General features: G+C 36.8%; 3 protein-coding genes across 3 annotated transcripts; all 3 read right to left on the bottom strand.

The window, feature by feature from the left end:
* Positions 1–44,893: 44,893 nt before the first annotated feature.
* On the bottom strand, positions 44,894–46,791 carry LOC147760212 (von Willebrand factor A domain-containing protein 1-like). The gene is made up of 4 exons (XM_087018894.1): positions 46,636–46,791; positions 46,031–46,190; positions 45,720–45,875; positions 44,894–45,262 (listed from the first exon to the last, which is right to left on the bottom strand). The coding sequence occupies exons 2-4, from the start codon at positions 46,188–46,190 to the stop codon at positions 45,102–45,104; spliced, it is 477 nt and encodes a 158-aa protein (XP_086875020.1). The 5' UTR covers positions 46,636–46,791; the 3' UTR covers positions 44,894–45,101.
* Positions 46,792–52,105: 5,314 nt separating this feature from the next.
* LOC147760211 (von Willebrand factor A domain-containing protein 1-like) lies at positions 52,106–58,354 on the bottom strand. The gene is made up of 5 exons (XM_086994092.1): positions 58,270–58,354; positions 57,553–57,722; positions 53,341–53,500; positions 52,995–53,150; positions 52,106–52,501 (listed from the first exon to the last, which is right to left on the bottom strand). The coding sequence occupies exons 1-5, from the start codon at positions 58,352–58,354 to the stop codon at positions 52,341–52,343; spliced, it is 732 nt and encodes a 243-aa protein (XP_086850218.1). The 3' UTR covers positions 52,106–52,340.
* Positions 58,355–59,413: 1,059 nt separating this feature from the next.
* On the bottom strand, positions 59,414–62,594 carry LOC106166187 (von Willebrand factor A domain-containing protein 1-like). The gene is made up of 5 exons (XM_086994735.1): positions 62,494–62,594; positions 61,758–61,927; positions 60,566–60,725; positions 60,241–60,396; positions 59,414–59,766 (listed from the first exon to the last, which is right to left on the bottom strand). Exons 1-5 carry the CDS (start codon positions 62,549–62,551, stop codon positions 59,606–59,608), a joined length of 705 nt encoding a protein of 234 aa, XP_086850861.1. The 5' UTR covers positions 62,552–62,594; the 3' UTR covers positions 59,414–59,605.
* Positions 62,595–72,089: the final 9,495 nt, after the last annotated feature.

Raw genomic sequence — 72,089 nt, 5'->3', positions numbered from 1 at the left:
AGATGACATTGAAGGTACATGCATGCATTGTCTGGGTGATTTCCAATTGGTGGAGACAGAGCCAACATTTAGATCTCCATTCTTTGGACCATGGTAACATCAGATGTGGGAGAGAGTGAATTTTTGACAAAGATAGAGCAGCAACTGGCTGTTGAGAAAACCACTTCGAAAAGTCGACATTTCCTCTTTGCTAGAACAGGCAATATAGTAAGATGGGCTTGAAAGTGAAGGTGAGGTCCAGTACATTTTAGATGGTGTGGCACTTCTTCATCACACACCTTGGACTGTTGTAATGTGTTGCACACCAAGGAGATATAGGAGAGCTGTAGTGTAGCATTATAAAGGGATAATCTTTGATGTCCCCTCTACTAAGCTATGGTTCTGCATACCTAGTTAAATCCAATTAACAGTACGAGCACAGCTATCGTTTTCACAGATGAGACGAAGCTGCAGAGTGGAAAAGAAAAAAATAAAACAAACAGGTTCACTTATTTCCTTGGTGAGAAGTTGAAAGGTGTTGGAGTTGAAGTAATCCAAGTTCCAGGTGATGCAGACCTCCATATTTCATTTAAAGGACAACTCAGTGGGTTAGATTAATGTATAGAAGCAGGTTCTATGTAAAACTTTGATCAGATTTGTGTTTTGGGAGATTGTTTATTATTATATGAATAAGTCTGGGTCACAAAAGTCCTGTTAGGACAACTAGAATAAAGAATTAGAAAACGAAAACTATTTATCATGATTTCGGAGCACAGCCAGAAGTACTTCCGGCTCAAGGTCACGACCTCGATTTTCCCACGCTTACGACCAATCACAGCAGGCTTCAGTCAGAATGAGATAGACGTCACGACTACACAGCGAAACTTGTCAGACATGTCAGTGCCGCCTGTCCATCTTTTCGGTACATGTACCGATCAAAAACAGAAAACGTAAAGCCCAAAACGCTCTTATACACGTAACCAACTTTGTATGAGCACAAATATTGTCATTTATTGTGAACAGGATAATATGATAATCAGACACACTTGAGACCTGTGAAGCGCATACTCACGTGTCGAGGAGAAGTTTCGCCATTGCCTCGTATGTGAGTCCTAACTCAGCTTTAAGTGTCCTCCACCGCCCCACCTCCCTCCCAACATACACAGTCTGAGTGCTTCTTCGTCTGTCTCTAATTTTCTTTCGTATCTTTCGCACTGGAGTGGCTATTTTCTTTCGCCCCCTTTTGTCGCTCTCCTCTTCAGACTTGACGCGCGTCTGAGCCATGTTTGCTGTTTTGGCGCCAAATAGTAACATCCGGGTCTCAGCCGTAGTACTTCATTCATAGTAAACCGCGAGACTTAGCGAGAAGTTGCGCGTTCTGAAGCCGTACTGTGAGGTGGTAGCTGAGTATTTGAGACGAGTCGTCTTTTATTATTTAATGGAACTTAAAAACGGTATTAGGTAGCTTCATTTTCTGAACGGTTTTGGATAGGATATACCTTGGTCATTATGGGGAAATTGGTGAGTTTTCCAGGAAAATTCATTTTCGTGCTATTTTAAGGGTTTAACGCGCTGAGACTGTCTTTAAATAAAAAAGTTTATCTGAAGCGCACATCATATAATCATAATCTTCTGAGCCTTGTCCCAAAGCCATATTTGCTCGCAATGTCATTTTCTTGTTTTTAGATTGAAATCTAGGTCATCCCTGTTGAAGACAGTTAGGTATTAATTGACTGGTCAGTTATTTTTGATTAAGATTCAAATAGAATAGGACATTGAACTAAGTGTAGGGACAGGATGGCAATACATTTTAAGTAGGAAATAATGTTGTTTATTTTGGTGTATGAATTGGATAAACAGCTCGTTTAAAACCATTTTATTTAAGTCTTTATGTCCTTGCCAATCTAGCACTACAACAAAAAGTTGTAAAAGACCATAAATGTACTTTTGAGCTTTTTTTTTATTCAATTTTTACTTCAAATTTGGTAATTTGATTTATTTGGAGAGAAGTGGCACAACATCCCTTTATGCATTTTGTACCATTTTAACAAGATTTTGTTGAAACCACCTGGAGAAAATTTGCACCTACCAACTGTAGATCTCTGTGCTGGCGGCCATTTTTGATTTCCCCAAAAAAATACCTTTTCCACTACTTGGATTTTTCTAGATTTTTAAAAACACACTACTTTTTTTTTTCACTTAGTCCCGGGTTAAACCATTTTTTTCTTAGACTATTTACTGTGACATTCATACAAGACATGAGGCAATACATTCCCCATAGTCATTTTACTGTGAGCACCACAACCACACACACTGCCATTTCATGAAGTAAATTTAATCCAGTTAACTTCAAAACAACAAAAAAATACACGCAAGAATCCATTATTAAACTTCGACATTCATTCAAGATGTAACACGAGATTGCTGCTGTAGTTACTTGGAACATTGCAAAATATACTGCCTGGCGTACATGTAGAAAATCGATATGTTGCGGGTTAGGTTCCTTCCTTAAATTTTAACACATTCAAAAACAAATGTCATACTATAAAAATAAACTGGACAGACAAAGGAAAATCACCTTCTTCTGCATTTGGCACAATTCCAAAGAACGTGTTTACATTTCGGTTTCGTGTGCCGCCATTTTGGAATTAGGAGATTAGTCTAGTCACTATATTCCATCAAAATCGTTTAGCGATCCTATCATTATCACACTCCCTCTATTTCATTTTCTGACGTTATAATTGTATCTAATCTTCTTATGCTAGATGGAATAAATGCACACATACATAATATAAATGCACACATATATATATATATATATATATATATATATATATATATATATATATATATATATATATATATATATATATATATATATATATAAGGAAAGAAATATATATATTAAAGGGACAAAAAAGAGGATCTAAAACGCTTTCTTAGTGCATGAATTGCTTCTTTTTGAACTTATCTGAGAACAATTGCTATATTTTAAACATAAAATGGCACATACATAGCCTTAATCAATATCGCAAAAAAGAATCATATTCACCATCCCCTTTCAAACCCCGGGCGTCAGCCATCTTGACACAAATTGAAATAACGCGGCTTCTCGACTCAGATACGAGATGTAAACAATGCAAACATGAAGGTGAGCGTGGACGTGAAGAAGAAGAGGAATTGTTCACCGTATCTTTGCAGGTAAGCGAGTTATTTTTACCAAAAGTACTTTAAAATGGAGAGGTGGCAGTGGAAATCAAAATTTCTGGCAGTGGAAGTTAAAAAGCGTAGATAACAGCTAATAAACGTTTCCTCGGGCGACGCACTCGCAGCCAAACCACTCGCACTGTGTACGGCACTACTAGTTATATGAAACGAGATCGTGCGCTTTGCCCCTGAGGTGTATAGTTCTGTAAAGCAGGAGAAATAACATTTTCTGCTCAATGTGGTCATCTACCGGTACTTACAGGCTAACCTTACATCATATTCTCGCAGGGGAATCCCATGAGATATGCAATATGCAACTCGAGTACTAGTGGGGATAGAGGGTGTTCTTTGCACAACACGTAACTACGTTAACTAATTTGTGAATTTAATAATATTGTCAATAAATATGATTATAAGGAATGAATTTTTTAGCCTTTCAGAGGAGGGATTGGGTGATACACCCCTTCAAGCACGAGTGGAGAGATAAGGTATGTTAATAATTTTAGCAGTACAGCAGGTAACAGGGGCGGCTCCAGGATTATTTGAAGGGGGGGGAGGGAGGGGTTCACGGATGCAAAACCGACCCCCCCCCCCTTTAGTTGCCGTGAGGGTCCTGGCCCGCTTAATTTTTTTGGTATTTTAGAGGGCTAACAGTGCCATTTGGTACAGTTTAGAACTATACTAGTACTGTAGTAAATTAGCTAGTCAAAATTATTATCCCAAGTTGGAAATATTAGTGTGTGTTTTTTTTTTTTACATCAGTTCTTTGAAACCATGTGTGATTATGTTATTTCTTCTTGTGGCCTTTATGATTTAATGCAGCTAGTCTACAGATATTTAAATTAATTTCTTTTGCCATAACCAGACTTGCTTCTTCATTTAAAGCTGATGATTCTAGGACAATTCCCCCCCCTCCCCCGGACAATTTCCCCCCGGACAATTCCCCTCCGGACGATTCCCCTCCAAGAAATATATATTTATATACAAATATAAAGTAGAAAGTGTAAAGTTTAAAATATTTCATCCATTTTATTAAAATTTTTTAGTGTGACAATATAACCTCATAATGTCATGAAACAAATTATTTTATAACAAATTCCCTTTTCATTGAGTACAAGTACAGGAAGATTTATTAAGTATCTAATCGAAGTATAACCACCTATTCTTCAGGTAAAAGTGGGGTAAACAGATGAAAAGGATGAAAAGATATTTTATAAATATTTAGTGTGGTGGGTGGTAGTCAAGCAATTAAAAGTGACAAATAGTCACAGGGATACCTGGATAAGCGAGAAAATCTGTTTACCCCACCTCTCCCTAGAGATGCACCTTGATTCAAGACTTACTGAATAAAAGGGGGGGGGGGGGAAATAAAGCAATTAAAAGTAACAGTTAATTCATCAAAGGGCTACCTAGATGAGTGAGATTATCTGTTTACCCCTCCTTTACCTGGAAATATATACTCTTTGATCAGATTTTTAATAAAATGTTCTGTACTTCTATCTCGAAAATTTCATGTACTTGTTCTCCATGAAAATAAATTGTTTAATAAAATTAATATTATCTATCCTTGATTTGCATCATCACACTAAGAAAATGGAAAAAAAATGATGAATAGAAAATGGATGAAAAGATTTGAACTTTATACTCTTTACTTTATTTTTGTATATATAAATATATATATTCTTCGGGGGGGGATCGTCCGGGGGGGAATTGTCCTGGGGGGGGGGGATTGTCCGGGGGGGAATTGTCCTGATACCAAAGCTGATTATCATGTAGTGATCATGCCCTCTAATTTGTTGATTTTTGTTAAATAATAGTGCTGTTATGATAATATCAATACATTTTTTTTCTTTATAACCATTTTATGAAATTCTTCTTTTACAGTGCCTCAAGTTTTATCTGGAAAACTCATACCAGGAAGCACTCCAATCTTACAATACTGCATCACTTCAATGCCGGCGGGACAAATTGTGTAAAAGACTGCTACAAAAAATTGCATTGATGACCACATGATCCACCACCTTTTACCAAAACCGAGTGAAAGGTCTTATATTATAATGCCCATTTACATGTATTTAAAGTGACAAGCCTGAGATCAGCAAGAGCCTCAAGGACTTTATTTTCTGGGCATTGTCAACTCTTTAATAGTTTTATAATTTTGCCATATACATCCAAAGATTCAATTCTAATGCAATTATTGAAAACTTTTTTAGAATATAATTTAATGTGGAACGCGTTTTTAAGAGCTAGACCTTTAGTAAATTAACAATATGTATTATCCAACTGTTATTATTAATTAACATATTGTTATGTACAAAGCATAAGCTGCAGTATCAATGTAGCATTAACTGGGTAGAGATTATGAATGAAATAAAAGTTTAAATATTGAAACATCTTTTATTTATATTTGGAAAAAATACAAGAATAAACAAAGTTTGCTACATAAGTTTGGAATTTGGCCAAATCATCTTTATTATTACCTGTCACATGTAATGAATAAGACATACACAGACTTTGTAAGCTAGAATGCATAATTATTTTCATACTTATTAATGTTCTCTTCATAAATAAGCCTTCCATTCAAGCATTCACAAACTTTCAAATTGTGCAGTACATATTTTAGTATGGTAACATTTTTGAGAGAGACTTATTAACAGCCGGCCTATCATGTTAAAAGTCTGATGTACATGCAGACCCATGAGCATTGCAGATCAACAAATTATCCCCCTCTCTGTCAGTGTGTTGACTCATGTGAGCTGACACAAAAGTCTCAATGCAAAGGGATGTGTCATGAGAAGGGAATAACCCGATTTACACAAACATAAATTGTTTCATCGGTAAGATATTCACACATACTTTTCCAAGATTTGCAGGGAATAAATAGAAAGGTATAAATATTTCTTTAAAAAATACATGCATGGCTTCCCTGCATGAATTCTAAATGATGGCTGAGTGGAGAATTGAATACAGGCACAAGTGTTCACTCAATACATTTTGTAGGTCTTAAAAGAAATGACATACAGTCATTGCCAAATACAGAACTTTATGCTGTAACAAAGTCTCAAAACTCCGCAACTGGTGATATTACAAAATCTGACCACACACTGGTTTAAAATCATGTTGAAGTCACAATATGTCACCAGTACCATATTCCATAATACATTTGATGCCATTTAGATTTAAGAAGTAAATGCTGGACCAAAACGGTTTCTTCTCAATATCAGGCATATGACTTAGGTTTGGGAGGAAAGACCACCTTGACTTCCAATATGTCTGCATTATAACATAAATGCCAGTGCTAGATGGTTTAAAATCAACAGATTATGCTTTTGTCACAGTGGCAAGATGAGTGAACTGAATATATCCTGTAAGCAGCACTTGAAAGTCAGGAAAAGTCTCTCACTATCCAACTCATCCCCGCTTTGGACCCTCAAGAAAAGTTCCTCGTCTTTTGGTGGAGAGCCATGGAGTTCCTCTTCCATGTAAAAAAAAATCTTCTTCAGGACATCATACTGGCAGTTGCTCATAATCTTAAGGCCTAAAAAAGCAAATAAAAATTTACATTTTGTGTCACTAATATGGAAAAATAATTGATAAAAGAGAAATTGTGCACTTATAATGCCTAATATAAGATGAGTGAATGTCAGCTTATCAAAACTCTGCTTACTCTAAAGACATGTTTTTGTCCTGTGTTGGATCATCAGAATCCTTTAATTCCCTCTTCTTCAGCATCTTCCTCCTCTTCCATTTGTACTTCTTCCAGTTCAGGCATCCCATAGGAAAAAATTACCTTGATACTGCAACCCCCCCCCAAAAAAAAACAACAACAGTACATAAAATTAAGATAAACATGTAGAAATTAAGATAATCATGTATGAGAAAAATCATGTAAAAACATAAATGAAATAAGTATAAATCTCAACTGAAATAAGTACCTGTATAAATGCCATTTTTCTCAATATGATCACCTTAAATTATCTAGACTGTCATCTTCAACTGCACTAGTATTAACTACAACTTGATTTTAAAGTTTCTTGATCACTTCATATTGGTTTAATCTCCGAAATACTGGTTGGACGCTAATATAAAAGATTGTATGATCAAAATTATTACTCAGGACTATTTATCAATTTACAGATGTACCAAACATAAACATGCAATATCCCCTTTGTGATTTATTTATTTTTAATGTAAAAAGGAAACTTAATTGCCTCTAGAATAGAAAATCAGAATACTATAAGATATTTTCAATTATAGTTGACATGCCATTTAAAACTGAGTTAAACTTAGATACAATAACAGCTTCTGCACATTCATTTTGGGATTAAGATGCCTAAAGAAATAGCATCTTGGTCATACGTCTTAATTACTGTGTTTTGTATGCCCAGATGTAAGAGGCACAAGAAATGTGCCCTCGGTAAGTCAACAATTCGCCCCGGCCGTGGTAATGTACATGTAATGAAACCAGTATCTCCCACCATGTCCATTTCCATTTAAACTTTCTTTGCTGTATAAGCTTACCCAAACCCTGTCAGAGTCGACATATGGGCAACACTTTTAATTCCTGTTATCGATACCACTCATATTAGTTACAATTTTATGGCATATTTTGACAGACGACCCTGACAATCGTTAAGAAATTCAACGAACACACGTAAATAAACATTTATCTCTGTGCTTAATAAATATTTTTACTCAAATTACTGGTGTTTTATCTCAAACATTATTGTAAACGGTACTCACAAATCCAGTTAATACCTTGCGGCCAGGCGATCCTTCGTATCCATGGCCTTCCATGCAAGCAGGTTTTCATCTGCCTTCTTCCTCGCCGGTGTTTATTGTTGATACATTTGCTGATACACTGTTTTACGCGCATTTTATTTTTTGGTGTTGACTTTTGTAAAGGGTGTTTCCTTTTTCTTCTTGTTATTATTTTTCCCTTCTTCAATGGAGTCTCAACTAATTCAGCCTCCTGTTCCATGTGCTTTCCCGGCAGCTTGAACTAGTTTTAACTAGGTCGCAATACGAGAATCTCGCGATATCCGGAAGTCTCAAGAATGAAAATGGAGGTGGTGTTGGTAAACCTACGCTTAAGCGATGGTTTTCTTTTTAGTGTATTTTCTAAAATTGTTACAGAGCGATGACGAGTGCCGGGAATGATAGATTAAAGGTTGGTAAATCACGGAAAAGTACTGTTAACCTCGGGATAAATCGGGATAAATCATTTTTGGCGCGATAATCCTCTTTTGTGTCCTTTTAATCTAAACTCTAAACATCCAGGTTAATTTCCCGCTAGGTGGGGTTGATATAACATTGTTTTTGACGTTGATATAACGTTGTTCTCTGAGGTTGACACAACTTTCAAATCCAACGTATATCCAATGTCTTCTCAACGTTATGGTTCAACGTTGTTTCAACGTTAAAACTAGGGAGGGGTGTTATTTCACTTTTTTTTAGAAAAGTCAAGGTCTACCCCCCTGAATTTATATAATTGGACATAAGAAATGTAAAAAAAATTTTTTTTTGAAAATGTTACCCCCTCTTACCCCCCTGCACATACCCCTTGAAGTTAATGATATTCACAGATCTAGCGGTTTGGACGCTTGTTTGGCATTTTGGCAAAGTATGTCATATTGTGAGTAATTAAAATGCTCACAATGGATAATTTATTATGTTTGCAGTTTGAAGTATATGTTACCTATATGTACATTCCATAGAAATCCTCTTATTTGTTCTTGGAAGTTGAAAGATATGAAAAACTCACATTTGAGCGACTTCTGCAATATTCCATGCATATGCTTACATACATTTATTTGCAACTGCCTATTTGTTCACCAATGAGACTCATTATCTTGTATGGCCATAGTTAACTATTTCAATTTCTATATCATTAAAAAACTTAGACCCCATTCCCAGAACTAGATCGATCCAACTAGATTTTGCTAACTCCCTGGGGGTTCACACAAACTAGGTGTTAGCCGAGTGGGTTAATTATCCCCTTACAGTTTGTTGTAGGCAGGACAGGCATTTAAGCAGGATTATCTGATAGTAATCTAGTGAGACTCCCCACGGGGATAGATCGATCTGAAATCTATGGGAATGTGACCTTAAACATCAATGTATTTCATTTAGAAATTCAGGATGTCTACCTGCATCAGGACAAACTGGAACAATTTTTTTGCATATTTTGTTTAATCCATCTGTTTGAGCTGTTTACATTTGAACTGATATATATCTGTCACCATAGTTTAGTACTTTAGTTGATGTTAAGATACTCAAATACACATTTGCATTCTTTAAGTTGTCTGAATGAACTCATCTGTAGGTCTATGGATGCAGAAGTAGATAAATACATGATATAAACATTATTTTTGGTGATTATCGACGCTTGCCTTCCATGTGTAAATAATAGGGAAGGGTAAAGAATAACTTCTATGGAAAACCCTAGAGGAATGGTTGTTTCTAAAGGGAAAATGGGCCAGAGAGTCCATTTCTAATGAGAAATTTGAGCTATGAGCATTATTTAGATAAATAAAAACCACCATTTTTGGATTGCATACAAAGCGTGTGTACCAAATGTAGAAATTAGCAGAATGTATATACCCCAGTACCTGTATGGAATATGGTTGGCTGAATCTCCTAAATTTTTATTAACAGGTATTTGCTTTGGCAGAAATCTTTTGTTTACAACAACCATCTACAGTAGGTTGGCAAAATCACCATTTTCAAAATCACTGACAAAATGCCCTAACAGGTGTTTCATCATCAGCAATTAAATGACCCATACTTTGTACTGTTCCTTTTCATATGTTCATATCTAGGGTTGTAAGAATATTTTTCTTATGTTACATTTGAAATGGGAGTTTGGTTACCTTGTGTGTTGGTAGTTCATTGTCAAGCTTGATGGAAAAGCCAAAATCTCAGTCAAAGCAAGTAGTGATGAGATCTTAAGTTTAGTTGGATGTGAATTGTAAGGAACAATTAGAATTATCTTACCTCAAGCATCCAGAGGGAGATTATCTTAAGATTATGCAAAATAATGGAAGATATATTTTGGTTCTTCATGTATGCAGACAGGAAACACTCACTATCATAAACTGAGACCAGCAAAGAAGTTGCCATTGGAATATCTATTGTCTGCATGTCCAAGAATATCTTACCCCTCTTTGAGTAGAACATTTCCAACTGAATAATGTTGTTTAATAATAAATTGAAGGAACTAATGAAGCTGTGTTGCAGTGTGAAATACATGAATGGAAAAAGATGGATGGCACATGTATATGTATAGGATCTAGCTCAAACATGACAAAGAAATGTTTATGATATAATTAAGTTACATACTTAGCAGTTTTCTTTGTCATATTGGGGTAATGCCGGCCAGGTCACCGTGGATGCTGGCTACCTGAGAGTCAAGGTCCGCCCCCTCCATGCTGCCACGTCGGAGTGACTCCGTTTTTCCTTTTTTGATGGCTTTTCAGCAGACTCTTTTTTCTGATTCTTGTTTTGGTCGATTATTGATTGAGTTGATTTTTTCCTATCACTTGGCAGTTACATCAGAATCTACACAGACGGACAAAGCTACGAGCAAGTTACTCACATTGTGCCGCCATCTTGATCAACCTCTCCTTTAATTGTGTTTGTTGATCAGATTCTGTTTTCCCAAAGGAGAGTGGGAATTAATAAAGAACCTGAGGAAACCAGGTGTTACAGTGGATTGGAGACTTGGAGCATTTAGATCTTGGGTGTTTCATTATTCATATTAGTAAAGAGGTCATGGGTATATTCCTCAGACCGCAGCCTTACACATAGGTAACTGCAGGTTGCAAAAATTGGAAGGTTTCTTCCAATTCACACATTGCTCTTTGTCTTACATGAAGCACTTATGGTCCACATGGATTTACGGTTTATGAGCTAACTGGGCGTAGTTTCATCAACGCTCTTTATCAGTATGGGAAGTGCAAATGCTTGGCATTTTGTAATCTTTTCTAGCATGAAGGGGAATGTCACCACCTTACAGTAACATGGTATCATGGTAGAGGCGGGCGTGATTTTTGTACAGCTATATGATTGTTTTGGTTCTTTAGGAATGACCAAAGGCCTTACATATTTGCTTCTTGCAAAGCAGATCTTAGGTCACTCCTTCCAACTGAGGATGTTCTTTATTTCTTTACTTTGTGAGCAAAATATCAGGCCAGTTGCAAATTTGCTGCAATATTGCTGCAAATCTGCTGCAAATTATAATTCCTTCTTGCCAATTTACTGCACTATGCTGTAAATTAGCAGCAATAAAATTTCTGCAATCTCCTACAAACATTATGTCAGTTGCATACTAGACTTACCTGTGTTATGATGTGGGACATGATAAATTACTTAACAGCAAAATGCATAGTTGTGGCCTACATCTTGGACTTAAAAGGCATCTAAATTCCATCTGTATTTTCAAAAATAAATTGCAACCAAAACTCCTATATAATAAATGAAATTAGTATCTATTGCATAGTTATATATTTTAATTATTTTATTTTATTAATTTATTATTATTGTTATTATTTTTTTATGTTTCAATGAAATATGAGTTTACCTTTGATTCCATAAAGTGAAATTTGCATGGATCAAAATTATTATTGTACAAAACCTTTGAGCCTCTTTTTGATAAACGAATAAATAGATAATGATTGTATTCTAGACATGTGCTTCGACAACATAGTGGTTATGGTATAAAATACAATGGTCCAAGAAAATGCATATGAAAGTGAAGAAAACTTGCAAATAATTGACAGTGAAATGTTGGCATCACCTTGCATAAAAATGCCATCTAAAATTTATCTGCAAAAAGTGAAACAATCCTCATATACCCATATATTGTAAAATAAAAAAATGAAATATCCATCATCAAAGGATATATTTCTGTTTTTGATGAGATACATGCTGTGACTTTGACTCATTTGAGGGTAATGGTAACAGATTAATGGTGGTCATGTTGGGCGTTTCTATAAGCATTAAGCCTTAATTCTGTATACAAATAGTTATAAAAAATGCAGAAAAATTCGGGTAGAGTACCTATGTTTGATGAAAGTTTGCTTTAGAAGATTGAAAGAAGTTCTGACTTAAAGAAAAGGGGATTAAATTGCAAAATTGGTAAAATTCGGGCTGCCGTCTTGGATAGATTGGCCATATTGGATTGATAGATAGCCTATATTCAACCTATATAAAATTAAAAGAGGTGTACTTTATTAATATATTTTAAAATGAAAGTATAATACGTTTCGCCTTTGACTCATATTGGTAAGGGGTGTATGGCAGCCATATTGAATTTTTCTCTAATCTCCAAACTTTCATTCTGCATTCAGATAGTTAAAAATGAAGAAAGTATTTGAGATATTCTGTATTAGATAAAATTTAACTTTTTCCACCATTGAAAGTAGTGCTAGATTACAGAAAACATGACTTCATTGCAAAAACTTGTGAAAATTTGTCCGCCATTTTGGATAAAGTAGCCATCTTGGATTGAGATAGCTTTTTGAATTTACCTTTAAAATATTGAAACAATTCCCCTTTACCCCAAAAAATTGTAAAATAGAAATAGCATTCGCTTCATTAAAGTAGATATTTGAACTTTTCTATAACAAACAGATGGCACCCTTGACTCATAATGGTAAGGGGTGTGTGGCGGCCATATTGGATTCTTTTGTAATCACAAAGCCTCTATACTATAAATGGATGGTACAAATGCAGGGGATAGTTTAGATGAGCGGTCGAACCATTTGGTAAGCGCTCACCGAAACGGGCCTTCGATGAGTTGAGTGGAAGCGTTCTAGTAAAAAGATCAGCACACAGGGCCGTAAATATCCATCCAGTGAGTTCAATCATGTTGAAAGACAAAATCTGGATAAGTTTTGAAATCATTATCAAGAAACAAAAAGTTGATTTTGTTGGAGGAGCAAACGTAGCATTCCAATCTTACAATACTGCATCACTTCAATGTCGGCGTGACAAGTTGTGTGAAGCCTGCTACAAAAAATTTGCATTGATGATCACATAATCCACCTCCTTTTACCAAAACCGAGTGAACAGTTTTATATTATTATGCCCATGTACATGTATTTAAAGTGACAAGACTGAAATCTGCAAGAGCCTCAAGGACTGGGCATTGTCAACTCTTCAATAATTTTATAACAGATAGGGGACGCCACTGACTGAGCTGCCCGGGCTGTTTGTGGCTCTCCTAGTTTTGTGATTTTTGTAACTAGAAGGAGTTATATTGACACTCAATTTTTTATACAACACTTTTTAAATGGCTCTGGAATACATTGATTGCAAAGTTACAGAGGTCTGTACACTGGTTTGGTGATATTTGGACAGTTGCTGTTTCCTGCACAAGGATTGTAACCAAATCAAATAGATGCCATAGTGTTCTGTATGCAAGTAGAATTCTGTTCACCCAAGAAAATGAGGCTTGGGGCATTCACAGGTACAGCTCACAATGTATGGGCCCACACTAGGAACTTCCTAATTGACATAAATGCCAGAGGGAAGTATTGTCTGTCAGCTAACACTTGGACTATAATTAAGAAACTAAACATCAACAGACAAGTAAGGGGATCACGTGGTGGAGTGAACCACAGAAGAACCATAACCACTGTTAAGTCAAAGCCACTTTTTCAACTGGCAAAACAAACTGGATCTAATTCTGCAAACTTGATACACATTAAAAGGACATCGTCTCTCTCCGAAAAGCTGAAGCTAAAATGTGCTCTATGGAACGCTAGATCTCTTTCGGGAAAAATAGCCAGCTTGTCATCCCACATCTACGAAGAAAACTTGGACATTTTTCTCTTGACAGAAACTTGGATCAAATCTAACAGAGACCCGATCATCTCAGAGATTAAATCAAGTTTACCTGGGTATTCCTTCCATCATGAATGTCGGACTGGAAAGAGAGGTGGAGGGGTAGCTATCTTAGCCCATCCTCGTCTTAAAATGGTAAAAAAACAAAAACATTCCATGAAATCAATAGAATCTTTAGACATTGTTTTTACATCAAAAAGTGAAACACTACAATTTCTTCTCATCTACCGTCCTCCAAACAACCCGATCTCAGACTTCTTCAGTGAATTTGCAACCTTATTGGAAAAAGTTGTCCCAAAACCAGGCCATCTCATAATCGCTGGGGACTTCAATGTTCATGTTGATAATTCTCATTCCCGTGATGCTTCACTTCTGAACGAAATTAAATTTTCTAGAGATCTTCAACAGCATATAAACTTCCCAACTCACCAAAAAGGGCACACTCTTGACTTATTGATAACTCGCGCATCAGATAATCTTCTCTTTTCAACTGACTCAACAGACTACTTGAATTCAGACCATAGTCTCATAGAATTCTGTCTGAATGTGGCTCGCCCTCCTACGGTCAAAACTACGACTTCACGTAGAAACCTGAAAGAAATTGACTCTGATGTTCTTAAAGCAAAGCTTCAGTCTGCCTTTAATTCCTTCCCACCTGATACCAATGCAATTAGAAACACTACTTCAGAAGATGTGGACAATCTTCTGCATTCATATCACAACACCATAACCACCATACTCGACGAACTTGCTCCAGTCAATACTCGAGTAACTCGCAGTAAGTCAACAGCGCCATGGTTTTGTAGTGAACTGTCTGAGATGCGAAAATCAGTTAGAAAATGTGAGCGTAAATGGCGCAACACCGGTCTGGAAGTCCATCGCCAAATTCACAAAGAAAAACGCCTAGAGTACTGTCGCCGTGCTGATCAACTGAAATCTGACTACCACAAAAAACGCATAGACAACTCGGATACCAAAAGCCTTTTTATGATTGTTGAGGAGTTTACCCGTTTTAAAAATCAGCAACAACCATTAAACCAACACTGTATTCTGATGAGCAACTTTTTTCTGTGTTCCTGGAGTTTTTTAACAACAAAATAGAAAAACTTCGAAAATCCTTTGAAAGTGGAATTAACAACTCCATTATACAAGAAGCTGATCCTCCTACATCTCCGAGTTTTTTCAGAGATTTTACCATCGCTACTCCCGAACTAATAAAAAAGCTGATAAACGCCTCTAAGCCAAAATCATCAGAATTGGACATCCTTCCAACTAACCTCACAAAGGAATGCATAGAAGAATTACTACCTTCCATTACAAAGCTTTTCAACACATCTCTTCAAAAGTACTGGAGCGCCTAGTAGCGACACAGCTAACCGACTATCTGCATACTCATCCATTTTTTGCAAAGGTTCAATCGGCATATAGAACACATCATAGCACTGAAACAGCGCTGCTCAAAGTGCACAACGATATTCTTCTGGCACTTAATGACCAGAAACAAGTGGTCTTACTATTACTTGATTTGTCTGCGGCCTTTGACACAATAAACCACGAAATTTTGTTCAACAGACTAAAAAATCGTTTCGGTACAGATGGTATTGCATTGGCATGGTTCAAATCGTACTTGACTGAGCGTGAACAATCAGTCTCAATAGGCACTCACAAATCACCGTCAACACCACTAACTTGTGGTGTACCACAAGGCTCTGTACTCGGCCCCATCCTGTTCACTCTCTACACGTCACCAATTGAGGACATTGTCTCTAAGTACGGATTTAACCTTATGCTCTATGCAGATGACTCACAAATTTATATTGTTTGCGACAGGCCATCAGATGTAATACCATCTATCCAGAAATGCATTATTCAGTTGAGTCAATGGCTTAATGCCAATTCACTTGTTTTCAATGATGGCAAAACAGAAGTAGTTCACTTTACTTCTCGTTTTTCTAAGGATGCGGAAAAACTAGAACTATTAGAAATTGGAAACAGTACAGTCACGGTAAAAGATGAGGTTAAAAACCTTGGAGTAATTTTTGATAATAGGTGCGATATGGCTTCCGACATCAGTAAAAAATGCAAAGCCGCTTTCTATGGTCTTAAAAAAATTTCCAAACTATCCCACATCCTTGATAAAAGTCAAATGGAGAGGCTTGTCCATGCCTTTATAACTTCACATCTTGATTACGGAAACAGTCTATTGTATGGTCTTCCTACCTACCAAATTGAAAAATTGCAATCTGTCCAAAATGCTGCAGCACGACTACTGACCAAAACCCCTCTCAGATCAAACATTTCACCCATCTTATTCGAACTACATTGGCTTCCTGTACGACAGAGAATTGTTTTTAAATTACTGTTGTTTGTTTTTAAATTCACCAGAGGTGAATGCCCCTCATATATTAACTCGATGCTACGTCCAAGTACACCCAGTCTCACCAGGTCTACCAGATCCTCCTCCACTCCTTGTTTTATCAGAAATGATAATAAAAAAACAACCAAAACCTACGGTCACAGGGCATTTTCAATTTCAGCACCAATTTTATGGAATCAATTACCCTCACACATTCGGACTATTGATAGTGTTGAGGTTTTTAAAAAAGATTTAAAAACATTTTTATTTGCACAGTATTTTAATGAATATTTTCTCATTTTATTAGAAAAAAGTTTTGTTTAGACCATTACTATTTTAACCAGTTTTAATCATTCTAACTTAGCTTTTATTATATATATAATTAGTTGTAATCCTTATAATTTTATCTGTAAACAGCACTGAGACGGTAGTATAGTGCGGTTTTAAGAAATAAATATTATTATTATTATTATTATTATTATTATTATTATTATTATTATTATTATTATAAGTTTAGAATTTGGCCAAATCATCTTTATTATAACCTGTCACACGTAATGAATAAGACATACAGATTTTGTAAGCTAAAATGTACAATTATTTTCATACTTATTAATGCTCTCTTCATAAATAAGCCTTCCATGCAAGCATTCACAAACTTTCACATTGTGCAGTACACATTATAGTATGGTAACATTTTTGAGGGACATTTATTAACAGCCGGGCTATCATGTTAAGTGTCTGAAGTACATGCAGACCCATGAGCATTGCAGATCAACAACTTATCCCCCTCTCTGTCAGTGTGTTTACTCATGTGAGCTGACACAAAAGTTTCCGTGCAAAGGTATGTGTCATAAGAAGGGAATGACCTGACTTACACAAAGATAAATTGTTTCATAGGTAAGATATTCACACATACTTTTCCAAGACGCGCAGGGAATAAATAGAAAGGCCTAAAAATACAGGCATGGCTACCCTGCATGAATTCTAAATTATGGCTGAGTGGAGAATTGAATACAGGCACAAGTGTGCACTCAAACCATTTTTGTAGGTCTTAAAAGAAATGACACAGTCATGTGCCAAATACAGAATTTTATGCTGAAAGAAAGTTCTGCAACCGGTGATCTTACAAATTCTGACAAAACACTGGTTTAAAATCAAGTTGAAGTCACAACATGCCACCAGTACCATATTCCATAATACAGTTGATGCCATTTAGATTTAAGAAGTAAAAGCTGGACCAAAATAGTCTCTTCTCAATATGAGACATATAACTTAGGTTTAGGAGGAAAGACCACCTTGACTTCCAATCTGTCTGCATTATAGCATACATGCCAGTGCTAGATGGCTTGAAGTCAACAGATTATGCTTTGTCACAGTGGCAAGATGAGTTCACTGAATATATCCTGTAATGAGCACTCCAAAGTCAGGAAAAATTTCTCACTATCCAACTCATCCCCGATTTGGACCCTCAAGAAAAGTTCCTCGTCTCTTGGTGGAGAGCCATGGAGTTCCTCTTACATGTAAAAAACTCTTCAGGAAATCATACTGGCAGTTGCTCATAATCTTAAGGTCTAAAAAAGCAAATCAAAATTTACAATACGTGTTGCCAATATGGAAAAAAATAATTGATAAAAGAGAAACCATGCACCTATAATGCCCAATATAAGATGAGTGAATATAAGCTGATTAAAATTCTGCTTACTCTAAAGACATGTCTTGGTCCCATGTTGGATCACCAGGATCCTTTAATTCCCTCTTCTTCAACATCTTCCTCCTCTTCCATCTGCACTTCTTCCAGTTCAGGCATCCCATAGGAAAAAGTTACCTTGATACTATAAAACTCAACTGAAATGAGTAAAAATAACATTTTTCTCAATGTAATCACCTTAAATTATCAAGACTGTCATCTTCAACTGCACTAGTATTAACTACACATTGGTTTTGGAGTTTCTTCATCACTTCATATTGGTTTAATCTCCGAAATCTAAAAATTGTATGATCTAAATTATTACTCTGAACTATTTGCATGTACTCGTGTATATATGTATTATCTTTTTCTGTTACCTGTTTTTAGAACGTGCTTCGCTGGATAGACAACACGCCACTTGTATTCTCAGACTGGTACCATCCAGACTATGACAAAAACTTTATAGAGGAACGCTTCCGAACCGCGGCTAAATATTCAAAAAATGTTTTCAAGGACTTTGCATTCATGTCGAGATCAAATCTTCTCAACATTAGGCATCCTGGTTATGAGCGTGGTATATCATGTGCAGCTATGGTTGTCACCAATCCGCACTACTCGTCCAACTGGATCATGATTCCTTGTCCGCGAGAATTCCATGCAGCCTCTGTGATATGTGAATACCCAAGACACGCCAATGAAAGCAGTCGGAGGCGAGTGTCATCGAAAACGACCAAAAATGTTACCTGTTCTGAATTTCAGTTTGAATGCGGAGACGGCACGTGTGTTTCTATAGATTCTCGGTGTGACGGACGAAATGATTGCCTAGACAGAAGTGACGAAAATGTTACCTGTCATCCACTGCATTTTTGGAGTTGTAACAACGGACATAATCTTCATTTGTCCCGATTCTGTGACAAAGTTATTGATTGCTCTGACAACTCAGACGAAATAGGTTGTATCTACCCGCTTTGCAAATCAGATCAATTCCGTTGTGGCAGTGGAGAATGCATTCAAATGAGCGAAAGATGCGACTTGATACCCCACTGTAAAGATGATTCTGATGAAGCACAGTGCGCAAATACCTACAAGAAGAAATTTTATTCTTGTCTTTCTGATACATTCATTCCGAATTCACAGAAACACGATGGCGTGGTAGACTGCCCAGGGCCGTATGAAGAAGACGAGAAAGACGAGTTGTCGTTACAACAACCATCGATTAATAGCTTTTTGAATGGGCACTGTGACAAATATTACTGCGACAAATATTCTTATCAGGATAAATATGTTTTCATCGGTGAGCCTACGTCAGGTAAAAAATATAGAAATGTTCAGGATTTTTCTAAGAACAAGGCTTGCTTTTACGAAAGAACTAAGTATGACATCCTGTCAACATGCAGGACTGGGAAGCACCTTGTACAAAACGTGTCTCTCATCAACCCAGTTCCCTGGAATATGGATGAAGTTGTTTTTCTTGAACCGTCACCATTATGTTACGGGTTTACATGTCCCAAAGATTTATACTACCAATGCCCGTCGTCGTACTGCATACCTGCCAGATCAGTTTGCGACGGGCTCAAAGACTGTCATGATGGCAGTGACGAAATCGCCTGTTACAGCTACTCCTGCCCAGGTATGTACAGATGTCGGGGGCAGAATAATTGCTTACCGCAGAGTCAGGTGCGGGACGGAATTCCTCAGTGTAAACTGCGAGATGATGAAACATTCTATGGTTTTCAGTGTCCACCTGAGTGCTTTTGTGAAGGGTTTTCGGTTATTTGCCCTAGATCAGTATTGAAGAGGTCCCCAAATTTTAATCAGAGTAGATTAACTGAGGTGCCTCTTATAATAGGAAGAGATATGGTAAGGAGTCTCGTTTTAAAAGATAATCATATATCAGAGGTCTCTTTAGATAAGTGGACGCAACTGTTAAATCTGGACTTATCAAACAACTCACTGATTGAAGTTAATAAAATAATGTTTCAAGACACTGTAAATCTACGCAGAATAGATCTCTCAAAAAACAACATCAGCATTGTCCGTGGTGGTGCTTTTTCCAATATGACTTCCCTTCAAGTGTTAAACATAAGCAACAACCCAATAGTTTCTGTTCCGCGGCATTGTTTCCACAATCTTCCCGCTTTGAAGCATCTTGATCTGTCAGCTGGTCTCCTGCTTGTTTTGCACAACTGTTCGTTTTATAACGTCTCCGTTGACTTTTTAAACATATCGAAAAACTTTGTCAAGGCATTTAATGCCTGGCTGTTTTGTGGTTGGCACAAAGTGAGGGCGATTGATCTGTCTGGAAACCCGTTGGAGGTCAAACAGGACGAGGCAACAAGTGATGTCAACGTTGTAATTGCAGATTCGTTCAGCATCTGCTGCACGTTTCATCAGTCAAATTTATGTCAGTCTCATGTTGATTTCTTTGCTTCATGTTCAGATATGTTTATGGAAAAAGTTATTAAGTACTTATGTTTTGGTATGTGTCTTCTTACTGTGGTGTCGTCGTTAGGATTGCTAAAATCATATTTAAGATTCGAAGGACTGTTTCGGATGAAAGAAGTTGCTGTTGCATTGAATGTTATTGAAATGCAAATGATTATACCAGTTATGATAATATTTGTTAACAGTATGCGGATAACAGATACTTATTCCAGCGTGTCAGAATCCTGGCGCAGGAGCCAATCGTGTCACGTGGCGTCGTTTTTCTACATTTTTCCTCAGGTTTGTGTTCCTATTATAATTTGTTTTGCTGCTATACAGGCGATTATATTACGGGCCGCTGGAATCGAAAAAGAGCAATTGTTAAAGCGCATAGTATGCGTTGGTATAGTTTTTGTCGTCACCGTGTCAGTATCATTTTGTGTTCCCTTGTCCATGGAGGTACACATCCATACTGGTACATGTTATCCTTTCGTTTTAAGCAGTCTTATGTCTGAAATACAGTATAATTCATTAACGATTGAAATCACATATCTATCAGTGTCTGTAATTTCTTTAGTTACTTTCGCAGGAGTTTTTATGTATCTGTTGTATTCTCTGAGATCTCCGTCATCCCTAACCGATTATCGCAGTATGTGCTGCTTGTTTGAAATTGCGTTATCCGATGCTATACGCTGGTTCCCGTTTATGGTCTTGTGTATCTTGCACTTAAAGAACAATCCAGTGTCTGATTACGCTGCGCAGTGGGTGCAGTTAGTTATACTTAACATGCGGCCCATCGTATGTGCCATTATTCATATTTGTTTATGGCATTTGTGGAGAAAAGTTGAGCGTTTCTTTGTTACGGCAAGGGTTGGGTCCACTAGTCAACCGGCATTAGAGTGGCAAATGGTAGAGACAAGAGATGAACATGAACATGAACAGGAAGATGAACAGGAAGAAACGCAATTATAGAAAACATATCAACTATTGATGTACTCAAAAAGGATAAGTGTATTTTCTGAAGTATCTCGTTTAAATTGTAGAATATCCCTTTTCTTTCCAATTTGACGTGTTTTTACTTTAAAGCCTCATTCAGCTTTTACATGTAGTTTTGTAAGTGTAGGGTTAGAGACTGTGTAAGCTGGTCTGAATGTAAGGCTGCATTGTTGCAATTGAAAAAAATCAATTTTTGTGACTTATCTGAATACTGTGGTTGACGCTTCTTTAAATTTACTGAAATGTAAAAAAACGGCGAAGCTGTGGGTTTGACGACAAGAAGATGTTACAAAAATAACAATATTTAATTTATAAAAAAATAGTCATTATTCGAATATAGATATTATATACATGCATTTTATCCTTGAGATTGGTCTCTGTAAAAATGAAAAATGTTTGAAAGAACAATATCATCGATACATATTTTATAAATGTTTCAAATAACCGTTTTATTGATGAACATTTTATATTTTATATAATTGTTTTTAGAACCGTTTACATTAACATGTAACACAAATTACCTGGTCATTTCCGTTACTGATATTTTATGATAACTGGTCTTATTTCTTTTGATTCGGTGTATTATCTAAATGTAATTATATAATCAGATTTTCAAGTTTGTAAGATGCATTTTTAAAGATATAATTTTAATGAGAATTTTAAGATATTCACGATGTTTCAATCATTAGCGCTATGTTCATTTACCAATTACCCGTCAGTGTGCATAAATAATGTGTATTAAAATGTATCTTCATCAACCTATTGATTTACGTGCTTTTCTATTTTAACTCCCGCTTACGCTGTGACGCGCGTTTGTTCTAGAAATGCGATCACCACAAAAAGTGTATTTTTCAAACGATGCAATTATGAAACAAGCATGCATTCTGTCACATGAGATATTACAAGCTATAAGCTGCTTACATCCTATGTTTGACCTGCAGCCCACACCCATTAAACGACTTGCATGTCGTGGTCTGAGGGGGATAAAGAAACTCCTTTTTACACTTGATTTTGGGGATGCGTGGTTTAGCTAATCACCACAAAAAAGAGACAAATTGTCACCACAAAAAAGAGAAAATGAGACAAATTGACCAATCTGCCCAGCTTCGCAATTAGCAAAGTTTAGTCCAACAGTAAAATGGTTCTATTCGTTATAATTAACCAAAATGTGAAAGGGCAAGTCACAAATGTTGACATGATTAAAGATTAAAGCAGTTTATCAGCCATTTTTCAACTATGTCCAATTGGTCAAAAACTCCAAATAAAAAGGTATTCACAGCAGGCAAAAGTAAAAGGTGTGGGAGAATGTGTCGTCAAAGTACCCTAGGGGCATTGAAGGATAAATGGCACTTATGAAAATATAATTGCTCTAGGTACAATATGTTGTTTTTATAACATGCATTAAAATCAATTCACTGTTAATGCACATTTACAGTGTAGCTAGGACCAGCATGTTATGAGACCACAGCTACGAGTGGGGCATTTAAAACGGATACATCTTTTAAGAAGTATTACTTAAGTAAAACTGCATATGAATGGCACAAACGTTTACCACACCACAAGACGGCATATGAGTCTCTATTACCAAAACTAGCGGTTGACTGAAAAACTACAGTTGCATTTTACGGAAGAAAGCAAGATGCTTGTAAACAGGCATACCCAACTACCAGACTCGGCACCGAATGATCCCGAATTCACCAGTAGATCGGACCACATCACCCGTTTTCAAATCTCGGTGCCGAGACTGGTAGTTGGGTAGGTCTGGTAAAGGTTGCAAGGATTAATGCAGGGGCGACTTACAGATCGAGCTGTACCTAATACAGGATTTTCGCGAAAAAAATTTACTAGGAGAAAAAAATAAATGTTCTCCATAACCCGCCAATTATTGGTATCGCCATCTCAAGAAATCGTAACATTGCGACGGTAAAATCATCCTTGGGGACTGTTGCCCGATGCCCAGACTATCCATTGCAATAAAGAGATAAGTACTGAAGCCGGCTTTCTCATTGAAAAGAAAGAAAATTTAATTTAACCATGATTTTAACAGCGTGTCTGGCGCCTCTGACCTTGGCAAAGCAAGTTATTAGGAAAAGGGATCGATAGATCGATGGTTAACTAAATATTTGTGCTTTATACAACATTGGCCAAAAAGGTTGTTCCACCCCCATTTCCATGTACTTTTATTTATAAATTATTACCTCACAGGTGTAAATTGTTGACCAACTCCCCCAACTTATTTATGAAGAATGGGACATAATCCCACAAAACAGCATTTTAACCCTTGTTGAAAGCTTGTCGCGCCGTCTACAGGAGATAATTGCAGTACGCGGTAGACGCACACGCTGTCAGTCACCTGACCTTTAACGAGCACACCCTAATGCTAATTGTGTGTGAATTTGGTGAAATATGATGGCGTCTTTTCAATTTTATAGACATTCCTGTACATCTGTAGAAGTCACAGTGAAACAGTCGATTTGAGGGGGTACCTCTTATAAATTTTACTAAATGGTATAAAATATGTATATGTTGTGACGGCCAGATATGTCCGACAGACCAGATATGACCTACGACCAGAGAAGGCCAGATATGTCCGACAAAAAAGAGCCAGATGTGTCCGACAGGCCAGATGTGTCCGACAAAAAAGAGCCAGATGTGTCCGACAGGCCAGATGTGTCCGACAAAAAAGAGCCAGATGTGTCCGACAGGCCAGATGTGTCCGACAAAAAAGAGCCAGATGTGTCCGACAGGCCAGATGTGTCCGACAAAAAAGAGCCAGATGTGTCCGACAGGCCAGATATGTCCGACAAAAAAGAGCCAGATGTGTCCGACAGGCCAGATATGTCCGACAAAAAAGAGCCAGATGTGTCCGACAGGCCAGATGTGTCCGACAAAAAAGAGCCAGATGTGTCCGACAGGCCAGATATGTCCGACAAAAAAGAGCCAGATGTGTCCGACACATATGCTGCTGGCATTCTTGTCATTGTTTCCCGCAGTTTTTGAAAAGTAGGTTATTGATAGCAGCGTGCGCACAGCTCTAATTGTATTGTAAACCCACCTTTTTAAACAATATTATCTCTAAATTCTTGACAAAACACTCCTTAAGAAAAGCTGTTCTTAGTCATAGTTTTAAACCCATTTTTTTTATCCATTTTTTATATCCTTTCATCTTATAACCATTAGCAATATTTTTCTTTTAATTTGAATTTTATAATTTTTGTAAAGTCTACTGAACATACAGACTTGACATTTAATATGGAATATTTCAGTTTCGAAGGTATACCTAGATAATAATACGTTCTTTTTTAAAAAAACTCCAATATCATATAAGATTTGTGAATGTAAAAGTGTGCAGTCAGGTGTGTCACTACCAATTAACTGACTTTCATGCCTGTTGCGCTGCTGCACTATGTAATGTGCAGTGATTTAATTGGGTAGTGTTCCTTTGGGCTGATCAAAGCTTGGTTCTGTCAAAAAAAGTATCCATATTTCGGCAACTAAAGCATAGAAGAATTTGAAATTTTGCATGCAAGCGGTCAGTTTTGCAGTGCGTAAGATGAGTCAAGTAGTGCATTACACATTTGTTAATCTACGGCAGAATGGCGCGAAAAAGACAGACATAACCAGACAGATCATAGCGCCAAACGGAACGGTCCCCACAGTTTTATAGAGTAATGCCCAGACTAATGTACCTACACAGAGGTCACCCCCAATGTATCACAATTTTACCTACAGGGTACAGGACCCATGGTCTTTCGGGATACGCTGCTGCAACTAAACAAAAAAACACTTAGTCCGATCAGAACGAGGGGTAAATTGCCACTAAAATGCGTTTTTTAAAGCCCTTAGCGAACACCAAACTGGTTTTAGCAGGTAAGAACACCAAATGACCTCCGAGGTACCCACTGTATACAGCAAAACATCGTCGTCTGTTTCTCTAATGAATTGGGGCCCATGAACGATTCTGGGTAGAACAATTAAACTGCGTGGTTTTCTTTATTGAGGTCAGATTTCACCTGTACCGCCCAATTAGTCAAAACAGAGTTTACAGATATCCAGAAGAGGCCTACGACGAAGCATATGCCGGGTCTAAAGTGACAAGGGTGATTGACAGCGTCAGTATTTGGAGTAGATTCCACATTGGTGCCAAAACACCAATGGTAGTCATCGACGAAAACCTGAACCAGATCAAATAAAGGAATAATCTCGGAACCACTTGCCTATCATTTGATAGGGGGCACCTTAGGAACAATTCTAGGTTGCACGATGAGGTTGCAGGTTCACACAGAGCACTTTTAATAGCAGATAACTTACAGAACCAAGGGAATGAGCAGCTACCCTGCTCATCAAAATCGCAACATTTGAACCACATAGACAATATTTCGGTAGACCATTACTCACCAATCAACTGCCTACATGTCCTACAACAAAACTGGACCAGATTGGACAATTTTAGACCGTTGCCTGGAATGCTATTCCAGATTGAACTCTAAAAACCTACCCCCAAGAAATGCCTTGCCGCTTGAGAGCGCTGGCAACAGCCACGAAGAGGCCAGGCGTTACAACGACCATTGCTGTGACTAGCAACTGACATGAGAGTCTTTTGTGGAGCGTATTACCCTTTTACAGACGATAATTTGTAAAATATGGAGATCCAAAATATCTCTTTTAATGGTTGTCGTATGACATAGAGTAGGCAATGTGTTTTTGTTTGCTTCTCTGGCGAATTCCATTAATGAACTGATGTCACAATGACATCAAAGAGATAATTTAAAGTTATTAAAACACGATTTTAATCCTTTTTTTCATTTATCAGTGAGCAAAATAGGAAAAAACTGATGAAAAATTATTTTGAAAAAAATATTCCATATTAAATGTCAAGTCTGTATGTTGGATTTTAGACTATAAATAAATATTATTATTATTATTATTATTATTATTATTATTATTATTATTATTATTATTATGACAATTTTCTTTCCAGCATGCTAAAATGCATCGTGCATGAACAAGGTCAATATATGAATCTTTTTTTCCCCAATAAAGTACGATTATAATAAAGTCAACATGAAATGTCATTTTGTGGGAATTCATTTATTAAAAAAAGAGTCGCGTAACAGCGCTCGTAGCGTCCTCTAGCGGCAGTTCACAGAGCACAACAAGGAGCCGACTACCCTTGTAGGTGGATACATGCTGGTGAGTAACAGGGGTTTGTTTATGTACACAGTCATTGATTTATCCGTGAAATTGTTAGAAATATAGATGGGACACTGACATAACATTGGCAAACGGAAGCTGACGGCTTTGGAACGCCGTTTGTACAAAAAAAATGAAAGTGTCATTTTGACCAGAATTTTTTTTTTTTTTTTTTTTTTGCGCTAACATCCTTTTGAGATCGTCACTTACATAATTTTTGAGCAACTTTAGTTTGCTTGTCAATGAATTTTAAAAATACCCGGAAAATACACCCTACCTACGGTAAAATAAGCATTAAATAAAGTATTTTCCATTTATGGTCTAAATATTGTTTCAGATTTGTCAAAATATCAAAATATCACAATATAAATTTTCAGTCAGCAACAGTAAGCCCTGTTTCCTATATTGCAGCAAGTACTTGGGTAAGATGAAACTTTGTAAGAATTTTTTGCGGAACATACGTTACATTGTATTAGTCATGACGCAAAGCCCCTTGAGTGGAAGGTCGATTCAGAGCTAATATAATGGAGTATTTTGCCACCGGAATCCGCAGAGTTCCTTCCACGAAAGCTGCACAATTATAAATAAATAATTATAAATAAACGGTGCTCAGTTTCAAACAACTGCACTAAGTAATGCAAGGATACAACGCGTAGGGTAAAGCATGGCGGTGCTCAGGACGCATTGTCCAATCATAGGACGCAATTGGACGTAAATCTGCATATATGAATGAATGAATGAAGCTGGCCTTATTTCACCCAATGCAAAATCTGGGTCACTAGTCTCACGTTTTACTACGATAACAAGTCCAACGTTCATCGCATTGCAATCACCGATGGGATGACGTAAACATTCTACTTAAAATCATTATTGTAGGAGCATATGTATATAAATGATTTAATATATAGAATAAGATAAAACAGACGCTTTTTTGAAAAAAATTTATTACAAAATAAAAAATACTCGGTATGGTAAAGGGGTCAAAACAATGGGTCAATAATTCTGACTGAAAATTTATATTGTGATTCCATGATATTTTGACAAATCTGAAACAATATTTAGACCACAAATAGAAAATAGTTTATTTAATGCTTATTTTACTATAGGTAGGGTGTTTTCAAAATTCAGTGACAAGCAAACTAAAGTCGTTCAAAAACAATTAACTCCTCTATACAGATTATCACAATTTTTACAACGTTATTCTTGTAAGAGATTCCGGTGGCAAAATACTCCATTATATCAGTCCCCGTTCCATAATGGCGGGAAGGAGTGTATTTGTTTGTTGAAATAAGTTTTCTGTAGATATATGGGATTTTGGGACAACTTGTTCGTTTAAGGAGATATTCACGTTGTATATTGCTACCTTAAAAATTTCATATATTCATTTACACAAGATATATTTAAAGGTACACTAAATAGGATTTTGGCGCTAAAACTCCTATTTTAACGAATTTTCCTGGAATGGGGGGCATTTTCTTCTGACTTTTTATCCTTTAATCCTCCTTTTCTGACTCTCGCCATAACTCTGCAACAATTTTGGAAAAAAAGCGAAAAATCAAAACACGTGCTTAAACGTGGGTTTGTCATGACTGCTAACTACTGAGGTTAAATAAGGGGCGTTAAATATGATTAGTTTTTACGGTATTGATTAAGGCCATCTATCTGACAATTTATGTTTTAAAAGTTTTGATTCTCCTCAGGTAGGCTAAGTTCAACAAAGAGCGATTCATGCTGTTAAGACGCGTCCAAAATCCTATTGTGTGTCCCGTTAACGTTCTCTATTGTAACTGACGGAACAAACACAATTTATGTCATGTAGAGTGGATGGAAGAAGTATTTTTATCTTTCCCGTTGTGTTTTTATCTCCCCCGTTTTTACTATGCACAGGCACAAATTATCCCATAATTTATGTCATGTAGGGTAGATGGAAGAAGTATTTTTATCTTCCCGTTGTGTTTTTATTTTCCCCGTTTTTTACTATGCACAGACACAAATTATCCCATAATTTATGTCATGTAGGGTGGATGCAGGAAGTATTTTTATCTTTCCCGTTGTGTTTTTATCTCATCCGTTTTTTACTATGCACAGACACAAATTATCCCATAATTTATGTCATGTAGGGTAGAGGGAAGAAGTATTTTTATCTCCCCAGTTGTGTTTCACTTTATTTTCACATTCTTGAAACTTCTGATTTTGTTAAGAAGACCGAATAGGGAAACGTGTAATTGTTCATCAATGTAATTTATTTTAAACGAAGTTTATTCGATTGAAACGGAAACAAAGCGCTGAAAGCATTAGATGCTCTCCGTATGTAATTGATAGAGAATGGAAAACATGTGATTTTGAGTGTATAGAAAACACTTAACTTTTTCTTTTATTGAATTATCTCGTTTTACTCCCTGTATTTGACAGCAAATGAAATAAAACATACATTGCTCTCATATGATTTATTTTTGTCCTATCTGCGTGGAGTCTACAAATTGTTATGAGTCTTACATCGTATTAATGCCTAAATAACCTGCCATTGGTGTGTCATGTTCCCACGATAAACCATTGGAACCACTATCTGGTGAACCACACGCCACACTTCGTCAGGTGGCGGTTCAGGTGGTCGCCATTTCCGCATACGAATGCTGTCTTTGATATAAAAACACTCCGACCTTGGCTGCTTCGTCTGGTGGAAGCTCCCTCTTACTGAGTTAGAACAGTGTCAACTTTGAAGATAAATACATCTCAAGTGTTGCAGCACTCAACAACTTTTTGCTCGATCTAATTATACTACCAGCCTAAAACTTGTTAGAACGCAAGAAAAATACCATAATCGCGCTCGAGTAAACGTATTATTTGAATATCAACTACAATTGCAAAATTGTTTATCTTTAAAGTCCCCTAACTCTCCGTGTAGAAAGTCCAAAACTTGTCAACACTTCTTCTTTCGATGTCCTTTAAAACAGAAATACAATGACTTCAATAAATCTCTAGAAAATATAAATGTTTCTAAATGGTTTATTGTTGTTTCGGATGAAAAATTATAAGAAATTACAAAACTATAATAAAGCAATATATACGAAACTGCAAAACATTAGTTGTGAACCTTAATTTCTATCTTATAATATTACAATACATGATAAATATCTATTCAAAAAATCAAAAATACCACAAACACAAAATACCCTGGTGTTGCAAAATATCGCAGTTTTATGTACAATGTATACAGTTCACAGCGTTTCTATAAATGCATTCAAACTCCTTTTCATTTGTTCCCTTATTTGACCTCTCTCCACTTCAAAGCTAACAAGTTCTTCTTCATTCTCCTCAACTACAGAATCATGCAGAGCACTTAATTTAACATTGATAATCAAGAAAAATAATTGGCAATCTGTTGTGTTAAAAGCCAATCTTCCTTAGGGCCCCTTTACACTGGACGGGCGTCCTTTCTGCGTTCTGTAGTGCGGATTCGTTTGAGAGTACAAAATTATAATACTTTACTTTCTGACACCTGGCCGATCACCTAATATTCATTTTTTCAACCAAAGAGATGCTTGTGCCTCCTTTTTACGACCACAGTGATAAAAGTTTCGTGGTCGCACAAAGGACGCAGAAAGGACGCCGCCCCAGTGTAAAGGGGGTTTTACTGAATAATCTGTGAACTTCCTCATTGATATTACCTCTCATCCTCTTGCTATTGTCACCCTTTTATGTCCATTTAAATATTCACTCTAGGATAAATAAATATGTTTTGAAAATATTAATGGAAGTATCTACCCGCCTCAGTTACACTGCTATGAATGAAGCATTGTCTCTTGATATTAAATCTGTTAATCAGTAACAATTCGACACTAACATTGTTACAAAACAGGTTAAGATTTATCCAGGGGTCTACAGCTCTCTTTCTGTACTTACCCATCTTTATATTTCTGTCAGACATATCTGGCCTGTCAGACATATCTGGCTCTTTTTTTTTTTGACGGACATATCTGGCCTGTCGGACACATCTGGCACTTTTTTGTCAGACATATCTGGCCTTCTCTGGTCGTAGGTCATATCTGGTCTGTCGGACACATCTGGCCGTCACATATGTTCACCACTATTTTGTATTTTGTTTAACCATTAATCATGTTAGACACGGTATCCGTAATAAAAAGCACTATTTCTAACAGTTTACAGCTGTGAGGTGATCATTTGTTAATAAAAGTACATGGAAATGGGGGTGGGACAACCTTTTTGACCAATGTTGTATAGTTTCTGAAAGTCTCGTTTGATTTATAAAAGAGAAAACTCGCGCATTCGGAGGGGGGTAGGTGGGTGTCAAAAGTGCAGTCAGTAGTATGCACGGTTACAAAACTGAACAACCACGATTCAAAATGGCAATGGCAAACCAGGAGTTCGAATCGACATGTAGGTTCCCGTGTGGTCAGTTACACATGTCAGTGCAAGCTAAAAGCCAGCGTCACAGAAATAAATGCGGGCCCTCCCGGGTTCAGACAAATTGCTCTTTGCATAAGAAAACTTTAATCAAGGAAGCAAAGCTGTTAAATGTACGGACAAAAAGCAGAAAAAACAGATGGAGAAAATAGGCCATATTGCCAATTTTGTTGCAATGATAAATAGTCATGGAATAACAGCACATGATAATTTTTATCATGTACAACAGGTAAAAAAAGTTCAGTTTCGGGGCCATGAGAGTTCAACATAGCTTAAAAAGTTATGGACCGATTTCAATGAAATATAAGATGAAATATAAGTTATCAAGTGTTTTTTACGCCCCTTTAGCTTCCGTGATTGAACAAAGAGACGTGAGCCCCGTATAGGAAAGCTTTATGATGCTCTCCTGGTTAATGCATGTTTCTTTCAATGATCGTTTTATTGCCATTTGTTTCATATAATGACATGGAATCATCACTGTATATATAAAACGCATGTTCCAGTGGGTTGTTCTTCTCAGTCGGACATTTTCAAAATGCATCATTTCAAATACATCTCCACAAAATGAAAAATGTTATGTTTGCATCCCTAAAAGGGTTGATCTCTATAGGATGATGTTTCAAAACGTATTTGACTTGCGGTGCGTCGCATTAATAGGAAGGGAAAACATTGCATATCCAGATTACAATTTTCAGAGCGTTTCTAAATGATTTCAAATCAAAATTTGACATTCTAAATTCCATATTAGATCTTAAACTTTAAAAAAAAAAAACTAATCTTTGTCAACTATAGAAGGAACATTTTGCTCGACTATTCTCCTCTTTAGAACCACAACTGTTATCGTAAGAACGGGTTTGGGGTATGTCGCCGTCCAATGGTGCACAGAAATACCAAGTAGGTATACGACCTCAACGTATTATGTTATCAGGCGCCATTCTCGAAAAAAAGAAAACATTTCACACAAAAACAATGATAGCCGAACGCACACGATTGCGGGTAGTCCATTTTGTCAAACCCCATTAAGAGGTAAATATGACAGCCATGGAAGCTTATGTTATATCTACTTTTCCATTTAATACAATTTAGCACTAGGAATTGCAATTTTTTCACGCCTGCTTATTTTTTATGAATTTTCCTTCACGGGCCTCTGCTATTCTCATCATTACTGGACATCAATCCTAGAATAACATACGACATAGGCAAATTACAACATGAATCATGTATACTAGACTGATAGTTTTATTGTCTCTTGCACTTCACTAAAGAGTTACAGTTTTTGTGAACGCTTCCTCTTCATTGTTCCGTTTGGAGCAATACTGAGGTGATTTGATATCAATGAGCTTTCAATAATAATGCAGGAAATGACCGTGTTGGTAACAAAACCAATCCCGAAATGAAATATCGATTAGTTGTTGGCCCTTGACATGATCTTCCAGTCATTACAGATTTCAAAGGATGCAAACTGACGCAGAATTTAACTCAAAGTCTTATTGTAAGAACGCTCAGTCGCATATGCTTAATTGAGGAAACAAATTTTAGATGAAATAAGTTATCAAGTATTTTTTACGCCCCTTTAGCTTCCGTGATTGAACAAAGAGACGAGAGCACCGTAGAGGAAAGCTTTAGGATACTCTCCTGTTTAATGCATGTTTCTTTCAATGATCGTTTTATTCCCATTTGTTTCATAACGATAATGTCATGGAATCATCACTGTACAGGTATATCTAAAACGCATGTTCCAGTGGGTTGTTCCTCTCAGTCGGTTGTTTCAAATAAATTGGATACTTTCAATGACATATTCGAAATGCACCATTTCAAATACATCTCCAAAAATGAAAAGTGCCATGATTGCATCCCTGAAACGGGTTTAACTCTATAGGATGTTGTTTCAAAACGCATATTTTTCTTTGCGGAGCGTCGCATTAATAGAAAAGGACAACATCGCATATCCAGATTACACTTTTCCGTGTAAACAAGAATCACTGTGTTCGTCGCAAAGCTGATCAAGACCTTAAATCCCCCTTTTACATACCTCTCCTCAAAGAGCAAATATATAGTTTTAAAAAATCATAAATGATCCCTAGGTCACAATCCAAAACTGCGTGTGGTACGATGCTCCCCGTGGTCGGGTGGTTTTTAATATTCTGAAATTCTTCACCAATCGACGGACCTCCGGTTAATTTGGCGGGGACAGACCCAATGAGCAGCTAAATGTATCAGAGGTGGATTTTGAAGCCACCCGACAAGGCACACCACTCTTAAAAGGACTGGCGTTTCATGTGGAAAATGGTAAGTCTATAACTCGGTCAACCTCGGGTGATTTCGTGTCTCAGCGTACGTAGATTAGATAACGGAGTTGATCGAATATCCCCGAATATGGAGTTTCTGTGACCTAGATTGCGATAGATGTGCACTCAAATTACTTCCGTCTCATCCAATCTCTGCCAGGGACACAGATTGTTAGGCCCAAACCGAACGTACGGGTTGCTACGTGTGGTCTACGGCAAAAAAAAAAAAAAATGGGGAAAACGAGGGAGTTTATGCGTGAGGAGCACGTCCATCATGCGTATTTTTGAGGACGCAAACAGCACGCATAAACTTTTCGACATGTCTTTCGACATGTATTCTCGCTATGTCCTAGCCGGGACATAAAACCGTGCGTCCAGGCTGTAGTTGCTATTCACAATATTGCGTATTGTGTGCACTTTTGTGTACGAGAAGTTGTGCACAGAATTGACGACACCACTCAGCTGACCTCTATTAAGGAGCATGCCCCATCAAACACTTGATTTCTGCACGGCATTGATGTTCTAGAACATTGACTGATCCAGAGAGAGCTATTCGGACCGTCCCCTTCCCCCCTGCAGACTTCAAACGAATTATTTCTCTCATTTTCCCTAACCCCAAGTGTATAATGACAATTAAGAACAAGCATGTTCTCCCTCCCTACACCCTACATGTTATATAGTGCAATTGTATTCCTCTGTCCTCTCTTTCTCTCTCTATGTATATATATGTAACTTACTTTGGTACTATCATAAATGAAACTGGTCTGCAAACAAATGAGATCTTTTCAACAATAAGAGAGAAACAACTATGGTCTAAACGTGTTGTTGCTGCCGCTCCTATTCCGCCCTTGGGCGAACGATGATGATGACGAACAAGTTTTTTAACGCAGAACTTCCTCTATCGGAACATGCGAGACCAGTCTCATTTGTGAATATCTTTTCTTCGCCCACTTCTACCCAAGACACCTATAAGGATGTTCTAACCCTTTATTATCATCCAAATTCCAAAAATGATCATTTCCTGCATCTTATTATTTAATAATGCATTTACATGTATCTTTGTGCTGGTTTGAAATTAGGAGCCCCTAATTGCAGATTTTCATGAAACCAAAACATCATTTTGCTTTATCAACGGTAAAATCTGAACTAAGGATAGGGTCTGTCCTAGATAGCCTGTGATTTTTTGTGTTTATTTGTTGTATTTGTGTATAATTGTCAATAAAATGCAATGCTTTTTTTTTCAAATATCAACTTAAAGGTTTTCCATTTTAACACTTTCTTTTGTCAATTTTCCTGTCATTTAAGTCAGATCTGATCACAATGAAACATTTTGTGTTATCCAGTCCCCTTTACCGGGCATGCCCAATATAATGCTAGAGCCACAGCATGTTTTATAGCATTATATGGCATCCCCACTGAAAAAAATGAAAAATTTATGTTCACTTACAATAACAAATATGATGTGCCGGATACTAAAAAGCCTAGCTTTGACCAGGTCAAAGGAGCATCACCCAATTAAATCACTGCATATTACATAATGCAGCAGGGCAACACACTTGGTAGTCAGTTAATCGGTAGCGACACACCTGACTACACACTGCTTCGTTCATATATCTTATATGAGATCGGAGTTTTTTTGAAAAAAGAACGCACTGTTACCCAGGCATACCTTCGAAACTGAAATATTCCATATTAAATGTCAAGTCTGTATATTTATATGTATTGACCCATTACAGTGACGTCACATTTGCTCCGTAACACTAGTCTGGCGGCCATGCTGGAGGGAAAGAACGACGGGGAATAGTAGCGTAAATATAGGCGAACCAAATAAAATAAAATAAACTTCATATCGTGATCAAGTACACCAAAAGGAAAAGTATATATACATGCGGAAACTTCAGCTGATCAGCGTGATTGACCCATATAAACTCAAGACAGTCTAAAGACCTGAAATCCTGACTTATCCCAACATCGTGGAATTGTCAGAAGCTAGTTCAGTTATCTTGTACTTCATTTTTCTTGTTCATTGGGTTATAACATTTATAGTTTGAGAGAGTTTAATGTGTAATCATAATTTTAATCTTTCATAGAAACAACTTTTTACATAAAGGATAGATAGAAGGAGAAATTTGAGCTGATCATCGGGATCAACCCTCACAGACTCAAGAGGAATGTATGCAGGGTTGTCTTATGACAAGAAATATTGCTGTCAGATATATTATTTAACTGTACATCATGAAGCTGTCAGAAATTATTTCAGCATCCCCGTACTTCATTTTGGTTCATTAGGAAGTACATGTTACAAGACTGTTGTTTGAGAGTTCAATATTTTACCATGAATTCAATCAATAACATAAGCAATATTGTTAGCATTTTATTATTAGTTCAGACAGTCACAGAAGCAAGGCAATTTGCAAACTTATAAATTTATGATATCCAATGTAAAATAACAAAAAGTGATCAGTTCATGAATTGATCTTCATTTCTGCAACCATTTGCTTAAAAATATTGGAAAATGCACATTTTGTATAAATCAAAGGAAGCAAAATGCATTTGTTGACATTGTTGTGCAATTCAATGGCAGATTATCAGGGGCCCTTTCCTTACAGTTGATAACACTGACATGGAAAATATTTACATAGTTTTAATGATGCAGTGCAACATGTAGTACAATGTACATCAATTGCATGGGCTTAAGAAGTCGAATTAAGTCACCATTATTTGAGAAACCTGTTTAGTATATTTTTAATCTATGTGTAGTGAAGTGCTTGATTGAAGACTCACAACTGATATGTGCTGTGTGCAATAATTGTGTGTGGGTATGTACATATAAGACCCTAGATGCTTTTTCTAAACCGTTGGAAATTTTATTTACGAGAATCCACAACTGGTGGTCACAATTTTAAAAAATGCGCAACCTACAAGAGTTAAATATTTTGTTGGTTAAGGACAGCCATCTGTTTCTGCATATCAGACCATCTGTGAAAGGTGCACCATGCAAAATTTTATATTTCTAGTAAACTTTTCCATTTAGCCTTTAAAAATATGAGAAAGAAAAAGTGTTTTCATTACTTCTTGTGCTTCTGCTCACAATTTTAAATTTATAAATAGAATGCCTATCCGAGTTGTGTGCAAGCTATCAGGATAACAACTTCAAAACAACAAATGAACACTGCACATTGACTTTGGGTACAGATTTTCTTTACCAATCAATGTGAGCAAAAATTTTGAAAAGGATGAGATTGCAATTTAAAGTCACTTGCAATTAACATGCATGGCAGAATGATTCTTGATTTATACAGAAATATGATAAACATTTGGAGTAAAGAATCAATAAAAATGCTTGGCAGATCAATTCTCTTCAAAAAATCATTCAAAGAGAAAAGTTAGGAAAACCAGTAAAATTCAGAACTCAATGGTCATTTTTTCAAAATTCCTTCTACAAATGAGAACTGTCCTTTCAGTGTTATATATTCAGTTCTGTGTGCCGCTTCAAACAAATCCAAATTGAATAACTCCTGTCATGCACTGAGATTCACTCTCCTGATGTTCAGATCCTGTCTCCTCAGCTGGTCACAAAGATATAAGAATATTTTTTGCGCCTTCTACCTTGTGTGTCATCCACACTGTAGCTGCCTTTTGTACCTTTCATCAAAAGCTTTTCTTTTTATATATATATATAATCAAGATATACTTGCACCCAATTATTCAGTGCAGCTTGGTGGGAAAATGTCAGATCAATTCCCCAAATGTAAATTAACAAAAACGGGTAACAATAGTTATTTTTATTCATATTGTAACTTGCAACATAATACAGTTAGAAAACACAGAGTTTAACATATTTCAAATTCATTTCATTAGGTTATATGTCAATTAAATGATACCTGAGTTACAATATATATACTTACAAAATAGATTTACTTTTCACAATACACCAAATCTAAAATCAAGCTACTAACTTACAAATACACTTAACACAGGTAATTGATTTAATTGGCCCAGCTGAGCTGTGTACAAATGTACATTGTACTGTAGCCTTGACACTAATTGACAATAACGCTAACCAGGTATTTAAGAGGTAAATGACAGCCGATAAAGTCCGGGGAGCACCATAACTGATAACAAATTACACCCAAGGCAATAAGTGAGTCTTCATAATGAAAGTCGAAACCCTGCCTGGGTATTTCCACACGTTTTTACAACACTCTTCACCCAAACTTTTTGGGCAATACTTATGTGCAGTGTACGTGCGCTCCAAACTTGTACACCTCGGTCTTTGGGTTTCTACTTTTTTTTTTCTTTTATGGTAAAGGCTGCACAGCTGGGTCTTCATTCTTTGTTGTACAATAAATTAGTTTTATCCTTTACTTGTCCGATGAGTTTTGATTTAAAGCCACTTCTAGGTCTCTCCTACGTTTACGGTTTTCGTCCCTTACCACTGTCGTCGTTACCACTGCAGGCAGTCTGTGAACGCTTGTAAAGTTAGTTATCTTCTTTCTATCATATACCCTGCAGTAATTCATCATTTTACTCGGTTAAATATCAAAGAAAATACAGAAATTAAATACTAGACATAATCATGCGCAGCAGACGATTCCGGTCTCCCTCCAACATGGCTGCCGCTTGTTTTGATGACGCAGGCTCTAATGGGTCAATATGATATATACATATGATATATGATATCTGTAATGTAAATATGCATTACCATAATTTATTTTACTATTAACAAGTGATATCAGCGACGGCAAGCGAGTTCCTGAGTACTTTAAAGAAGCAGTGGACAGCAGTTCGAGCATTATTGATACTGAGTTTACGGCGCAGAAACATGCAACTAAGGTAGTTGCAACTAAGGAGTTCCTTTGATAACGTTGAATTCAATATGGTAAAGTAATTATCCAGAGAACACAGTTTTACTTTGGATTTAAGATGTAAATAACAGCTTAAGAAACTTAGTTTTACTTTAACGGGTGCTGATTTCCCGTTCCCGCTTGTCAGTGATTTTACTATGGGCTATTTCTAATGTGTTTTATTATTTTTATTCATACGTTATGAAAAATATATATGTCGACCATTAGCCCATTTTTATTTTTTCTTCAGATAATGCATGTTGAAATTGTTGCCATATATTGCGCAATTAAATAGTCATTGTGGGATTAGAACGGTTCTCCTAAGGCAGGCTTAGGGACCATTCCCAGGCCCTATCGTGCTAACTGTGAATTGTTCTTTCTCCGAGGGGATTATCGCTAAATTGCAGTCAACTTAAGTGGCTTAGATAAGAACCCAGTCTCACTCTCCGCTTGTGTTATGATGCACAGTTTACAAAGCGTGATATAGCCCCATTTATATAATCTGTGAAAATGAATGTTTTTGGTTTGGCACCATTAGATTTACACGTGTGGTTTTATGTATTATTAATATGCCATCATCTAATCGTTTTGTATACATTGAATGTATTGAAGTCACGCTTGCCTTTATTTCTCAGGTGATTGCTGAATTAATCGATAGGCATAGTGCCATTGCCCCTGATGGGACCCGGCTTGGTGCTTTGACGTTTGCCACTGATGTGGTGAGAGAGTTTGAGCTGAATGCACCGTAAAAGGTTACATTGACATGATTGACAATAGAAGTAAGTTAATCTCTTTTTCTCTCCCTCTTCCAACTTGCTAACTCTCTCTTTCATAAACATACAAAAGCACACACGGTCTCTCTCTCTCTCCCTGTCCGCCTTTCTGTCCTTTCTCTCTCTCTCTCTCTCTCTCTCTCTTTCTCTCTCTCTCTCTCAAACACACACAAACACACATACATTATTATAGAAAAATGTATATTTTAAGTGGGAGACACGAACATAGAACTGGCTTTGGAGACCGCACAGCTGATGTTTGAAGTTTTTTCTTGGAAGAAAGCCCGAAGCTAATATGGCTACATAGTGACGGGATGTCTAACCTGGGGGATCCGCGACCAAGAGCAACAAGTATTAAAAATCAAGGTTAGTATATCAATGAAGCGTGTATATGGTGAAAACTATCTTTATCAATATTCTGTCTAAGTAAAGACTTTCGTGACTTTTAGCCTATTAAGGTATTGTTTTGCAAATAATTTGAAATGTTGCGGGTCAATCGTTCTGTAAAGGCCTTTTGACCAATTCTGTAGTCTACTTTTTCCGTACCTGATTTATGTGATTTCCACAAAACTTTAAACGTTATTGTGATATACACACACACACACTCATATGTATATCAATCCTATTTTATCAGACCATAATTGATGTGACTCTTGAAACAGTTCTAATATATATTTACCATCTGAAAAGAATGAAATAAGTGAAAGATACCTATATGTATAAATTGTTTTAGTTGTTTGTTTGGATAAATTATAGTTTCTGCCACCATTCTTCATCAATTCATTATATCTATTTATTTCCAGGATGGACAATCTGCGTGGTGTCTATTGGTGGCCATGCGCATAAAATTGAAGACATAGCATCTCCTGGATGTGTTGTCAAATTTGGAAGTTTTACAGAGTACGTAAAAGTTGCAAGAGAGGCTAGGGGTCTAGAGCAAGCTGATAACGCTGCTTAACTCTTCGTGCCTTTCGGACTCTATGTACGAGATCCAAATACAAGTAATACAAGGCATTGTTTGCGCATTATATTAGTCATTCAAATAGAACAATAGCGAAGATAAAATCACCACTATCAAAAACCAGAAGAATGCTGATTATCTGCAATATATGTTATCACCTTCGTCATCGGGGTGTAATTTATCTCGTATTCATGTCCCTTAACTTCTGCGTTGTAATTAATTTGGATTCTCGAAAAAACATCTGAATCTCAGTGCAAGTACACTATTTTTAGTACAATGTCACCTTGGTCCTTCTAAATCGAATGCTTCGAAATCAGTTCAAGACGTACATATTTACCCCCTCCCCTTTGTTGATGAATCGTCTTTCTTCTTATTTTCTGTTTTTGTGGCTAATAAATGAAAAAAAATCACGTACTGTTTTGATAATATTTCGATGTCATTGTGAAGCAAACAAAAGTACATGACTATATTATTCTCACTCATAAAACAACCCTTAAAGCAGCAAATCATCTTAATAATGTTTTAAAAAATTACACGACCAAAGAACAGAATTCTTATCAATGTCTATGACCCCATTGTGCTCAGTACAGGGATCCTTATTATAAAAGGCTGTTGAGGGTTTATTACATATATGCTTCTCCCAGGATTTAAGACAAGTATTTTATAATGATCTAATGTAATAAGTATTTGGTATGAATACTTTTATTGCATGAAATAACCAAGCACAGATTTTAAGAACAACATTACACCGGTATTTGAACAGTCCTTGCCAGTTTCCACTTGCAGAAATATTTCTCTTTTTATTTGCCTAAATGAAAAAAGAACATAGCAAAATTACTTTGAGTAAAAATATTTTGACTTATGTTGAGATAGCATTCTGCTAACTTCAATAAGAATGATTAGCAGCCTTGCTGAGTATGGAATACCCTTATGCTGGTAAGGAAGTCATACTACTCAGATCACATTCAATCAACCTACATGTATGTTACTACCACATCTGTGTATAAAAAAATCCACACAAAAATTGTTAATATATGAATAATATGATATCGACAGAATTCTTCAGATTTCCGAAATACCCGGGAATTGTAACCGTCAAAATGAGAGACCCAGTTATGAGAATAAGTTCCAACAAAGCTACTGAAATTAGATTCAGCAATGCACTATTATTAACACTTCAAGCACAATCTTCACAAACCACTTATTTGTGCCTATGCTTTGGGTACACTGGCTGGTTGCATGAAGCACATGCATGTGACATTTTCCTGTCAGTGTTGCGTGGGCAAAATATTTGAATAAAATTTAAAAACTAATATTGAAAAACAATGCTTCTCTTTGGGGTCATATATGACCCCACAAGAGTCTGTGATGTATACGCCACACTAACTGGTTGATCCCTACAAAAAACTGTGAAAGTGTGTAGAATTAGTAGACCGACAAACTCATGCATGGAAAGAAAGTTCGAATAAAAAATTAAGAAATGGCACGTTATATCATATGGCTTGGGTCGTAAATGACCCCACTCGGTCACTTGAGGGTTAATTGTCACATAACCCCATAGGACCCAGTTAATGCTGACCCATAAAGCTCTGCTGTGCCCAATTAATTCTGTGAGCTAGCCTTGAAAAGCCGGGTCACCTCAGTAAATCGGTCATAATTTATTTGTTTGTCTTTATTACCCATACAAAGTATACATTTTTAAAAAACCAATATTTCAAGCTAATTGAAAATAGAATAACATTTAAATTTAACATGCAGTATCAAAAGTTATAGCCGGTTAAAAACTACATTTTCATTTGGTAATGGGTAAAATAAAACAAAGTTGATTTATCTTATGCACATCAATTTTTTATTTCTACATACATTTGCCTGAAAATTCACATGGATGATGTCAATTATAGTAACTTTCAATCCAGGAAATTTCAGCAATTTATCTCTATCAATTTTCAAGTTATGATCGTTTTGCTATCAGGTATACCAGCTTTTCAGCTCACCTGAACATCGTGGCCAGAGCTGAATAGAAGTCAACTTTTTACACCATCTATGACAAAAACATCTTTAAAACTTATATCATGAATAAAGGAATATCATCCCCACTGTCTATATCACTGTCACTCGAAAACACCTTATCAGTGTCGTAGTTTTCAATCATTTCAATAACAGTATTCATTCGCAGGCCCCTTCCGTAGTGAGAAGTCGCCATTTTGATTTTACTTTCACCAGCTAGGTCTAGAAAATCGCCGATTTCTCGCTCATATATATTTCTATCGTCCTTTATATCATAAATAAATGAATATCAACGCCACTGTCTATGTTACTGTCACACGAAAACTTCTCTTCAAAGTCCGGATTTTCAATCATTTCAATAATAAAATCCCTTCGCAGGTCCCTACCGTAGCGAGGAGCCGCCATCTTGATTTTACTTTCTCCAACTAAGTCTTGAAAATCGCCGTTTTCTCGCTCATATATATTCTATCGCCTTTAAAAATGGTGGCAATGAGAGACAAGAAACATACCCGGATGTTAAACTATATATCATTTCATGACTCACGATACAAAAGAGTACAGAAGACGATCTTTCCAAGATACGCACATATGCGGTTCTGGGCGTTTGGGGTAAGCGATAATTGAACCGCACATATGCGGTGACGGGCTCTATGGGGTAAACTATCACTGACACTTCCGGACTCTTCTTCCTGCTTCCAGGGCATTCGTGTTATTGCGTTAGTTGAGATTGTTTTGCAATTCTACCGGTAGCTGTCTTTGTAGGCAGTCCATCGTTCTAGTTTGGATCTCTTTCCGTAGCGTCGCGTAATCTATACCTAATAGTGATTTACTGCTTATTTCATTTTAAAAAAATCTGTTTGGCGAATGTGAACGAAGATGGAAATGTATGTAAGGGGACTGCTTGGAATGAATCGCTCTCTATTTCCGTGCCGCTGAGCTCAAGGTTGTCTTGGGTCTCGTTCATAATGAAGCTGTTGCTCTGTGTGGATCGATCCAACTATGCATGGACTCTCGCTGAAAAATGTTTACTAATAGGCATGGTTGAAACAGAGAGGGTGGGCAAAAGGCTGATCAAAAATCTAAATCGATAAGTGATCAATTAAGAATGTTGGAGTAAGCTCAAAATGTCATTCTGAGGGGAAGTGATCAATTAAGAATGTTGGAGTAAGCTCAAAATGTCATTCTGAGGGGAAGTTAAAGGTTTGTGGCCGTGCAGAAAGAGAGACATCTTTTCATGTTGAGTTTTAAAATTACTATAATCACCACCGAGTATATTTTCGAAAAATAGAAATTAAAAAAATGCGGTAATTAGTTATTATATAGTTGATCAAATTCGATCAAAAGCCTATGAAAATATATAATTTAAATATCTGAAACAAAATTACTTTTAGGTGCAAAAATCGTTTATTTTGACACACCGCTTAAGTAAAACTTTTTAACGTCTGACACTTCCTTAGCAATGTAGGCTATGGTCACTTTATACGAGTGTGTGATCATTTTTTTCACCTCGTAGTTACTTTTTCATAAATTAACGGGGGGGGGGGACTTACCCCGGGGTCCAACTAGCCCTGCTCTCCCCTATTTAGTCAGTCAGTAATAATGCAGTTGGTTGGTTAGTCAGTTTACCAGTGATTACGTCATTATACAAATTATTTGACAAGAGAAAGCTGTGTGCAACGCACATTGAAAAACAGGATTAGAGGGGCACATACTCTAAATTTAAATTAATGTTATAAAATATAGGTATTTTCACCGCTATTTTGTATTTTCTGAACGATTAATCAAGCAAGATTTTAACATACTTTGAACACACTTTAAACGTACTTCCGCCCGCCGCGTTTTAACGGGGTTTGCAAGTGTTAATTATTCAGTCCATCACGTTGATGCGTCGCTGATGATGTCACTCTTGGGCTGAACTGGTCATGTGGTGATGACAGATAGCTAAACTATAAAAAAGTTTTACCAAAGGCCACCTGTGTAACCAAGAACATCATTCGTACAAACGGTACAGTATTTATGTCATATATATGCTGCACTTAGGTCATGACCAAAAGTATTTTGCATAAATACAGAAAAGGGGGGAAACAAAACCAACCACTTTTACAACAAGATCATAATAATTACAAAATTAGGGAAAGAATTCCCATCTCCACAAAGAAAATTCATCACTGTTAGTCAACTGTCAATAAGGTTGGGAGAAGAGTCAAGTTGTATGGGAGATAACACAGTGTCACCAGATCGAAATATGTCAGAACATTCAGAACACTACGAATCCTGCTTACTAAACAACATTCCTAAGAAACCGAAGGGTGAAGGTTTTGGCACATGCATTACAGGGCGGAAAGAGGAGATTGTATGTCGCTAACGAAACCTTTTTCAATTATGTGTTTAAATAGGGTTGATGGTGATATGAAGCAACGCCAAAATCTAAGCATTTGTTCCTTGGCAGACTCTCATTGCTTACTGCAAAATGTTGCTAACCTGTATGTATACAAACACACTAAATCAAACGCATTACCCTTTGGCGGAGGTAATTATTTTTATTATTATTATTATTATTATTATTATTATTCATAGCACGAGACCTTGGATCTTGGCAAAATAGCCCCATATATCAGTAAAGAGTATACGACCAACGTGCTTCCATAATAGTATTGACTGTTAACTCCAAGAAATGGAGACTGTTTGTCTCCCCCCGCCCCCAATGTCTCCCTAAAACTACTTTTTTTTTAAGCATTACATGTATAAGAACCAAGGTGACATTGTACTAAAGGGTTTTTTTTCGGAATCTAAAGCAATTACAGAGCACAAATTAAGGAAAAAACACGAGATAAATTATACCGCGATGACCAAGGTGATGACATTTATTGCAGATAATCATCATTCTTCTGATTTTGATAGTGGTGATTTTGTCCACGTTATTGTTCTATTTCAATGACTTATGTAATGCGCAAACACTTTTAGTATTGAACGGATCTCGTACATATAATGGCATTGCGAGTCCAAAAGACACGAAGAATTAAACGGAAATATCAGTTTTATTTTGGACCAGAACCATTCTTGGGATCTCGTACATAGGTGATTAAGAGTCCAAAAGACACGAAGAATTAAACAAGGTAATCAGATTGCTCTTGACCCTGAACATCTCTTGCGACAATTGCGTACTCTGTAAAACTCCCAAATTTGACAACACATCCCGGAGATGCTATGTCTTCAATTCCATATACATCCGCATGGCTACCAATAGCTACCACGCAGATTGTCCATCCTGGAAATAAATATAGATAAAGAATTGATAAATAATGGTGACAGAAACTATCCAAACGAACTATATATTTCCAAATCCAAACAAAGAAACTTACAAAATATATATGTGAATTTTAAAAAACTCCTTTCAAGGGTCACATCATTAATGGTCTGTTCAGATAAGAGTGTTGATATTTATATACAGACTTCACATTTAATGTTTTTTTTTCCAAACCATTTTTACTGCTTAGATTACCATAGTAATTAACGTTTTAAGGTTTTGTGAAGATCGCTAAAATCAGGTACGGAAAAGTCAACTACAAAATTGGTCGCAGCGTCTTTACAGAACGTCTTTACCGCGATATTTCCAATTATTTACGAAACAATATCTCAGTCAACTCAAAGTAACGGCAGTCTTTACTTGGACTGAATCTCAATTGGATAATTTGACCATATACACGCTTCACTGATATACTAACCTTGGTTTTTAATACTTGTTGCTCTTGGAATCGGATCACCCATATTAGACACCCCATCAGTATGTAGCCATATAAGCTTTGGGCTTTCTTCCAAGAAAACATCTTCAAACATGAGCTGCGCGGTCTCTAAAGCCAGTTCTATATTCGTGTCTCCCACTAAAAAGAGACAAAAATGATTTTGTAGAACAAAGTGTGTGTGAGAGAGAGAGAGAGAGAGAGAGAGAGAGAGAGGGAGATCGTGTGCGCGTTTGCATGTTCATGAGAGAGAAAGAGAGAGTTAAGAAAGAGAGCGAGTAAAAAGATCGACTTACTTCTATTGTCAATCGCATCTATGTAAGCTTTAACTGTGGCCAAGTCAGTGTGTTCATTCAGCTCAAACTCTCTTTCCACATCAGTGGCAAACGTCAATGCACCAACCCGGGTTCCATCGGGGGTAATAGGACTATGCATATCGATGAATTTAGTTATCATCTGAGAAATAAAGACAAGCGTGGCTTCAATACATCCAATGCATACACAATTGAGCTACCATAATGGCATATAAATCCTACATAAAACCAAATATGTTGATGTCTAAGAATAACCATTGTCATCTCACATTGCCTATATAACTGCGCAGAATATGACTCCAATTAAACCACGCTGTATCAGATCAAAATAAAAATGAGCCAATGCTAGCCAGATATATTTCTTTTTCAACGTATAGAATTAAACACATTAGAAATAGCCCATGGTGAGATCACTGACGTGTAGAAGCGGCAATCGAATACCTATATCAGTGGAAGTGTTTTAGATGTTATTTACATTTTGAATTCAAAATAAAACTAAGTTTCTTTGGAATATGTTTTTTTTGTTTGTTTGTTTGTTTGTTTGTTTGTTTGTTTGTTTGTTTATTTTGGATTCAAGCACTATTTACCTTTGTGGCATGTTTCTGCGCCTTAAACTGAGTATCATTAATGCTCGAACTGCTGTCCAATGCGAAGACAATATCAAGAGCATGGTTGTTACAGTTGGTTTGAACGGTGGTACAGGGAGACACAATCTTCTGTAAGATGTCCGAGAGTTCACTTGCCGTCGTTGATGCCCCTTGTTGATAGAATTATATATATATATATATATATATATATATATATATATATATATATATATATATATATATATATATCACCTTTTAGTCCCAATTTTGGGAGTTCGAGTGTCTACATGCAAAAATAATCTTGTAATCACGTTATTGTTGTCATACATGTACCAAGAGATCCCGGTGTCCATTTGTCATTATTTAGGAAATCAGTTGATCCGTAATAGGCAGCAATGGCTACAACTAAGTAAATGGCTTACAATGATACCAAATGCATGGGTATTCCCGTGCAAGTCATTTTCAAGAAGCTTGTGTGATGTTCAGTAAGTCAAAAAATTATGTTTCTGATGAATTTATCATATATTGTAACTTATATATATATATGTAAGATATGTAATGCTGAAAAATACTGCAAAGCTGGGTTATACAGAATTGACATTTAATATGAAACAATTCAGTTTTAAAGGTATACCAAACTGGTCTCAGCAGGTTACGATACAAAACTGCAGGAAGCCACTGTAAACTGCAAAACAGCATCGTCTGTTTCTCTAATAAATTGGGGACTTTTACCGTTTCTGGGTAGAACACTGACACCGCGTGGCTTTCTTTATTGAGGTCAGATTTCACCTGCACCGCTTAACTGGTCAAAACATAGTTTACAGACATCCTAAAGAGGCCTACGACAAGGGGTGTGCCGCGTTTGAATTGACTAAGGTCATTGACAGCGTCAGTATTTGGAGTGGGTACCACATTGGTGCCAAAACACCTATGGTAGCCATCGATAAAAAACTGAATCAGTTCAGGTAAAGGAATAATCTGGGAACCATTTGATTATCATTGATAGGAGGCACCTTTGGTACAATTTTAGGTTGCACGATGAGATTGCTGGTTCACGCTGAGCACTTTAAATATCAGATAACTTACAGAGCCAAGGGAATGAGCAGCTACCTTTGTCATCAAAATGGCCATATTTGAACCACATTGACAACACGTGGATATGTTATTTCTCGCTGAAACAATGACCTGCATGTCCTATAACAAAACTTAATTAAATTGGACAAGTTTTGACTGTTGCCTGGAATCTTATTCCAGATTAAAATCTAACAACCTATCCTAAATCCTTGCCGCTTGAAAGTTCAGGTAGCAGCCATATAAGGTCAAGCGTAACAGCGACCGTTTCTATGACTAGCTATTGACTTCGAGAGTGCTTTGTGGGGCGTATCACTCTTTTAAGGAGAATAATTTGGAAAATATCGAGATCCAAAATATGGCTTTCAGTGGTTGTCGTATGACCTACAGTAGAATAGGCAATGCATTTTTGTTTGCTGCACTGGCGAATTCAATTCATGGACTAATGTCTGAACGACATCTAAGAGATTATCAAAATTTATTACAATGCGATTTTAATCTTTATTTTTATTTATCAGTTACCAAAGTAGGAAAAAAATTGATGAATTATGATTTAGAAAATATATTCCATATTAAATGTCAAGTCTGTAGATCTTATAGTCAAGGTACATGCTTTATCATATTGTACATTGTCATTTTCATCGACAGTTTATGGAATACAATTATCAATTACTTACCACTACTCCGGGGAAGAGAGTTAACCACACACCACTCGTTCAGCAACAGAGCAGCAACCAGAATGAGTACACAGAATCGCTTCATATTGGTTTCAGCGTTGGATCTGTAGGACGTTACTGGTAACCGCGCTGTCTTATATACTGCTAAGAACGGATGCGCTGCTGACACACCTATTGTGTTGTTATTGCCAATGGCTAATGTAACCGCCAAAGACGAATTTAATGGCATTCTAGTACAAGACACATGTGACATTTGTCTTAATTATGTAACCTTACCGGCCGCGTTCAAACACCGCTTCCTAAGATTGTCCTTGCTCTCCAAATAAGAAAATATCAATAATTACCATTATGAAAGAAAATGCACAGCGCGGAACAATGGGAACCAAATTCTGCAATGAACACAGGGACCTCAACGCAGACTTAAAGGAAATAGTTGTCTGTTGTAATGATAGTCTAAATGCAGCCATGGTCGACTTAAATGCCTCAACGTGCGCTCGTTAAATATTTAAATTTCCTCCGTGAACATGGTCTTTGAGACATCAACGTTTTTTACAAAACTAGAACTGGGCACTAAAATTAGACAATTATTACACCTGGCGCCTAATCAGAAAATGAACACACTTTGTTTTGAGGGTAGTACAGAGGACGACAAGAGCATGGCGCCTTGTTGCTATATAGTTTAATGGCAGTGCAATAGGTTGGGTTTTACATTTTGAAACGTGACCATGCCAACTGAATACCAAGTGCATGTTTACCGAGCAGGCCCCCGTTTCACAAAGAATCTTAAGACCTCAAGCATATTACAAATACTTCTAAAACTCGATTTTTTTTTTTTTATATGTTGGAAAGAATCAGTATTGTATCTAAGTTATATTTTTGCAACACTGACTAAAAATATACATTTGAACGAGTTTTTCTACCTGTCCTGACTGGCACGAGTGTCAGCCTTTAGGCTCCGCCTCCGTTGTTGTCAAGCACCGTTACTATGGGGGCAGGACAAGAATGGTTGTCTGTTACGTGTGCACTGGCAGCTCATAAGTCTTACGTCAGCTAAGCATTGCACAGTTCTATACACAGTCATGGGAAGAAAGAAAGTTGAGAGAAAACAGATGAGCGAGGAAAGAAAGATGATTTTGAAAGAGAGTCAGGTCTAGGTCAAGACTCTAGATCACACTTGAGCTGCTAAGTATTCGTACAACGTTGGGGTTGTCAGAAAAAAATCGTTAAGCTATCATGATTCTATTATTACATTCACAATAAAGATCAATCGTAACAGGAAGCAGGTTTATAAATTGAAATAACATTGCCACCCAAAAACATTTTCAAACTCGCATATTACGACCTTGGCACTCGTGGCTGACACATTCCCACATTCGGCCATTTCTCGGAGTAATTCTTTCTTTGCTTTCTTAATTTTCGCGTCTTGGTGTGTAGAGCGGCGTCCACGCATCACGATGAGTGGCATTGTCCTCTGCTTGCACCTCAAGTAATTTGCTTTTTGTTTGTTAGCACTTCCTTAGACACTTCCTAGAAAGTGCAGTCTCCTACTGCGACAGGCACAATTATAATTAATTACGTCAGTGAAACGAGAGTAGGTACTCAGCTGTCAATCATTTCTCAGTGAAGAGTTGGCTTTCGTGGGGCGAATAAGTTTGCGTACAAAAGTAAGATTTTCTGGCACCTAGATAGAAACAAACAACCCAATTTGAACACGTAAGGCATTTTTTTTAATAACTTGTTTCTCATGCTCCGCCGACCTCAAAATGGCGAAAATAGAAAAAATAAATTGAAACCAAAAATATTTTAATACCGATGTCCGACTGATCATACTGTTCGATCGGAAACACGAAAACTCACAAATTTCACGGGACTCCTACGTCATATGACTGCCTACAAGTTAAAAAAACAAAGGGTATTTAAGCCAACGTAAATGATTGGTTCATTTCCCCCATTTCCCCTCGGTTTTTAAGCCACTCAGTGCCTCGCTGATATTTTACACTGCATGTGTCAAATTAATGCAACATGGCGGGAAAAGTTTACAGAATTTGACCTCTGTCATGTGGCTCAGTGTTATAGTGAAGGAAGGACCAAAGATATCATGCAAAAAGGTCTGTCCGGCCAGTGTTACAGACGTTTTAGACAATTTTATTGACTGCTTACGGTCAAAAATGAAAATATCGACTGCAACACTTGTCACGGTTGGAAGGTTTTATTAGGTAGCCAGCAGCGTCAGGAGCAAAAATAAGTGCGGAACTGAATATAAGAATGCCGGTCACTACGGTGGTAGATATTGACATTAAGTACGTTTAGATAACAGTTGTCAGTGACCACCAAAAGAGGCAGACTCAACTAAGGTATCAACAGAGCGCATTGGATGTTTAAATGCAGCACTCGCGTACATCTGAAAGTCTCCAGAAATGATGTGAGTATTTATTTTTCGTTTTATCAGTCTAGAGTGTCATAGTATTTTAAGATGACTATATTTTAGACATTGACATGTTGATAAATAAATGCCCCTTTTTTGCACTTTCACAAAAACGTATGTTCAATGCTAACTGCTCGCTCGCAACAGCAGAAGTTGCTATACTAAAGCAATGTGTCTTTGTCATTTTTTATTAATTTAACTTTTAAGCCAGGTAATAGCTGTAAACTAACATTTGTTTTGGATAATGAGCCAACATTTCCACATGGCGATAATACGCATGCGCAGAAAGTTCATTTTACAGCAAATTCAATAACGATGTTTGGACAACAGACTTCGTTGGGAGTAATTTTTTTTTTTTTTTTTTTTTTTTTTTGAGAACGGACGAAATTTGGTGCGCGCGCAGGATGTCATCCATAAAAATAAAAGTGTGGCCTTAATTGCAGTATTGTCTATCGACCATAAACCCTCCCGTGTCACATAGTGAATCAAACACAATTGACACATAACTGACCAAATAACTAAGCAACTAAATAGCACACTTAATGACTGGTTAACCGATAAACTAAACAACCAACTACATTATGACTAACTTACTGAATAACTGGTGTGGTATCAGACTAACTAGATAGTAACTGAATAGCGCAATTTATTATATTTTTCCAAATTATACTCGGTGTGATTATAGTTATTTTAGAACTCAACATGATAAGATGTCTCTGTTTCTGCATGGTCAAAAACCTTTAACTTCCCCTCAGTATGACATTTTTTAGCTTACCCCAACATTCTTAACTGATAACTTAGGAATTTAGAATTTTGATCAGCCCCTTGCCCACCATCTCTGATTGGACCATGGAGTAAAAATTATTGCATTCAACGGCAATCCCTGCAGAGTTGGATCGATCTACACAGAACAACAGTTTTATTGTGAGTGAGGCCTAAGACAACCTTGAGCTTATATAGCGGCACAGAAATAGAGAGCGATTCATTTCAACCAGTTCCCTTATATACACATTTATATCTACGTACACATTTCGCCAATCAGAGTTTTCAATGATATCAACAGTAAGTCACTGTTCAGTATAGATCACGTGACGTTACTGAAAGAGATTCAAACTAGCACGACGGACTGCACTTTGCTTATAGAGACATCTACCGGTAGAATTGCAAAGCAATATCAACATCAACATATATATATATATATATATATAAACTAAGCATTACATGTAAAAGAACCAAGGTGACATTTTACTAAAGGTGTTTTTTTTTTTTTTTTTTTTTTTTTTGGGGGGGGGGGAGGATCCAAAGCAATTACAATGCACAAGTTAAGGAACAAAAATTTGAGATAAATTACACCCCGATGACCAAGGTGATGACATTTATTGCAGATAATCAACATTTTCTTGCTTTTGATAGCGGTGAATTTGTCTTCGCCATTGTACTATTTCAATGCCTTATATAATGCGCAAACACTATTTTGTATTAAACGGATATCGTACATATATTGGTAATGCGAGTCCAAAAGACACGAAGAATTAAATGGAAATATCAGTTTTGTCTTGGCCCAGAAGCATTCTTGCGACATTTGCGTACTCTGTAAAACTTCCAAATTTGACAACACATCCCGGAGATGCTATGTCGTCGATTCCATCTACATCCGCATGGTTACCAATAGAAACCACGCAGATAGTCCATCCTGGAAATAAATATAGATAAGGATTTAATAAAAAATGGTGACAGAAACTATGATTTATCCAAAAAAAAAAAGCAAACAAAAAATTATACATATACGTCTCTTTCATTTATTTCATTCATTCATTTCATTTTCAGGTGGTAAATATGAATAAGAAATGTTTCAAGGGTCACATCAATTATGGTCTGATCAGATAAGAGGATTGATATTTATATACAGAATTGACATTTAATATGTTTGTTTTTTTTTCAAATCATGTTTACCTGTGAAATTATCACAATAACCTTTTAAGACTTTATGAAGATCGCTTAAATAAGGTACAGAAAAAGTCAACTGCAAAATTGGTCACAGGGCCTTTCCAGAACGATTAGCCCTGGACACTTCAAATTATTTACGAAACAATATTTCAGTCAACTTAAAGTAGCGGAAGTCTTTACTTGGACTGAATATTGATTAGATAGCTTTGACCATATACACTCTTCAGGGGTATACTAACCTTGATTTTTAATACTTGTCGCTCTTGGTCGCGGATCGCCCAAATTAGACATCCCGTAATTGTGTAGCCATATTAGCTTCGGCCTTTCTTCCAAGAAAAAATCTTCAAACATGAGCTGTGCAGTCTCTAAAGTCAGTTTTATGTTCGTGTCTCCCACTAAAAAGAGACAAAAAATGATTTTGTATAATGATGTGCGTGTGTGTGTGTGTGTGTGTGTTTGTGTGGTGTGTTTGTGTGTGTGAGAGAGAGAGAGAGAAAGAGAGAGAGAGAGATCGTGCGTGCGTTTGTATGTTAATGAGAGAGAAAGAGAGAGTTAGGAAAGAGGGAGAGAAAGAGATTGACTTACTTCTATTTTTAATCTCGTAAATGTAACCTAGAACAGCTTCCAAATCAGTGTGTTCATTCAGCTCGAACTCTCTCACCACATCAGTGGCAAACGTCAATGCACCAACCCGGGTTCCATTGGGGGCAATGGGAGTATGCTTATTGATTAATTCAGCAATCAACTGAGAAATAAAGGCAAGCGTGGCTTCAGTACATTCGATACATACACAGGACTTCCCAACTACCAGACTCGGCACCTAAGGATCCTGAATTAACCGGTATATCGGACCACACTACCCGTTTTCAAGGTGTATGTCAGATCGCATTTCGGAGTATCAGCCAGAACACCGACAGTGTGAGCCCTGGCATGCTCGTCTGTCACCTTGATTGGATAGTAAACGATTGTCGTAAAATCGCTATATGATTTTAAAACCGGATGCATAAAGGATGAGTGCGAATAACCATTGGCAAAGTGCCCATCGTCGAAATTTAAAAATAATTTGCTATTATAAAGTTTATGCATATATTTGTTGCATGGAAAAATATTATTTGGTTTGAGGCATCGTAACAGTATTTTAATGAGTTATATGTGTGTGTGTGGGGGGGGGGGGGGGGTAGCCGGATTTACCTGTTGTATGCAGTCTAATGAATCAGAGCAACTTGTTTCAGCATTTATATTACATAAATGATTTTTTTTCTAATGAAACTTGTCTTGTGATGTAAAAAAGAGTTTTGTGTTAAATAATTGTGGTGTGGCACAAGTAAATGGGAATTTACCTCCATTAGAGGGGGTTGGTTCAAGCCACCTTTATGTGTAGAGGTCTATTACAGCATGCATGGGTCTCTACAGTGTATATAAAGTAGGAGCCACCACAATGTTCATCTGCTATTATGATAATTAATGTAACTTTGAATATCTGAAGCACATTTTACATTTTATCTTTCTTTATCCTAAGACATAAGAATGAAAGTAATATATACTTACTGTATTTGGACTCTATTTCCTATCCATATTTCCTTTTTTTTTGATGATAGCATGCATTACATATATGAAAATGACATTTCCTTTTTTTTTTTGGTTGTAATTGAAAATATTTTACTGACTCTAACCCCTATTTTCCTTTCATAGACCTACATTTTATTTTGGGTTTTTCTTTGTGTACAAAAGTTTCACTGTATCTGCCTAGCCATCCTACGTAAGCATGTAGCAGCTACCTCATGGCAGGAATAAACATGGCCGCCTGCTAGCATATGGACTGAAAATTTCCCTATTTAGTTTGAGTACATATCGAGCCCAACCCTCAGACAAGCTGATTTTCACATATATCTCACCTTATATTCATGTCTTTTCAACCGTGAATAATTAGCTTGTCTGAGGCAGGGGCTCATATAAAAAATGAACATCTTTTAGCCTCAAGTCACTGTAAGATTCTTCTTTCAATTAGCACTACATGTATAAATAAAGCAATCAAAATACTGATCACAAACAATGATTGGCCACATGTTTCCTTACTTTTTTACATGGACACCTTCTGTACCCAACTACAAAATTTCACAGTTGTCACCTTACTATAACTTAAGATATGTAGCATTGCAATTCAGACCCCCCCTAAAACACACATTTTCATGAATATTTGACAAGGTCATTTTGACATTATTTTTTTATATTCCAAATTCAATAAAAAAATTTTTTTTAAGTGGATCATAAAAGTGTAAGACCCCAACTTTAATTTGGCATCAATTTTTTTCCATTCATTCACAATTTATTTTTCATGTACAAAAGTGGGCACTTTTACCCCCTTATTCGCACTCATCCTTTGAAAACCTCCTAGAACAACCTTAGACTGCCACATTAATCTAATACAATGCAAAAAAGCCCTATCAAAAGGTGTTAAACATTCAAACCGAATGTCGTAAAGTGCCCATATACCCCCATAGAGACAATAAAATAGAGTACTCTAAAGTAAGAGTACAGTCTAAGGTTGTTGTAGGTGGTTTTCAAATTTATGCACCCGGTTATAAAACCATACAGCGATTTTACGACAATTGTTTACTACCCAATCAAGGTGACAGCCGAGCGTGGATGAGCCCGCAGTCGTCCTACAAAATTTGTTCTGGGGTATGATACTCCGAAATGCGATCTGACACACACCTTGCAAACGGGTAGTGTGGTCCGATATACCGGTTAATTCAGGATCCTAAGGTGCCGAGTCTGGTAGTTGGGTAGGCCTGATACACAATACTAAGATGATGGCAGGTTTATCATACATAAAACCAAATATGTTGGTGTCAAAACAAAAATTTTCATTTTGACAGATTGTGGCTCTATCACGCTTTGTAAACTGTGTATTATATTGGACACAGAGAATAGATTCTCATACCTAGATCAATCTAACTGAATCCATCCATCTGCAAGGAGTTTCTCTAAAACTGTTTTTGCAATTTAGCGAGAATCCCATTGGAGATAGATCAATTCACAGTTAGTACGATAGGGTTTGGGAATGGTCCCTAAGCCTGCCTAAGAAGAACCATTGTAATCTCACATTGCCTATATAACTCTGCAAAATACAGTTACAATTATACCACCCTGTATCAGATCAAAATAAAAAATGGGACAATGCTCGCCAGATGTATTTCTTTTTTAACGTATAATAATAATTAAACACATTAGAAACGGCCCACGATAAGACCACTTACGTGTACAAGAAGAATTGAATACCTACACACACTGGACAATAGAAGTGTCACCCCCTAACTCACAGTAATAAAAGTAAGCAGATCTTGGGTAGTTAAAATGCCTGGTCTACTTATAATGTAACTAATGAGTATAAAACCGCTGTACCATGGAATTGTATTGTTGGTCTTGTACATGTACAACAAATGTTATTCCTGTCTTCCTCCAATATGGCAAAATACAGGCAATTATCTAACGGTTATAGGTGCAAGTTATTAACCTGAAGAGGCTGAATATAAGCAATGTCAGAATATCGATACAATTGAATTGTTCAGTCAGAACCGTGCAGAGGGTCTGGTCTCGGTATAGAAACACTGGATCAAGAGACAAATTGCCTCTGATGGGTCGTCCAAGAAAAACTACTGGCCGTGAAGACCGAAGACTGATTTTGATGTCAAGGTTGTCAAAGTTCGACACTGCTTGTCAGTTGACAACACAGTCGAACAATTTCACACATAAGAATGTGTCTGTGAAAATTTCTAGGCGTCGGTTACATGCTCATAGAGTGTACAGCAGGGTAGCAAGACTGAAACCTCTCATATCGTTACAAAACAGGCAACGTAGAGTGAACTAGGGTTAACAGAATCTGGAACTGGACAGTCCATGACAACTGGTCTTTTATATTTTTTTTCTGATGAGTGTCGCTTTGGTCTGACCTCTGATGACAGACGAGTACGATGCTGGCGAACTGCTGGTAAAGCATTTAAACCACATGCATTGAATTTTCGAAACCGGAGCAGCATATTCATCATGGTGTGGGGCTGCATCAGCATCCATGGCGTGGGCGAATTGATAGTGGTTGATGGAAACATGAATCACTAGAAATATATCGATGTTTTGGAGTCAGACTTGCTACCATCTATTGCTAACATGTTTGGTAACAGGAATTATCAATTCGTTCACCAGGATGACAATGCTCTTTGTCACAGGCCCAGAGCAGTTGATGATTGGTTTGACCAACAGGACATTCGCAGGGTGGTGTGGCCTGCCCAGAGTCCGGATGCAAACATAATAGAAAATGTGTGGAATGATTTGTCAAAACTTTTGACAAATGCCCGTCTAACCAGCAGAGAAACTCTGTTATATTCAGTGTTTCATGTTTGGGCCAGCATAAGCCCTGAACGCATCAGACAATTATATGAAACCTTGCTTCGTAGACTGGCACCTATTATTAGGTCACGTGGCTATGCCACTAAGTACTAATTTTAGACTTGAAACTGCATATTTTGGTAGAATGTATATTTTGTTTTCATTTTGTGATTTTTTTTTTTTTTTTTTTTTTTGAAAGTTGATGTTAATAAAATGATACCAGGAGCATATCATTCCACAGTCATTTATCTCCCCCGTAGTATTGGTTCAGTAGTGGTGACACTTCTATTGTCCAGTGTGTGTATATAAGTAAAACTTCTTTAGATGCTGTTTACATTTTGAATTCAAAGTAAAACTCAGTTTTACTTTGATATCTGTTTTTGGATTCAGGGTTATCAAAGCACTATTTACCTTTGTGGCATTTTTCTGCATGAAAAACTCAGAATCATTAATGCTCGAACTGCTGTCCAATGCGAAGACAATATCAAGAGCAGGATTATTGCAGTCGGTTTCCTCGGTGGTACAGGGAGACACAATATTCCGTAAGATGTCCGACAGGTCACTTCCCGTCGTTGATGTCCCTTGTTGATAGAATAATTGATATATAATATAATTGATGTTAAATAAATAAGCATGAGACATGTGTGAACCCCAACTCTGAGTTTCACGGTCATACCCATAAGGAGTTCGAGTGCCAACGTGCAAAAAAAGCTTGTAATCACGTAATTGTCAATGTGAGAAACCACGGTGTCTATTTTAAAGTTTCCATAATTTAGGAAACACAGTAAATCCGGGAAAGGCACCATTGGCTACAACTAAGTAAATGGCTTACAGTGATACCAAATGCATGGGTATTCCCGTGCCAGTCATTTTCAAGAAGCTTTTTTGATGTTCAGTAAACTAGTTTATACCATGAAGTTATTTTCTGTTGAATTTATCACGTATTGTAACGTATATGTTATTGTATTTTTATGAAAATGTACTGATTTAAACCTCAAAAAATATCTGTATTGCTGAAAAATACTGCAAAGCTTGGATATAGATATGATAGTTAAGGTACACGGTTTATCATATTGTACATTGTCCTATTCACCGACAGTTTATGGAATACAATAATCAGTAACTTACCACTACTCTGGAGAAGAGAGTTAACCACACACCACTCGTTCATCAACAGAGCAGCAGCCAGAATGAGTGCACAGAATCGCTTCATTTCGGTTCCAGTGTTGGAATAACGTAACTAGTAACTGCGCTGTCTTAAATAACACTAAGGAAGGATGCGCTGAGCTGGCACACCTATTGTGTTGTTATTGCCAATGGCCAATGTAATCGCCAAAGACGAATTTGATAGCAGTCTACCTGTAGTACAAGATACATGTGACATTTGTCTTAATTAAGGGGAAATATGTAGCCTAACCGGCCGCGTTCAAACACCGCTTCCTAAAGATTGTCATTGCTCTCCAAATAAAAAAGTCAATAACTTACCCGTATCAAAGAAATTGTAAAGCGCGGAACAGTTGGAACCAAACTCTGAAATTGCTTTATTTTAAGCTGGAATGCATGAAATATCTGAACAAAAGTCCTAAGGAACACAGGAATCTCAATGTAGACTTGAATGAAATAGCTGTCTGTTGTAATGATAGTCTAAGTGCAGCCATTGTCAACCATACATTGTAATGCCTCAACGTGCGCTCGTTAAATATTTAATTTCTGTCAAGAACATGTTCTTTGAGACAACAAGGTTTTTATAAAACTAATATAGGGAAGTGCTTTAAAGGGATAATAACTCTTCGTATGAGGTCTATATTTCACAATTAAAACATTGTGAATAAGTCATAGAAATATAATATATTCTGTTTTACGACAAAAACAGCAGTTACAGCTATTATTCTGATATCTGAGCTTGTCTTCAAACCACTTGACCTCCATTGATGGCTATACTCTGTTAAAATCTCTTAAGAGATTTTAGCAAAAAAAAAAAAATAGAAAAAAAAAAAAACAGGGACTAACTTTGAATGTAAAAATGGATTCATTAACCATTGGTCAGCATGGGAAAATTGTTGTTTACTCCGGTAAAATTCATTTTTTGGCCAAAACTGAGAGTTATTATCCCTTTAATGGTTGTTTTATAAGTGAGAATAATTAAGCCAGTTAAGTATTATTAATTTTTTAAGCATTACATCTCATAAGAACCAAGGTGACATTGTACTAAAGGTGTTTTTGGGAATCCAAAGCAATTACAACGCACAAGTTAAGGAACATAAATACGAGATAAATTACACCCCGATGACAAAGGTGATGACATTTATTGCAGATTATCAGCATTCTTCTAGTTTTTAACAGTGGCAATTTTTTTCCTCGCTATTGTCCATTTCAATGACTTATATAATACGTGCAAACACTCTTTTGTATTGAACGGATCTCGAACATTTATTGGTATTGCGATTCCAAAAGACACGAAGAATTAACCCAAAATATCAATTTGGGGTTGGCCCAGAGCCATTCTTGCGACATTTGCGTACTCTGTAAAACTTCCAAATTTGACAACACATCCCGGAGATGCTATGTCGTCGATTCCATCTAAGTCCTCATGGTTACCAATAGAAACCACGCAGATAGTCCATCCTGGAAATAAATATAGATAAGGATTTAACAAAAAAATAGTGACGGAAACTATGATTTATCAAAAAAAAAAAAACATATACGTCTCTTTCATTTATTTCATTCATTCATTTCATTTTCAGATGGTAAAGACGAATAAGAACTGTTTCAAGGATCACATCAATTATGGTCTGATCAGATAAGAGGATTGATATTTATATACAGACTTGACATTTAATATGGATTTTTTTTTTTCAAATCATGTTGACCTGTGAGATTATCACAATAACGTTTTAAGGCTTTATGAAGATCGCTAAAATAAGGTACAGAAAAAATCAACTACAAAATTGGCCACAGGGACTTTCTAGAACGATTGGCCCTCGACATTTCACATTATTTACATTATTTTCAGTCAACTTAGAGTAGCGGAAGTCTTTACTTGGACTGAATATTGATTAGATAGTTTTCACCATATACACGCTCCATTGATATACTAACCGTGATTTTTAATACTTGTTGCTCTTGGTATCGGATCGCCCATATTAAACACCCCGTCAGTGTGTAGCCATATTAGCTTCGGGCTTTCTTCCAAGAAAACATCTTCAAACATGAGCTGTGCGGTCTCTAAAGCCAGTTCTATGTTCGTGTCTCCCACTAAAAAGAGACAAAAAATGATTTTGTATAATAATGTATGTGTGTGTGTGTGTTTGTTTGAGAGAGAGAGAGAGAGAGAGAGAGAGAGAGAGAGAGATCATGTGTGCGTTTGTATGTTTATGAGAGAGAAAGAGAGTTAGGAAAGAGGTAGAGAAAGAGATTGACTTACTTCTATTGTTAATCTCGTAAATATGACCTAGAACAGCTTCCAAATCAGTGTGTTCATTCAGCTCGAACTCTCTCACCACATCAGTGGCAAACGTCAATGCACCAACCCGGGTTCCATTGGGGGCAATGGGAGTATGCTTATCGATGAAGTCAGCAATCGCCTGAGAAATAAGGGCCAGCATGGCTTCAATACATTCAATACATACACAATGCTAAGATGATGGAAATTTTATCATATATGAAACCAAATATGTTGGTGTCAAACCAAAAATATTCATTTTGACAGATTGTGACTCTATCACGTTTTGTAAACTGTGCATTATAACGCACACAGAGAATAAGACTGGGTTCTCATACCTAGATGGATCTGACTGGATCAATCCATCTCCAAGAAGTTTCTCTAAAACCGTTTAAGCCTACTGCAATTTAGCGAGAATCCCCTTGAAGATAGACCAATCCACAGTTAGTACGAAAGGGCCTGGGGATGGTCCCTAAGCCTGTCTAAGACCGCATTCACATCAAGAAGAGCCGTAGATAGCCGATTCATTGCTGCTTTAAGGGCCAATTCATTCCTTTTTCGTCTCTGTTTTGAAAGATAATAGAACAGAAGAGCTTTTTCCTGTGATCGCCTCCAGTCGCCATGCTTTCTTCACCTCGAGTTAAACTGATCGACATGCGCACTTAATTTTTCTCAGGTAGCTTCCGGGAGAATGGAACCGAGATTTAATGACTGCACCACCGCAGGGACGAGGCGTGTGAGAGGCGGAGAGACCAATAAAGGATTAGGCGGTTTTCCTTTCATGTACATCCGCCATATTTAGATCTTGGCCTTGTTGAGCCTCGGCTCTTCTCGATGTGAATGCGATCTAAGAAGAAACATTGTAATCTCATATAACTGCGTAAAATATGGTTACAATTAAACCACGCTGTATCAGATCAAAATAAAAATGCTCACCAGATATATTTCTTTTATACCGTATAAAAATAAGTAAACACATTAGAAATAGCCCATGGTAAGATCACTGACGTGTAGAAGCAAGAGTTGAATACATATATCAGTAAAACTTCTTTAGATGTTATTTACATTTTGAATTCAAAGTAAAACTAAGTTTCTTTGACATACTTTTTTTTTTGTTTTTTTTTTTTTGTTTTTTTTTTTTTTTTTGATTCAAGGTTATCAAAGCACTTTTTACCTTTGTGGCATTTTTCTGCATCTTAAACTCAATATCATTAATGCTCGAACTGCTGTCCAATGCCAAGACAATATCAAGAGCAGGGTTCTTACAGTTGGCTTGCTCAGTGGTACAGGGAGACACAATCTTCTTTAAAATGTCCGAGAGCTCATTTGCCGTCGTTGATATGCCTTGTTGGTAGTATAATTGATAATATTGATTATATATATATATATATATATATATATATATATATATATATATATATGACCTTTTAGTCCCCATTTTAGGAGTTCGAGTGTCTACATGCAAAATAACCTTATTATCACGTAATTGTCATCATACAGGAAGATGAAATCACGGAAGAAATCATACCAAGAAATCACGGAGTCCATTTTGTCATTATTTAGGAACTCAGTTGATCCGGAAAAGGCAACATTGGCTACAACTAAGTAAATGACTTACAGTAATCGAATGCATGGATATGCCCATGCCAGTCATTTTCAAGAAGCTTGTGTGATGTTCAGTAAACCTGTATATAACATGAAGTTATTTTACTTTTGACTTTATCTCGTATTGTAATGTCTGTTATTGTTTTTATGACAATGTACTAAGTTGAACCTCAAAAAAGATATGTTATATTGAAAAATACTGCAAAGCTTGGATAGAGATATGATAGTCAAAGTTTGTCATGTTGAACGTTGTCCTTTTCATCGACAGTTTATGGAATACAATTATACAATTATCAATAGCTTACCATTACCCTCGTTCAGCAACAGAGTAGCAGTCAGAATGAGTGCACAGAATCGCTTCATTTCGGTTCCAGTGTTGGATCTGTATGACGTTACTAGTAACCGCGCTGCTTTATATAATACTAAGAACGGATGCGCTGCTGGCACACCTATTGTGTTGTTATTGCCAATGGCCAATGTAACCGCCAAAGACGAATTTAATGGCTGTCTAGTACAAGATTCATGTGACATTTGTCTGAATTGAGGTGAAATATGTAACCTCACCAGCAGCGTTAAAACCCCGCTTCCTAAAGACTGTCCTTGCTCTCCAAATGAAAAAGTCAATAACTTACCTGTATCAAAGAAATTGCAAAGCGCGGAACAATCGGAACCAAATTCTGCAATTGCTTTGTTTCAAAATAAGCTGGAATGTATGAAATTGGAACAAAAATCTTAATGAACACAGGAACCTCAACGCAGTCTTGAAAGAAATAGCTGTCTGTTGTAATGGCAGTCTAAGTGCAGCCATGGTGGACCATACTGCCTTAACCTGCGCTCGTTAAATATTTTATTTCTGTCAAGAACATGTTTTTCGAGACAACAAGGTTTTTATAAAACTAGAACTGAGCACTAAAATTTGGACAATTATTGCGCCTGGCGCCTCATCAGAAAATAAACATACATTGCTTTGAGGGATGTACAGAGGATGACAAGAGCATTACGTCTTGTTACTATATAAGTTTAATTGTTGAGTTTTACATTTTGAAATGTGACCATGCCAACTGAATACTAAGTGCATGTTTACAGAGCAGGCCCCCGATTCACAAAGAACCTTAAATCCGTAGTTGACTGGCTCGGGCTGAATGACCTAGCTAGGGCGACTACGCTGCAGTCAACTAGGAGTGTTTCAAAAAGAATCTAAAGCCCTGGCATTGTTTGCTAACGGTAGGCGACGCGAACGAGAAACTCTTCAGGAAAGGATGTGTAAAAAACCCTAAAGTTTCAGAAGACATGAGTTACACGGCCTATTTCGGCCGAGACCGATCGGTTATCAACAATAAAATCAGCCAAAACATGCAAACAGTTTGTTTTTGAACGTACTTGATTAGTTTACCATCAACACAACTTCAAAGTAACAGTAAAAAATTAGCTTGTCTTGGAACGCTGCCTTCGGACATCTAGCGGTCAAAAATATGAACAAACTCGCAATCGGCTGGGTGAAGTTGCATTTTATTTTTTATTTAAATATTAAAAATTCAGGACTAGTTAAGGATATTATAACACAATATGTTGCAGGAGGAATGTTCTTTCCTACCATGGCCCATAGGAGCCTGTATGTGCGTCCTATAGATGCCCCTTGACATTTGAAAGCGACATGCACCGTGTTTATTTCGTATGTTTTTAGCCCTATACGCAGCGAAATTAACGAGGCCCATGCTGCATACGTTTTAAGTCCTGAAAATGGCATGGCTGTGTCTGTTTCGCCATTTACTGAACTCCATAGAAGCGAGATTGACACGATCCATGTCGCATTCATATCTTACTGTGGATTTTTGAGCTTCAAATGGCTATGTTATAAATCTCGAAATTGACATTTATTGAAATGTATAAGACGCAGAGTATAAGACAAACGCAGCGCTGGTCTGGACAATTTCGCATCTATGGGTCTCAGTGAATGACGAACAAGACATGCCCATGTGAATTTCGAGTAATATAGCCATTGAAGCTCAAAAACCCACAGTAAGAGACGAGCTCTGTAGGTTACAAACCACTATTAAAAATCCCATTCACTTCCATTGTAACGTTTAATTCTCTTAAAAATACTTTCTATGCTTTAACAAACACAACACTAAGGTTTGAAGACTTCTACTCAAGGCCTAAACAATATTAAAAAATCAGGATACATTAATGGCATAGCCTTCCAGTGACATGACTTGACCCGTAAGGTGCTGCCGCCAGTCAGCCAAAATAAGCACTAAAATGCAGCAGGGGGAAGGCATGTAAAACTGGCCCCAGGCAGTAAAATTTCACCCTGATATGAAAAATAACACATCAAATTAGAGGTTAATGAACAAATTTATTTCTAAAATTTATTTTAAAATTTTCAAATGATTCAAAATTAAAAAATAAACTCATTTTCATTTTTCTCTTATATGCAAATCTTCTTGCTTCAAACTTACTAAACAAGGAAGGCCGGAAGTGACGTATAACCTGTAGTAAAAGATTAATGCGCCATGGTCCTTGTCAAATCCGATACTATAGTGCTTATTACCATACGGAATAGATACGGTGCATGTCGTTTTCGCATATTAAGGGGAGTCTAAAAGACCCATGCGTAGACTCCTTTGGCCCATGGAACTATGGCAGTGGCGACTTGACTAACTGTCTGGCTATAAATACTCGTGCATACATGTATATGCGAAATTCAACTAGAACTCCAATGAAGAACATACATTGTAAATAATATAATAACAGATTTGGATTGGTGTTAACAGGACTTTGGTTTTATTTATTTTTATTGGTTTTATTATTTATTTATTTATTTATTTATTTATTATTATTATTATTATTATTATTATTATTATTATTATTATTATTATTATTTTATTATTTTTATTTATTTATTTCTTTATTTATTTATTTATTTATTTATTTTTTTTTTTTTTTTTTGTGTGTGTGTGTGTGTTATTCTTTTGTCTATTGATACTATTCATTATTTTTAAAACCAGCATATAGGACCGTGACGCAATAGATAATCCATACACTTTGAAAGAAAGGTAATGCAGAAAAGAACTCAGTATACAGCTAACTACAATTGCAATCCCCCCTCATATACAGTGTAGTAATTAATCTGTTTGTATGTTCACTTTCGAGTAGTTCTATCTGTTGAAAAAATTTAAGTGATACATTTTGATCACTGTATTATCCTTGTGTTATCTGTGTAAAATTGACCCTGTCTTATCATGAGCGAGAGAGCCAATACACTGCATTTGTTTTTCTTATACCCACTTTACTTTGGACGGCGTCCTTGTCCGGAACAGCGCAGATTTTTAGATATGAATGTAATCTAGAAATGGGCTCGAAATACGGACACCGTTGGAAACTTTTAGTTCGGATAACGCATTAATATTACCTACCAGGTTCGTGGTCAAAATAGTTACGTGTAGATCGCTATGAGGAAATCCAACGCTGACAACAATAACCAGTTTCAATCATTTAATGTTACTCCTTCATTGTTTACGACGTGCGTCTTGGACCACGCACGATTCACTTGCATACTTCTCGTGAATTCTTTGCGAGTGGAGCAAGTTACGTTTGCGGCCTCGCTTTTCGCAGATTATTCGTAGAATCTTTTGGACATGTCCAACATCCTCCGTGCGTGCTTATGGGCTGTCTGCGAACTCCCTATTTCGCAAGAAGAACTTGAGACGCACGTGAGATTCTGCGCAAAATTTGGACGCAAACAGGCCGTAAGAGCCTGTGCGGCAGGTTCTGACCGAGGCTTAGTAAGTAATATTGCTTTAGTTGATATTGATTTGCATTTCTTTCGTTATATGTCTCTATATGTTAATTGCAGGCCAGTGTCCTGGTTTGATTCTCTTTCCTAAAGCTTGCATGATCTATCCCGACTGGTTACCAAGTACACATAGCTGAACATGTATATAAGGGGACTGCCCCAAATAAATCACACTTTTTCTTTGCTGCTAAACTCTATGGGGTCTTAGGAAATCTGCAATCAGATTGATAGATTGACATTCCTCCTCTTGTTTCCAACATGGCCTTTTTTGTATTCTACTCAACACCGGGTCAGGGGCCGGTTTCACAAAGCAGTAGTTAACTTATCGCTAAGTTCAGTCGTAAAGTTCGGTCGTTAGTTCTCTCGTTATATACTCACCGTAGTCTCGAAACCGTCTGCCGGAAGTGGAACTCTTGCGTAAAAGTGTCACGAAAGCACTAACTCTCCAGTTTTTGGTGGCTGGAAATGCATAAGAACGTCTGCTTTGAGGTCGTCGTAAAGGATCTCCACCACCTTTTTGCCGCTCTTTTTGTCACAGCTAGGCGCAACCTCTCGTAAATTGCATCATCGTGTGTATATTCTAATAGATTCTGCCTTTCATGAAAACGTCGTAGTCTACGTTGCCGTCTGGCGGTACGGTTAGCAAGAAAGGTAGCCGCCATATTGGATACAAAGACAAACGACAGACAACGGTAACTAAGCAACCTTTTTATTTCACTCATTACGCATGCGTACGATGAAACTCTAGAGTTAGCGACTGGTCTGACCAGTCGTTAAATATCCAAGGTAACAACGAGACAATAACGAGCGAGAGAACTAGCGATTGCTTCGTGAAACGGCACTCATAACTAGCTAGAGGCTAACTACCGATCGCTAACTAACTAATGCTTTGTGAAACCGGCCCCAGGGAAGTTTATTTGTTCAATTGATAGCATTCAGTGAGGGTTCTAGTGCAGGTGGATCGATTTATAAGAAAAGAGCCCTTAGAGTGAGAGCGTTTTTGTTCTTTCTATTACTGATATTGTGTAAGGCACTGCGTCACATTGCACATTGCAAGGCGGCCGTGGGAAGGAACAGATATATATATATATATATATATATATATATATATATATATATATATAATGTATTAAACTATCAACAAGGGACATCAACGACGGCAAGCGAGCTCTCGGGCATTTTAAAGAAAATTGTGTCTCCCTGTACCGCCGAGCACACTAACTGTAACAAGCCTGTTCTTGATATTGTCTTCGCAATGGACAGCAGTTCGAGCATTAATGATACTGAATTTAAGATGCAGAAATATGTAACAAAGGTAAACAGTGCTTTGTTAACCCTGATTCCAAGATGTTAAAAACATCAAAAGAAACTTAGTTTTACTTTATCGGGTGTTGATGTAGGTATTCATCTTTAGTTTCCACTCGTCAGTGACCTTACCTTGGGATATTTCTAATGCATTTTTATTATACGTACGTTATAAAATGAATATATCTGGCGAGTAGAGTATGCGTGGTGAGGCATGTTAGAGGCGGAGAGACCATTACAGGATTAAGCGGTTTGCCTTTCATGTAAGTCCGCCATAATTAGGTCGCGGCCTTACTAACACTCGGCTCTTCTCAATCTGAATTGTCCCTATGGCATCTTTTCTTTATTGAGAGCTTGTTAAGTTTGGAGAATATAATTAAATAGTAATCTTTATCCATAAGATAAATAGTAATCTTTATCCCGCGCGCACTGAAAAAAAACTCTCCCAACGAAGTCTGTTGTCGCAAACGTCCTTATTGAATTTGCCGTAAAATGAACTATCTGCGCATGCCTATTATCGCCACATGGAAATAAGCCGGCTTTGCCGTGAAATTCATCACTAGGATGGACGTCGGCCATCGTTTTGGATTGGTATGCCATTGATATTGGGCATAGAGATATCATCTTTCTACAATTATACGAAAGGCTGGCGGCAGCCAGCGGTTATCGAAGGCAAAATTTCTGTGACATTCTGTCCAAAGCAGCACATACCAGGATTTTTGTAACGAAAAGCGGGTCGACAAGAGCGTCGAGGTGGGTTGAAGGTCGGACAGACCGCCGGGCAGTTTGGCTGCTTCGTGCGTGTCAAAGTAGACAAAACGGCATCGACAGAGGCAGGCAGTCCCCCGCCGAAGTCGGCTTTTCAGGTATTTAATGTTGTATAACTATTGTGTGGGAAGGCATGTGGCCACGTACAGTGCAGAACGTGGTTGAACATTATCATGCACATATTATTGCCATCATTCCTTTTAAATATAACGTTGCACTTATTGGTGTTATTTTTTACGTATTCTTGGTTGATGAATCTTTTTTTTTTTCTCTCATTTTTTTTTTTTTTTTTTTTTTTGTAGCTGATAAATGAAATAAATACATATACTGTTTTAATTTTATTTTCAGTGCCATTGTGACATAGGTTATTATATTGACTTCAGTCTTCAATGAACAAAGATGCATGGTTTAATTACTCTCACTCATAAAACAACCATTAAAGCACTTTTGTAAAAATTATGTTAAAATTACGCGACCAACAAAGAGAACTCATATCAGTGTCTATAGTCACAGAAACAATCACTGATACTTCCAGCCTCTTCTTCCTGCTCCCAGGGCACTCGATTCTGTTATTGTGTTAGTTGATATTGCTTTGCAATTCTACCGATAGATGTCTCTATAAACAAAGTGCAGCCCAGCGTGCTAGTTTGAATCTTGAATATATATATATATATATATATATATATATATATATATATATATATATATATATATATATATATATATAAGAATAAAGAACAGCAGTTATTTTGCCCCGACCGGTTTCATTGCATCTTCAGGGGGTTTGTTTATTTAGGTTGCTAAGTGAAGTCATAAAGACTCAATGTGGTGTCGCTGACAATGGGTATTTGATTGTTGCTTTTACCAATGCTTTAGGATCAGTTATTACCTGTTTAATGTAGGTTGAAACTTAATAATAAGCTATTATTATAAATATATTTATATTTATACAAACAGATCGATACATTTTTTTTCTTATATTTATTTTCAAAGTACGAGGCTTCTTTTATTTGCAAAAAGCACGGGCGTTTAATAGAAGTTGGATGGAGTACGACACCATATTTTGACTTAAAATATTGTTTCAATTGCATGCATAACGTAGACCTCACAAAGGGAGGTACAGTATAAATAAAGCCTCCATTTACATTGGACGGCAACCTCTCTGCGGTCCCGTTTGAGAGTGAAAAAATAATAATTCCCTACGTGCACACAACTGACCGAACATTGAGCAATTATTCTACGACCATTTTTTTTTTTTTTTTTTTTTTTTTTTGAGCATTGCATTTAAAAGAACCAAGGTGACATGGTACTAAAGGTGTTCTTTTCCTGAATACAAAGCAATTACAAAGTACAAGTTAAGGAACATATATACGTGATAAATTACACCCCGATGACCAAGGTGATGACATTTATTGCAGATAATCAGCATTCTTCATGCTTTTGACAGTTCTGCTTCTGTCCTTGTTGTTGTTCTATACCAATGACTTATATAATGCACAATCACATTTTTGTACTGAACGGATCTCGTACATATATTGCCATTGCGATTCCAAAAGACACGAAGAATTAACCAAAAATTTCAATTTGGGGTTGGCCAAGAGCCATTCTTGCGACATTTGCGTACTCTGTAAAACTTCCAAATTTGACAACACATCCCGGAGATGCTATGTCGTCGATTCCATCTACATTCTCATGGTTACCAATAGAAACCACGCAGATAAACCATCCTGGAAATAAATAGAGATAAGGAATTAATAAAAAAAATGGTGACAGAAACTATGAATAATCCAAACAAACAAACAAAAAAATATACATATAGGTCCCTTTCATTTATCCATTCTTTTCAGATGGTAAAGATGAATAAGAACTGTTTCAAGGATCACATCAATTATGGTCTGATCATTTAAAAGGATTTATATTTTTTTCAAATCATGTTTACTGGTGACATGATCACAATAACGTTTTAAGGTTTTGTGAAGATAACTAAAATCGGGTACGGAAAAAGTCAACTACAAAATTTGTCACAGAGCCTTTCCAGAACGATTGGCCCTCGACATTTCAAATTATTTACGAAACAATAATCAGTCAACTTAGAGTAGCGGAAGTCTTTACTTGGACTGAATATTGATTAGATAGTTTTCACAATATACACGCTTCAGGGATATACGAACCTTGATTTTTAATCCTTGTTGCTCTTGGTCGCGGATCCCCCAGGTTAGACACCCCGTCAGTATGTAGCCATATTAGCTTCAGGCTTTCTTCCAAGAAAACATCTTCAAACATGAGCTGTGCGGTCTCTAAAGCCAGTTCTATGTTCGTGTCTCCCCCTAAAAAGAGACAAAAAAATGTTTGTGCATAATAATGTATGTGTGTGTTTGTGTGTGTGTGTGTGTGTGTGTTTGTGAGAGAGAGAGAGAGAGAGAGAGAGAGAGAGAGAGATCATGTGTGCGTTTGTATGTTTATGAGAGAGAAAGAGAGAGTTGGGAAAGAGGTAGAGAAAGAGATTGACTTACTTCTATTGTTAATCTCGTAAATATGACCTAGAACAGCTTCCAAACCAGTGTGTTCATTCAGCTCGAACTCTCTCACCACATCAGTGGCAAACGTCAAAGCACCAATCCGGGTTCCATCGGGGGCAATGGGACTATGCTTATCGATGAAGTCAGCAATCGCCTGAGAAATAAAGGGAAGCGTGGCTTCAACACATTCAATACATATATACACAATGCTAAGATGATGGCATATTAATCATACATAAAACCAAATATGTTGGTGTCAAACCAAACATATTCATTTTGACAGATTGTGCCTCTATCACGCTTTGTAAACTGTGCATCATAACGAGCGCAGAGAACAAGAGTGGGTTCTCATACCTAGATCGATCTAACTGGATCAATCCATCTCCAAGTAGTTTCTCTAAAACCGTTTAAGTCTACTGTAATTTAGAGAGAATCCCCTTGGAGATAGATCAATCCACAGTTAGTACGATAGGGCCTGGGAATGGTCCCTAAGCCAGCCTAAGACCGCATTCACATCGAGAAGAGCCGTAGATAGCCAATTCATTGCTGCTTTACGGGCTAATTCATTCCTGTTTCGTCTCTGTTTTGAAAGATAATAGAACAGAAGAGCTTTTTTCTGTGATCGCCTCCACCGCCATGCTTTCTTCACCTCGAGTTAAACTGATCGACATGCGCACTTAATTTTTCTCTGGTAGCTTCCGGGCGAATGGAGCCAATATTTAATGACTGTACCCCCGCAGGGACGACGCGTGGGGAGGCGTGTTAGAGGCGGAGATACCATTAAAGGATTAGGCGGTTTTCCTTTCATGTACGTCCGCCATATTTAGGTCTCGGCCTTGCTGAGCCTCGGATCTTCTCGATGTGAATGCGGTCTAAGAAGAACCGTTGTAATCTCATATAACTGCCCACAATATGGTTACTATTAAACCACGCTGTATCAGATAAAAATAAAAATGCTCGTCAGATATATTTCTTTTTTTAAGTATAATAATAATGATAATAATAATAATAATAATAATAATAATAATAATAATAAAAAAACACATTAGAAATAGCCCATGGTAAGATCACTGACACGAAGAAGCGAGAGTTGAATACCTATATCAGTAAAACTTCTTCAGATGTTATTTACATTTTGAATTCAAAGTAAAACTAAGTTTCTTTGATAAACGTTTTTTCTACATTTTGGATTCAGGAACATCAAAGCACTAATTACCTTTGTGGCATTTTTCTGCATCTTAAACTCGGTATCATTAATGCTCGAACTGCTGTCCAATGCCAAGACAATATCAAGAGCAGGGTTTTTACAGTTGTTTTGCTCGGTGGTACAGGGAGACACAATCTTCTTTAAAATGTCCGAGAAATCACTTGCCGTCGTTGATATCCCTTGTTGATAGAATAATTGATTATATATATACAGACTTGACATTTAATATGGAATATTTCAGTTTTAAAGGTATACCTAGGTAAAAATGCGTTCTTTTTTCATAAAATTTAGATTTCATATAAGACA

Source organism: Lingula anatina, chromosome 8, assembly GCF_051362555.1.
Source record: "Lingula anatina isolate TDL-2025a chromosome 8, LinAna3.0, whole genome shotgun sequence".
NCBI lineage: Eukaryota > Metazoa > Brachiopoda > Lingulata > Lingulida > Lingulidae > Lingula > Lingula anatina.
This window is presented reverse-complemented; position numbering and strand designations above follow the sequence as displayed.

Bases quoted from the DNA above. Each gene is read 5' to 3' on its own strand.
- LOC147760211 (XM_086994092.1), bottom strand. From the start codon at position 58,354: ATGAAGCGATTCTGTGCACTCATTCTGGCTGCTGCTCTGTTGATGAAC. The intron at 53,501-57,552 runs GTAAATAGTGCT...TTTATTTCTCAG, and splicing joins TGCAGAAAAATGCCACAAAG to TTGATTGCTGAATTAATCAA. The intron at 52,502-52,994 runs GTTAGTATACCC...ATTTATTTCCAG, and splicing joins GACAAGTATTAAAAATCAAG to GATGGACTATCTGCGTGGTT.
- LOC106166187 (XM_086994735.1), bottom strand. From the start codon at position 62,551: ATGAAGCGATTCTGTGCACTCATTCTGACTGCTACTCTGTTGCTGAAC. The intron at 61,928-62,493 runs GTAAGCTATTGA...ACTACCAACAAG, and splicing joins GTTGCTGAACGAGGGTAATG to GCATATCAACGACGGCAAAT. The intron at 60,726-61,757 runs GTAAAAAGTGCT...CTTATTTCTCAG, and splicing joins TGCAGAAAAATGCCACAAAG to GCGATTGCTGACTTCATCGA.
- LOC147760212 (XM_087018894.1), bottom strand. From the start codon at position 46,190: ATGATAACTAAATTCATCGATATGCATAGTCCTATTACCCCCGATGGA. The intron at 45,876-46,030 runs GTAAGTCGATCT...GTCTCTTTTTAG, and splicing joins AGATGCGATTGACAATAGAA to TGGGAGACACGAATATAGAA. The intron at 45,263-45,719 runs GTTAGTATATCA...ATTTATTTCCAG, and splicing joins AACAAGTATTAAAAACCAAG to GATGGACAATCTGCGTGGTA.